At 30.5% G+C, this 57,000-nt stretch overlaps 3 protein-coding genes across 6 annotated transcripts; 1 reads left to right on the top strand and 2 right to left on the bottom strand.

Annotated features, from left to right (window-relative positions):
* Positions 1 to 15,509: 15,509 nt before the first annotated feature.
* Bm1864 lies at positions 15,510 to 46,484 on the bottom strand (the record flags this gene model as incomplete). Of its 4 annotated transcripts, none has more annotated exons than XM_043081141.1 (79): positions 15,510 to 15,717; positions 15,871 to 16,016; positions 16,171 to 16,276; positions 16,630 to 16,760; positions 17,029 to 17,216; positions 17,433 to 17,571; positions 17,875 to 17,948; positions 18,300 to 18,396; positions 18,658 to 18,751; positions 18,844 to 18,983; positions 19,351 to 19,660; positions 19,942 to 20,036; positions 20,227 to 20,397; positions 20,612 to 20,777; positions 21,110 to 21,243; positions 21,417 to 21,569; positions 21,753 to 21,845; positions 22,088 to 22,267; positions 22,495 to 22,622; positions 22,861 to 23,023; positions 23,268 to 23,547; positions 23,865 to 24,033; positions 24,347 to 24,413; positions 24,553 to 24,654; positions 24,833 to 24,967; positions 25,401 to 25,646; positions 25,843 to 25,906; positions 25,995 to 26,191; positions 26,314 to 26,502; positions 26,682 to 26,826; positions 26,919 to 27,040; positions 27,338 to 27,520; positions 27,741 to 27,920; positions 28,202 to 28,409; positions 28,578 to 28,666; positions 29,122 to 29,215; positions 29,402 to 29,559; positions 29,791 to 29,961; positions 30,201 to 30,352; positions 30,586 to 30,754; positions 30,888 to 31,004; positions 31,104 to 31,212; positions 31,282 to 31,412; positions 31,798 to 31,888; positions 31,961 to 32,096; positions 32,322 to 32,433; positions 32,895 to 33,061; positions 33,439 to 33,637; positions 33,884 to 34,034; positions 34,284 to 34,405; positions 34,545 to 34,724; positions 35,055 to 35,228; positions 35,607 to 35,754; positions 35,979 to 36,170; positions 36,518 to 36,718; positions 37,092 to 37,265; positions 37,492 to 37,712; positions 37,881 to 38,172; positions 38,389 to 38,513; positions 39,075 to 39,234; positions 39,300 to 39,421; positions 39,647 to 39,778; positions 40,018 to 40,147; positions 40,311 to 40,388; positions 40,468 to 40,646; positions 40,862 to 41,105; positions 41,326 to 41,552; positions 41,818 to 41,918; positions 42,170 to 42,317; positions 42,418 to 42,482; positions 42,732 to 42,865; positions 43,162 to 43,270; positions 43,632 to 43,762; positions 43,911 to 44,133; positions 44,438 to 44,651; positions 45,375 to 45,477; positions 45,671 to 45,851; positions 45,949 to 46,086; positions 46,391 to 46,484. In XM_043081141.1, the coding sequence occupies 79 exons, from the start codon at positions 46,482 to 46,484 to the stop codon at positions 15,510 to 15,512; spliced, it is 11,991 nt and encodes a 3,996-aa protein (XP_042937075.1). The 4 variants fall into 4 exon arrangements, with proteins under 4 accessions (XP_042937075.1, XP_042937073.1, XP_042937076.1 ...); XM_043081139.1 differs by having other exon boundaries at positions 22,873 to 23,023; XM_043081142.1 differs by having other exon boundaries at positions 24,353 to 24,413.
* Positions 46,485 to 51,374: 4,890 nt separating this feature from the next.
* Bma-blos-7 (Uncharacterized protein) lies at positions 51,375 to 52,506 on the top strand (the record flags this gene model as incomplete). The annotated part of the gene is made up of 3 exons (XM_001897340.2): positions 51,375 to 51,672; positions 52,038 to 52,147; positions 52,390 to 52,506. 3 exons carry the CDS (start codon positions 51,375 to 51,377, stop codon positions 52,504 to 52,506), a joined length of 525 nt encoding a protein of 174 aa, XP_001897375.1.
* A 138-nt stretch (positions 52,507 to 52,644) lies between these two features.
* On the bottom strand, positions 52,645 to 56,526 carry Bm4111 (Ribosomal protein L14p/L23e containing protein; the record flags this gene model as incomplete). Its single annotated transcript, XM_043081138.1, has 5 exons — positions 52,645 to 52,764; positions 53,334 to 53,450; positions 53,664 to 53,853; positions 56,233 to 56,336; positions 56,521 to 56,526. The coding sequence occupies 5 exons, from the start codon at positions 56,524 to 56,526 to the stop codon at positions 52,645 to 52,647; spliced, it is 537 nt and encodes a 178-aa protein (XP_042937072.1).
* Between the last annotated feature and the right edge of the window lie 474 nt (positions 56,527 to 57,000).

Genomic DNA, 57,000 nt, shown 5'->3' with positions numbered 1-57,000 from the left:
AAACACTGTAAGAGGGTCAAATATTGTAAGTTCATTCATTGTATGCCAGAATAATCGGACAAGAATGAAAGTGGAATGATTCGTTAGGAATGGATTAGCTAATGGTGGCAATTTAAAGTGAAAGGAAATGATTTAAATGGACCGAAAGATACTTACTTACTTGATGAATTGAAATAAATCATTGTTAATAAGTTAATTGATTGTATAATAAAGTTAAGTAATAGGAAATAAGTTAATTTATATGATGGCTTACTTACTTTTATTGAATATTTAGAAGAGAAGTGATAATTGTGAAGAGAAATAGGATTAATAATTTTTGTTGCTTTCAGACAAAAGTATTATTTAATAAAAAAAAAGGAAAGCAAATGAAAGTATTTTGAACCTTTTTGCACTTTTTGATATAAAATTATTATTATTAAAGAATGTAAAAATATTATTATTATTATTATTATATTACTATTAAACTAATATTTTAAAAACAACGAATTGAAAAGTTAATGTGTTTATATCAAAATAGAACATAAAACATACAAAAACAAAGTGAGAAAAAATGGTTCACTAAAAATAAAAGAAAATTTTTGAGCGGAAAATGAATTATTTCTAATAGCGCTATTTGCACAGCTATTAAGCTCAATGACTCTAAACATTGCTTTTTTTTAGCGAAATATCAGTAAAATAGTTGGCAATTTCATTTGCAATACAGCTATTACTTATATTAATTCATAATGTTATTTTTTAAATTGATTATCATTGTTGTTATTATTATTACTATTATCATTATTATTATTATTGTTTTATTATTATTATTATTATTATTATTATTATCATTATTATTATAATATTATCATTATTATTATTATTATTATTATCATTATTATTATTATTATTATTACTATTATTATTATTATTATTATTATTATCATTATTATTATTATTATCATTATTATTATAACTATTATCATTATTATTATCATTATTATTATTATTATTATTATTATCATTATTAAATATTTTTCACATGGTGAAATCATGAAATTAATTATCTCATTAATTATTAGAGAAATAACTTATCGCTGAGTTTTATTGTCTGATGAAGAAACGAAGTTATTTTCAACTTTAAATTTTTGAATTTTATTTGATTTCGACTTCAAATAGCTGCGTAATAAATTGCAATGTTATCAATCTTATCAATAGCAAAATAAATGATCAACTGATTCAAGCAAAATTGTGTTTACTATATTAGGAATGCAGAGACAGACGAGAGTAAATATCATTCATTAGAATGAGCAAAGAGAATAATTAAGAAAATAATAATATTTCAATTTCACGTTCAAAATTTCATAAAATGTTTAGGTTTTAGGTTAGTAAGTAAGTATTAATTAAAATTTTAACAAACAATATTTTTTTTTTTTTTTTTGCAGAAAATTTTTAAACTTTTGAAACAAAACAAAAATGTTAGAAATGAGAAATTTCCTTCTTTTTTTCTTTTACATCACATTTCTTTATAATTTTTAGCCTTTTTTTGATGAATTAAATTTCACATAAATTTGTGAAACGATCAGCTGTGTAAATTAACAAAGAAAAGGACAGAATTGCTTTCACTTTTCCATCTTTCTTCTCTTCCGACCTTTTCTTTGTGAACATATTGCAGAGTACAATTTTTAATTAAATTTTCTAACAAAGAAATAATAAAGTAATTAATCGATTGAATTCTAATTTATGAGAGTGTCAATAGCGCCATTAACTTTTGGCTAACTCAGTTAAGATGTAAAGTAGCAAAAGTATACTTAAATTAATCGAAAGGCGAAAAGTAACTAACAGCCATAAAAGCGCAATGAAAATTCTGCTTAATAAAAAAATAAATCGCAATTTCTAAGATTTATATGAAATAATTGTGGTATTTTTAAGATTATAAGCAATAAATAGCTTGTAATGAGAAGTAAGAGAGAAAGGGAGAGAGAGGGAGAGAGGGGAAGAGAGGGAAAGAAAGAAAAAAATGATTATAAATTTAAGAGAAAATAATTTAATGAAACTCAGAAATTATTTTAATCAATTATTTATAATAATTGTTCTGAACCAACAATTTTACCAAGTATTTCATTTCATTTCATTTCATTTTTTTTGCTCAAAATGAAATCAAATTTATCGGCAAAACAGCAATTAAAGCGGTGTTTAATGTGTACTTTGAAGAGTGAGGAAAATTTCTTCGATATGAATGAGTGATTAAATTTAATTTGACACATACGAATCATTTCAAATTTTTAAAATTTTACTAAAAATGGAATTATTTCAAAATAAAATAAAATCAATGAATATTTTTGCGTTTGAAATGTTTTTTTTTTTTTTTTTTTTTTTTTTTAAGAGAGAGAGAGATGCAACAAGTTTGTTTGTAAGAAATTTTAATTACATTCTTTTTTACTATAGCAAAAAAAAAACCATTTGAAAAAAAAAAAATATTTCGTCCAAAGATTGAAATAGCAAAATAAAAATTTCAGATTTTTGCAGTGTCAAATGAAAATGATTGTGACAGCTTGGAAATCAGTCTATCACACAGTTTCAAAATATTTCAAAATTTGATGATTGCAACTTTTTTTTCTAATAATGAATGAAATAAATGAAATAAAATAAATCTTTGAGCAATTTATTCGGTCTTTTCTCAGACAAATGCAAAAGCAGCGCAAATAGTAAGTAAACGATTAAGCAAATTAATAATAAAATTTTAGAAAAGCATAGAAATTCAAACTAATGAATTGAACATTTTTGTGTAGAAAAAGAGTTTATGAAGTGAATTTCAAAGAAAAAAAAGAGATTCTCTTAAATAAATGTAAATTAAAGGAAAGTTTAATAGTAATCAAAGTTGACATAATGTGTTTTTATTGATTGATTTGTAACAAATCCAAGTGAAATGACACTGAAACATAGTAATTAGAATATAATTATTGTCTGTCCAACGATGTCACCAAAAAAAACAATTGTGAAATGAGAAAGAAATGCGAAATGATACTAATGACAATATCAGAGATAACAACAATGGAATGTCATTGCAAGAACATAACAGTGATTAGTGATAAGTGATGGTGATAGCAACGATAGTAATGGAAGTGGAAAAGTATCAGTATTTCCAGAAAATGTTATGCATTTATCTGTGATTGCTTATCTGCGATGATCTATGATTATCAATAAGTGAAACTGTGCAACAACAAACTTATTTTAAGTCATTTGTTGATCAGTTCGTTGCTGAAGTGAAGAGACATGGAATTGCTGTATATAAGGATAGCAAATTTTGTTGGATTGTAAATTTAAAACAGAATGATCTTTGAACTTGACTCTGATATGAAATTTTATGGAAATCTAGGAAGAAGCATCGAATTGCTACAGAAAAGCTCCCAAACTGGATAAATAAATCGATAAAAAATTATGCTGCATAACTTAATTATTTCCGTTTCTCATATGTGATAATTTCCGGAAAGCTTGAACGATTATTGTTATTGAGTGACCAACTTAACTCTCTCAATAATTTCTAATCATTGAGCAATAGCAACTTTTCTTTTATTTTGGTCAAAATATTCGACCAATTTGGTCAATTTTTTTTTTCCAAGATGAAAAAATTATCGTATCTGGAAAGTTATCAAAGTAGAAAAGTCATATATGAAATAAATGACCTTAATGAAACTTATGGAAAATGAAACGTAAGGTCATTCTATAATGTTTTTGGTGTCACAAATAATGCTATTAGGGTCATTGTCAATGTAAATATGACAGCAAAATGATTGAAATTGTTGAGAGATTTTAAATTTAAAAGAAAGGAAATGAAGAAATATTCTCGTACAAATGTGACCAATTATAAAAAGCAAAAATGAAATTGGAATTAGAATTGAAGTAGAAATGCAGAAAGATTATAAACAAATGAAACATAGAATAGTCATAAAAAAGTTAAAAAAAAAACATAAAATATACACTCAACGATTCTGTTCCAACTCAGTTAAAAAGAAGTAAATAAGTTTACTTAGAAAATCAAAGATAAATACTTTGTTGATTAGAATATATTTTTAAATGATGGAAAATGATTTAAAAAAAAACAAAAAACAAAAGTTGAAAATGAGAGGAAAATTATCCTAAAAAATGATCTAACATCGGCAACGATAAGCATTAAGATAAGAATTGGTAAGAATTTTCCTTTTGAATGTTCAAATAGATTAGATAAAAACCGGATTCAAGAAAGGTTAACTCTTAAAAGTTATGCAAGAAAAAAATTGAAAATTATTTTGGAATTTTTTTAAAACTGTTCCAATGCTTCTAAGAAATGAAAATTTCAGGAGAAAATGAAAAATATTTAGAAAGATGTACAACACTGTTAACTGTAATAATTAGAAACACTGCCCGTACGTGAAAGTGCGGAATTGGAGACATCAGCGCCTTAAGAAAAGAATTGTCAATTAGGGCCAGAAATTAACTGATTCATGAAATACTTCAAAAATCAGCGAGATAGATGTCAATATATTTGGTATGTTTTCTACTTAGAGAAATAATCAACAGGAAATGAAATGAATTGATGATAGTAGTCCTCCAGGAAGTATCGAATTCCGGAAACGGAGATATCTGAACCGAATTCAGCTCTAATCAGCAGCAGATAGTTCGGATTTTTGAAGTTATTTGAATTTACTTTCTTCTTTTATAATTTCATCAAATTTTTCCTTTTATCCAACGTAAATCTTTTTTTAACAGCACGAGCGATGGAAGATGACAGAAAATTAAAATCAGAAATCAGATCATTCTCGAAACCGAATAACAGTTTTTTAATGGATAAATGTAAAATTTGATTGTAAATTATCTCTTTGTGTCTTATCAGAAATATTATCAAACAAGAATGCCCTGATAAGTTTAAGTTTAAGTTTCATTCCCTTGCAATTCAATTAAAATAATAAAATGAAAAATATTAGCTTTGAAACAGTCTATGTCTATGTAATAACTCTGTAAAAAAGAAAAAAAAAAAGATGAAGCAATGTAGCAGTTTGTCTTCATGATGACAACAGTGAAATATTTCATATTTACATTTTAGCATTGATTTTTATAAACAAAAAAAGGAGAAAAAAACTTTCAAAAATCAATTTTTAACTAAAAATGAATAGCACTGAATGATGTGACTTCAAAGAAATAACATAAATTAAACTTTTAAGAGAATAATTTAAGTTGTTAATGAATTTTGTTAATTGAAATTCATGTATTTTCAAAAGGACAACAAATGTTCATGCAGTTGTTATTGGGTTAAAACTAGCAGATGCTAAAAATTTCTGATGGTTAAATTAAAATTTAAGAAATTTTCGAAAGGACAAGGAATATATTTTGAAGTTGTTATTGAAATTAGAACTTTCCAGCAAATGAATTTTTCCACTAAAATGCTATCTATCTTTGCCTACTTAAACATTTGAAAACGATTGATAATGGATAAGTAAGATGAAAATAAAAAGAGGAATTAATTTCTCGGATTATTTGAATACTTCCGTTAAGTAAGCTATGTTATGCATATTCACTTTTGTTTATTGATATCAGTTAAGCATTGAAATTCTCGATAAACTGATAAAAAACAAAAGCGAATTTGATGAAAATTTTATCTTGAAATGTTGAAATAAGCCAAGAAGAGAAATAATTCCCACTGGAAATGAAAAGTTTCATGTGCCCAATGTTCCACTCTCGACGTCATCATGGAATATGTTGCACTAAAATGACTGATTGATCGACTGATTTAGTGATTTTGTTACTCCCAAATGGATTGATATTCCACACAAATACACAGTTATAATATTTTGTGAGGAAGTTGAATTTAAACTTTAAAAGTTTACAATCTAAAAATTTTTATTTATTCTTCAAAAATTCGAATCAGAAATTAAAACGTTCTGAAAAGAATGAAAAAAAAAAAAAAAAAAACGAGCAAATTTACATTAAATTCAAAAATAGTCACAAGCAGTTTTTTTTTTTTTTTAATTAGTAATTAACATTTCTATTATGCTTAAGTTAACTTCTAAAGATCACAAAGATAACATAAGCATAAAGAGAAGAAATTTTTTTTCTGCTATTTGATTTCACGAATTTCGCTAATTTTATAAAAAATGAAATGTGCAATATATTTGGGACAATAGTAACTGCATGGGATTAATAGTTGAAAATATAGCTATGATCCGAGCAGATATTGCTTGCAAATATGTTTTGTTCATTGTTAGAAAGAAATAAGTAAGTTATATCAGTAAATAAGTAAGTTAAACTCTGAACACAGCAAGTAATTTCAGTAGTAGCTTGCATTTTTACCTGATCAATCAAGCACATAAACATAAATTACGAGAAATAAATATTCAAATATATTCCAAAAGACTTTTCTAATTAATTCGTTCCGTTTTTTAAAATGCCATCTATCCAATTTATGAATGTTAAATAGAATATTTTAAATTAAAATATATGGAAGCATGCAAAACGATAAAGGAAGGAATGAAAAAAATGTTTTTGTTGTTATTATCAGAGGAAGAAAGAAGCAACAAATGAAAGTAATTGTTTATTTAAATATGTTTATGAATAAGATTTGGCTTATTTACAAAGTGTAAAACGAATGATTTATCCTTGCTATTAAATAGGATTGAAGAAGAAAAGTTGCAGTTTCAAATTTCATGCGTAAATTTTCTGAATTGAGACAAAAAAATGAGAAATAGATATACCTGAGAGTTAATAACTGGAGAGGTAACACCTGAGAGGTAATACCTGAGAGGTAATATCTGAGAGGTAATATCTGAGAGGTAATATCTGAGAGGTAACACCTGAGAGGTAATATCTGAGAGGTAACACCTGAGAGGTAATATCTGAGAGGTACTTGTATACATTCATCGACAGAATAAATAAAATTGTAGCAATTACCCGATTAATTAGTTTACTTCTTAAACGCTGGAAATGATTGAGTATCACATAAACCTTCTAATTTGTTCGTTCGTTCATTCGATCGATCGATCGATTAATCGATTGATCATTGTGATCGTTATGATTATGTTTCTTGCAATTTTTTGTTGCACTTTTATTAGCAAACAAAGAATTTTCTATCAAGTAACAAATGAGTGGCACTATATTTTATTTTAGTTAAAATTTTGCAAATTGCTCTTTTCAAAACAAAAAAAAATTGAGTGAGTGAGTGAGTGAGAAATTTCAATAAATAATATTTGCTTGTTGAAAAAAGCTATTAGGAAATTAAAATGAAATCATTTAAAATTATCATCGAACAGCTTCGATCTGTAAATGTCTTTTTGCTGTAAACTTTTGAAATCTTTGAAATGTCTGAGAAGCAATCAGAGATAAACATAGAATGAATGTAGCAATTAATTTAAAAAAAGTTGTGCTGAAAGAAGAGTAAGCAACAGAAATGAGAGCAATTCAAGTTAAAATCTTAGTTAAACATTTGACCAAAGCAAATCCTGACATGAGATATGGGCAAATAATCCGGTTGACCTTTGAACCCATCATGGAATCAGTGAAAGGAAAAGTTTAAAATAAGCGCGAAAACGCGAATCCTTGTAAACATTTATTGCCGGGAAAAATGATTCTAGAATTACATTTAAAATAATTATTTAAGTTCCATTTCTTTGGCTCATTTTACTTTTATTTCTTAATAACTGCAAAATGAAACAGAGCGGAGAGAAAAATGACCTAAGCTAAGACCTGTGCTGTAATTATATAATAATGAGAGGTATGACGGAAAAAACGACGAAAGAGATATATGATGAAAGAGAGGGGAAGAGAGGCAGAGAGGGGGAAAGATGGAGAAAGAGAGAATGAATGGTTACTTCGAATAGGGAAAGAAAGAGAAGAAATTTATGAAAATTTCAACAATTCTGAGGGGAAAAGGGAAGATGCAAGAGAGAGAGAATTCCTCTCCGTCTCTCTCTCTCTGTCTCTCTCATCGATGACAAAGTGAGGAATAAGCGACAGAGAATTTCTTAAGCTGATATAAGGGAAGGAGAAAGGAGGATGAAATGAGCGCTTTGTTAGTTAGTCGTAAGTAATGGTTGTAGTTTTCTAGCCAATAACTCTAAACAACTGCCAGCTAAAAGAGAGAGGGAGTAGTGATATGGAAGGGGCGCTTTTGTCCTGTCGTCTGCTGTTTGATAGACTACTAGCCCAGACTATTCTACCCTACCCTTGATTAACCCTGACGTTCTCTTCTGGCTCGTTTTAGCTATAAATGGGCAACTCACTCATCATTTCCCTCCCTTTCAATATTCCTAAATTTAATGAGGGAGAGAGAGAGGGAGGGAAAGGAAGAGATCGAACCAAAGGATCAGTCTTTGAGAGCACACAATGTACTAAGCTAATCTGTTCTGTAGTCTCAAGCTTATCTCTTCACTAGTTGTCCCATCCAATTCCAATTTCATCAGTCACACCTGTCAATTGATAACAAAGGTAATCGTTATGTGTTGGTAGCAACAAAGGTAGGGAATGGTTGATTGCATATCTGTAAAGTATAACTTATTGATAAGATAAGAAATTATCAGTGAATTAGTTTCAATTAATTACTTTTTTCATATACATTTGAATTGAGAAAATGTCGCCGTTAATTTAAAATAAAATACAATAAATAAATGTTTTAACATAAGATCGATTAATTAATTGGATCGATTGATTGGTTCTTTTTTCTCTTTTACAATTTGTTATTTTCTTTTCTTTCTTTCTTTGTTTGAAATAAATTTTAAGGAAATTTTTGATTATATTTACTTATCATTTAGTTCTACTGAGAGAAATGTGTGGAGAGAACGGCGATGTAATTAATCACACAATTTCCAATAAAGCATTTCATTTTCTGCATGACTCATTGAAGTATTCATTGCAGCTCAGATACTATCAGGATGAGATGACTCATTGTTTATTGCCTTATTAGTATAACAGTAAATGGAACTGATAATGATTGATAGAGATGAAAAATGATCTAGAAGAAGTTTCAGATCAATGAGGACAAAGATTATATGAAATTCTAGGAAATAAATTAATGAATGAATGAATGGATTAATTAACAATGACTGCTTAGCAATTGATATTTTAATGATAATAAAGTGGGACAATGTAAAGGTAAGTTGAGATATTGATAACAGTGATAATAAATAAAAATGGAGTGATTTGACATTGCTAAAGGGAAGAGAAGATGAATGCGACAGACGAAAAGAGTTTATGGTATTATTAAAAATGAGAAATAATTATTACTTTCTAATTCTAACCAAAAACTTTAAATTACAAATTGTTGTCACATGGAAAGCTAAAAAGTGCTAATAAAGTGGATTACACAGCAAAGCGAATAAATGCCTAAAACTGTTGAAAATGTACGTTTACGAACTGAAATCGAAGCTAATAGAGAGTGTGCGACTGTGTAACAAATAATATTTCAATGATAATAAAATGGAACGCTGAATATGATAAGGTGTGGTACTGATAAGCAGGTAGCATAGGGAATGATTTGGAAGATTTGAAAGCAATGGCAGAAGAACAAAGCAATTTATCATTATTCAAAGTATTATTAGCAAATAAGAAATCATTCTATCACTCTCTAATTTGATAACGGTGATAAGTTGATAATTTTACCAGAAATGATAAAAGAATCAAGAAAACTATAAAATGCGACAAAAATATAAACAGTTATGCAATTAAATTGTAGAAATTTAACTGATTAAATAAGAAAATGTAAATAGATGATTTATCAGTAAATTAGCTTTTTCAGTAGATTAATATGTTTCACTGATCTGAAATATTGATCTAAAAAACAGAAATATCATTTTTCATCAAAAAAGAAGAAAAAAACAAATCGAAATGTATAATAAAATATCGCACTGTTCTTAATATGATACTGGCTGATAAGGACAGATTATCATTAATATCTTATCACAATTCATTCCAAATAATTATATCAATTTGAGGAATGAATTAAAATTATCAACAAGCAGTTAATATGTTTAATATGATCAGTTTGCATTTCTCGTTGCAAATTTTTCACATTCGTATGTTTTTTGGGAAATTTTATTTATTGTAATTTTCATTTTTTTTTTTTTTTTTTTTTTTTAAATATTTTCTCTTCTAAAAGTTTTTTCAGCTTTCTTTTTGATATTTTTTTTTTTTTTTTATTGGAAATTTTTTATTTTCCGTACACATTTTTCATTGTTTATTCTTTTTTCTGCTAAATTTAATATTATAGTTTGTAGTACGTATAATAATCACACATTCATCCATCAAATTTGGCAGATTAAACGTTAATTGACGATTTCAATCACTGATTTCATCCATTGCCATTTGTGTATTTATCATAACGTACACACAATATTGTGTACAGCATTGTTATTCATCTAAACAAGGAAAAAAGTATGAATGCCACAAGTTTGAGTAAACAATAAAAATTTATAAAACAATTATATTGTTACAGAGCTATTATTGTTGTTGTTTATTACTGTTGCTATTAACATTACTATGACTATTGACTAATTTCATTATTATTCATTAATTATTACTATTATTGTTATCATTGCTGCTTTGTTGTTGAAATTACAATAACAGTAATAATAATAAATAATAGTCATTAGTATCATTGCTACCATTATTATTATTATTATTAATAATATTGTTAATTGGTATTTGTTATTGCTGTTAAATTGTTTATGAAAAAATATTTCCATCTCAAAATTCTTTTACATATTTTTCTGTTCCCCGGAAAGAAAAATTCTGCTCGGATCTTTTTAACAATTATGATTACTCGATCTGAATGTGAATTTCAAAAGATGAATTTTGTTATTTGAGAATTGAACTAGATTTGATTGATGATCAGCAAAAGATACTTTACTTGATTTGAGTTAATTGATGAAAGTCATTGACTTACATAATATTATTAAAAGTACTATTATTTCATTCTTTTAGAAATATCGAAAAAATCTTTCTATCAAATTCTTTGGAGTAAATTATGCCATCATTACAGCATCTCTACATTGATATTCCAAAAGTGAATTCAAATTCGGCAATGAATAAATTCATTCAATTCATTGTTGTGCATCTCATACGGCAAATAATTTAAGTTTCAACAGAAATTTCAAAGTTCAATCATAGATATATTGCTGATAAGTTCTCATGGAAGTAAGAGGTTTTTGTTTTGTTTGTGATTAGAAAGTGTGGCTTTTAGTAAACACAAATATAGATTTTTCCAATGTAAAATGAGTAAGCGATTATCACTGATAATGGAATGATAAGCTTGCATACTTGAATTATTCCATCCTGAATGATGATTAACAGAGATTATATTATCAATGCTTTTCACAGACATTTGTAATGAATTGAAATGCTCAACAATAATAGCTGAAAAAAGAGGAAACAAAAATAAATTTTGGTAGAAATTTGTGGTGCATATATTAAAAATTTAAAATACATCGCCAATTTACTTTTGATTGATTAAAAAGTTCGAAGTAGGATAAGCAAATCTGTAATCTTTTGGTTTGGTTAATTAATTTCTTTCTAATGAATATCATTTGTCAACGCTTCTAGAATTAAATATCGAATTGGGCAGATGAATCGAAGTTACAATTTGCAATAGAATTTGTTGTAATATTATTTAGCACAACGCAGTATGACAATAAATATTGAGGAAACTTAACGATTACCTGCAGTTGGATTGGTAGGAAAATTCGACTGATAAGTTATCTCATTGATTATCAGTGAAATTAGCTAAGCTAACATGGCAAGGTGGTTTATCAGTACTGAGAGGACAATAATAAGTATTCCTCTCAGAGCAAAACTATTAAAATCGTTAAATTAGCATATTACCAACCTTTTTATAATATTTAAGTGACTTATATTAACTTCTACTTGTTATTATAATTATTGTAATTAATTTGTATTGATGTTATAATGACTGTAATGATATTATAACTAAGTTAAGACTAGTCTCTATGTTATAATTAACTTATATCTCATTTTATGATATATACATTATAATATTTTTTCTAAAAAACTTTCGGTTTAATCGCTAAAAACGCAAAGTGAGAAGGAAGTGACATATTTAATGAGAAACATGAGCAATTATTGGACTGTTTAGAAATGAAGTAATGATAGGTGTATGATAGTTTTTATTTGAACAGAGAAGCAATTATAATTTTATTTGCATCTCAACCAAAGATTATGTTATTTGTTTATTTATACGAGAACTCATTAGAAAACGATCATTTTTGTTGGAAGATTTTTTGTTCATTCACTTTTACATTTATTTAATTAATATTTATTCGCACGAAAATGAAAATTATCATTAAGGGAAAATCATGATATAAAAATTATTTTTATACACATCTATATTACCAAACTACAATCAATTTAATTAACTTAAAACTAATATTGTAATCATTGTAACAATATTACAATTAATTTACATTTATTTGATGTTATGATGTATACATTATAATAATTCGTTCCATCATTCATTTTCATATTGTTGCAACTTTATTAGCATAGCTCAATCGATATTTCTTCCCTTTTTAACTTTAAATATTTATTTATTTGTTTAGTCTAATCATTTCTTAGTTTCACTTCGTAGCAGAATCTATCTTTGAATATCCATGCAATAAAGTAAAACTTGCATTACTGAAATTAAAATTTACAAGTGGAGAGATCCATTGATTTCAGCATTGTTGATGAAGTTATCAACGATTAATTCAAACCTAAATATGCAAAGATGTTGGAAGTAAACATATAAAACTGTAATAATGAATAGTGAACTTGATAATAAAATAAAATGAAATTAATTTATAATTAATTTATAATTGATAATAAAATGAAATTAATTTAATAAATAGTACTTGCAGATACAATAAAAATTGCTTTTTTCTCAACAACAAATAAGTTTTAATTCTTTTCAAAATATATTTCTTAATTATTTATTTTTTGTAGTGCCGACAAAGTTTGAGATAACTTTGTAGAATAAATTAAAGAAAAAATCTTCATTACAAGCAGACTAAATTACTGATCTGTTGGAACTACTCCATTTATTGCAGTTACCTATTTTCAAATTTGAAAAAAGTTGTCGCTGTTTCCAACTTTCTTCATTTCTAATACATAAAAAATTTTCATAAAGTTTGAAGATGTCATCTGATATGTCAACTTACAAATAATATCTATATGAGCTCTCTTTGAAACAACCAGGAAAAAAGAATTTCATGCAATCTTTTATTAAAAAGTGAAAAATGTTCCTAAGCCTAAGCCTAAGCATAAGCCTAAGCCTAAGAACATAAGTAAGTGAAGCAACTAAAATATTTAGATTTTAATATTTGAATTTTAGAATTCAATATTTCAAGATAAGGCATATTAAATAATTAAATATTTCGATTGGTATCAAAAAAACTTATTTCATTTCTTTGAAATGAGAAAATTTTACAGACAATAAATTTCACATAAACAAAAAAAAAAAAAACAAAAAACATTTCATAACGTATCACATTTTGCTATTACTAAACTTTCCAGTTCTTACAATCGTCTTTTAAACAAAACACGTCCACGTTCACGTACGCCATATCATATCGCATAGATTTCTTTGACGGTTAATTAATTTAAAAAAAATGAAAATAAAGTGGGAAAAAGACGAGATTAAACACTAACATTCGAATTTCTAAAACAGAATTAAAATGGACTGTGCTAAAAAATGCATCCGTTTCTTTTTAAGAGAAAATGATAAGATAGAAATAGTAATTGGCGTGGATAGCGATAATATTAATTAGACAATTTAATGAGACTTTCATATTTTTACTAATTTAATTATCACTTCGATAGTTTGCATGAATCAGCATTATAAGTTTTCAGATTAATTCTGAAAAAGTGTTCATATAATGTCCTCAATTAAGATGGCAGATGATAAAGAGAATTTAGCTATTCCTTACTGATAATGGTCAGTTTGATAAATTATACCATTTTGGGTTTCATTTCAATAAAAACCAGAGTGTATGATGAAGTACGTTGACAGTTGACATGATCAGCACACCGAATCTCGTACAAACGTAATTTCGTGATGGTATATGAGCATCGTTAACTACCCTATTTGTGTCGACTTTAACTTATTGCTAATGATGCTATCAGTAATCTGAAACAACCTGTCATCCTTAAGTGCCATACTGAATTTAGATGGATGTATTTGTGGTACTTGGAAAAGAATTATGACAAAACTGAAATTCTGTTCTACATTTTATAATACTCGCACTCATACAGTTAAACAACATTGTTGGCTAGAAGTTTTTTCTTTTATTTGCTTGAAATTCATTCAGCTCAATGCTTCTAAATATAAAGCACAAAAGGCTATGTAGCAAATCTGTGACAATGATTAATTGGTATAGTGGTGGTTTTGCAGTATAGATTATCTTCTTTCTTTATAATTTATTTCTAATTATTCAATAAGTTATTTGAAGTAATTAGAGTCAACACTTATTTGTGGGCAAGGTTTTCTTTTCTCAAGGATAAGAAAGACAAGATTACATTGATAAGACAAAGAAAAATAAAAAAAAATCGACAATAAAACAAAAACAAAAAATAAGAAAGAACATCCATGAGAAATTTTATTAGCAATTGAAAGCTGAACCTAAAGCATAAATTTAGATAAATAATGACGAAATCAACAAGTGCAAAGAACAAAGAATAAATAATAATAAACAATCTAATACAGCCAAATGAAGAAGATAAGATTTAATCGGAATAACAAAGGAGATCAAACTTAAATGTGAAATCTCTTAATTTTTTTTCAAATGAGCGGTTCTCAAAAATTCTTCTTTCCTATTCTACACAAAAAAATCTACAAAAAAGATTAACTAAATCAAATTTATCCGATAAAGATCTGTGACAATCACCATAATCCTGATTTTTATATTAACGATAATCCTTACTTATAACTCATAAGCTTTATTACGACTTTTGCTTTTAATTTTTAGATGTATTTCAAAGTTAGTTAAAAAGTTTCGTTTTCTGACACAAAACTTAGTCGAATATTGATGAAACCGCGAATCTCTTATTACATATACAAAAGAAATGATAACACTAATTTGAAATATTTACATATTTTACTGCAAAAAAACTTCTAAACCGATAAGCTAAAAAAAAAAACCACCAAGTAATCGAGATATAATATTTGTTTACAATAATATTAAACTCCTTTCTTCAGCAGTTTGCCTACCACTGTAACTCCTCCACAACAGCAACAGAAAAATAGTTTGCGTACATTATGATTCAACCTTCTCCCAACTAATAATACTATATGATCTGAGATGACTGACCTAGAAATTACCTTCCATCATTATTTACTTATTAAAATGTTAATCTCATTATTTTCGTTATTATCCATACGGTAGCGCAATTTCTCATCATTTCTTGATTAATATAAGTAAAGCCAACAGCAGTAAATCAAGAAATGCTAAACAATAACTTAAATGCAGATAAAAAATCTGGCCATGAATGCAAATGGAACCCGGAAAATTGTTGATTGTTCAAAACGTATTGATATTTCGGCATATGCCGCAACCAAGCGGAAATTCTTCACCTGTTGGTGGGTGTTTTACCCTTAAAGGACATTCACTTCCATCTAGTTGTACACATTTCGGACCAACTGGACATTTCGGTAAAAGTTTTTTCGGCAAACATACCAATCGTTGGAAATCATCATGACATGCTGTACAAAAATGTGTGGTACCAAAGCTATAATACAAATCAAATAACTAGATAAAGCGATTAAGCGATTAGCAAAAATGTTAAACTTTTTAATGTTCATTATTTAACAATTCAGTATTTAATTAAACTTAAGCAATGTGTAAATTTGATTTCAAGAAATACTAACTCGTAATAACTAACCAAAAATAAACAGCGACTGAGCAACAAAAACGACACTTAAATTCGAGAAAGTCTATTCCATGACGTCCACAGACCTGAGCACCTACCACATCTGAACAACCACCACAAATCAATTCCTCAGGATTATACTGTGAATTATCCAGTTCCTGAAATATTTGTTTTTTTCTAAACTCTGTTTAATTGTAAAAGCAAATTTTTGAAACAAGCTTGTGTGAGTGAATGAAATGAAATATAATAATAGCAAATTTATCTCAAATCTTAAAATTTTGGATTAAATTTAACTCCATCAACAAAACTAACCTGTTGACAACGACTTTCGCCACCAAAATAGGCCTTCCCACACTTAAAACATAGAACATACATGTACCGCTCCATTGCATATTCATCCAGATTCATGTGAAGCTCACTAAAAAAGTGTATTTCTTTAATAAATTATTAACTGTCGCCGACGGATATTTCTCCAAACTAGAAAATGTATTTAACTTTATAACTTTATACATTTAAGTAATTAAGACCTAACGACCGTACTGAAAGAGGAACTATAAAACGATGTGAAGAATTCTCGAGTCTTCAAAGATAAAAAAAAAAAAAAAAAAAACTACGTAGGTTACAGCGACTGAGCTATAGTGACCCAAATGTACGATCAAAACAGTTAGTTTGATGGTTGCCTCACAGCCTTATTTCGATAGATGGTCAAAATTTTGAAAGGGTTGTTCAGTAAGCGATGAGAAGTCTAAAGTGGAAACAAAAGGAAATGACCTGCTCTCAGAGATAGTCGCAGGAGACTGCAAAAAGCCATCATATTCGAGTCTCAAACGTGCCTTACTCAATACTTCATTATACAAATCTTTCAGTGGGAGCAACAAATCTGCTACCGATGGATGATCAATCTGGAAATTGAAAAAAATTACAGCTGAAAGATACTATACGAGAAATGATACTAATTATCTAAATTAACATTGCCATTTTGCATAGGATATCTTGGCTAAACTTCCAATCAAATCACAAACTCGAAAAAAAAAAATTATGAAGAGAAACATGATGATTTGGCATGAAAAAAAAAAAATATTATAATTTATAGATTTCTACAAGTGCTATGTCGAGTTGATCTCATCTAGAATGCAAACAAAAAGATCAGATTGCAAAGACAGAACTAACTTGTTCCTTGCATAATGGGCATTGCATAAAGCGGAAGACAATCCTTGGACCATTCCAACGTTTCTCGAGTACGGTTCGTACACAACGATAATGGAAGATATGATGACAAGCTAGCTGAATACACGGTGCACCACCCAAACGATCCGTGAAACATATCACGCATAAATCATCTGCGTCTTGTTTTGTATCTCAAAATGTAGTTGTAAAAGAGATGGAAATTACTCGTTCATATCGAATAGCAAAATGTTTTGATCTAAGTTTTACCAATGCCAATGTTTTCCTTTTAAGTATCTGTTACTAAAGACTAGAAGCACATTACGATAGCAATGAGTAGAGCTTGGCTCAATCTTAAACAAATAAAAACGTTTACTTCACGTTTACTTCACGTCTACTACTACTTCTACCTGGCTTCCTGCATTGAATACACGGCAAGCATACTTCTTCATCACGTATACCACCACAGATATGACCACATGGAAGTTGCTGTTGACAAGCAAACGTTGCAAAGTGACGACACTCTTCGTGATTACACAAACCATCGATCTGTGGAAGGCATTATTAAATTTTGGAGGAAAGCTTCTAATTGCGCAGAAGGAAGAAATCTCTCAGCGCAACTTGCCAGAGAGATTATCTTCAGTTCCATAACTAACACCTTCTCAACATTTGTCATCTGCAGAATTGGAGAAGTGAAATTTTCAATTGAACACCTAAGAAAGTAGCAATAAGATCAAAAGCACTTTGAAAAGCGAATACTTCAATTAGCTTAGTTCAAAAATTCTGCCTGTCCTGAATTGTTTAATAGACATACAGAAACTGTCATGAAAATTTGATTAGTGTAGAAAAAACCTGATCTGGACACAATGGAGCATTACAGAAACGGCAAGTAGAGTTATCACGTGTTTCAGCAAGATTTGACATTTCTAAAATAAAATTTAATAATACCAGATTTTTATTTTACCCTAATTTATTTAATTTAAAAATCCATGCGAAGTTTAACCACATATAATAGGACTAAAATCTGGAATATTTAATGCTTCTGTGATATGTATTCGAGAATAAGAAAAAGTTTTTAAACTTTAGAATGGCGAAAAATAAGTGATCTGGTTTGAGGAACTTCTGACTTATAAACATATATTTGATCAGATAAAAAATGGCCACTTCCACTTCAAATAATATAGATAAAGTGTTATGGAAATTACTATCTAATTTGATGATAAAATTTTGCAAAAAAAAAAAAGAAAAAAAACAAGAGAAAATGGAGAAATACTTACCAGAAATTCGATGATAAGGCACGGAAGGTATATTTTCACGGATAATGCTTTGATTAAATTCTACCATTCCGTTCAGAGTAGTTGGATTAAACAGTATCTGTAAATTGTAGACAAATTTTTCCACTATAGAATCAAATATGTATTTTGATTTGATTCAGAAATAAAGTTGGAAAGAATTTTATCAAAAATATACATTTAAGAGGGCACTTTAACAGAAAAAAGGATAAGAACTTATCAAGAATTATAGTACAGTCTTATTTTTGTGATATGAATTTGTGAATATATGTGATTTAAAAATAATTAATTATATCTTTTCAAAAAAGATTCAATACAAACAAGATAAAATAGAAAGTTGTACCAAAACATGTGGTAAACGTAATCGAGTGGAACCTTCATGTACTTCAACTTGTGGACGATCATTTGTGTCACCAAGATGTTGCACAGCATGACTACTAAAATTTTAGCATATGAGAAAAAAAAAATAAAATTCAAAAGGAAGAGAACATAAAATAAAAAGAAATTTCTGAATGATTAATTCACTGACCGATTTCGTTTATTTAAATGAAGCACAGAGAAGCATTCTCGACATAACGAACATTGACAAGTTTCACAGTACACATTAGCTAAAGTTCGACCATCATCGTGATTATCACACAACATTCTCGTTAAACTTTCTTTGTTATTCTTAAAAAATCTTCTTGCAATAACTTTGAAAACATAAACTGAAGAGAAAGCCTAAAACACAAACAACTATAATTGGCTGTAACTAGAAAAAAATTTTTTCTATCTTTTATCAGATTACCCATATATATTCAAGATCCAACGCAGTTTGTACTGAATAATCAGATAATTCCCATTTTGTGAATTCATTAAATTATAAGAATTCTGCTTCTGATGAATTTTTATCAAACTAAAAAGCAAATGGACTGACCAATATCTTTTGTCCACTGATTTTAAAACAAATTTCTAATTTTCTTTTCGAAAACATAGCAAGTTGTGCATTATTGCTCATCCTTGCAATCTTAATTATAACTATAAATGAAAAGCTAACCTGTAGACTTTGCCATACTGATGACAATTCTAGCCATTGGCTCTCTTTCAACAAAGATAGTGCAGCTACGGCAAGCCAAAATTTTCCATTCTTTAGCATCTTTGATCGAGAATTACCAGTATTAATGAATTCGGAAAAATCCGAACTATTTGCCTGCCCTGACGCACTTTCGTCTTTTCCATCTGTTGCTATTTTTCCGGAGTTATCGCTGTCGTATGAATGAGTGATATTCAAAGAGGTTAAATTCATAATTTCATTTGCAATTTCTGTACGCACAGGAACTGTCCAGTATTCATTTAGCAGTCCTTCACTGTAAAAATATTCTCATCTATCAAATAATAAATCATAATCCAATGAACGCTTTTACCAATTATTAATATTGAAAGCAGCCTGCCATGAATGTAAATAATTTTATCAAAAATAAAATTCTAAATGAAATCTTTCTGCTTCCTCTCAATTAGTACAGTGTGCACTTGTATCTGGATAGGACATTATTACAAAGCAAGCAAGGAATTCTTAGCATTTTAATATTGAATTCAGGCCTACAGCAAATTGTTATTTGTCTTCGAATGATATTTTACATTTAACTACCTCAAATTTTTCAATAGTTGTTTTGCAAGATAAGCAATATCAGTGCTAACTGCTCGATCTATTCGCCAATACATCGGTGCACTTGTCACATGAGTCTACAAATTTTCAAGAGAGTATTTTTTTCAAATCAAAACTACGGTATTAGAACCAGTATTTCACATCTAGTAATTTGGCAGGAAAAATGTCGCTATATCATCCATAGAACAGTCCCATTGATAAATATATTGATAGAAAAAATGTTTTGGTTACATTATTTAAGAGAAAGAGGAACATGATAAAACTAACAGCTAAACAAGCCGAAGTTAGTGACCGTGTCATTTTATCACGTATTTGCAGTGTTATCACTTTTGTTATCAATATTAATAAATTCCGTGTAAAATTCACGCAATCGACTGCGGATGGCGTGAATAACTTGGATAGGCACTCAATTGTCTCCAATACTTGACATTGTACTACCTGAAAATGCAAAAATTAAACAGTGCAAGGATGGGAAATACAATTTAACGCTTTAAATATAGAGCAAGGTTTCAATTATCAGTCATTAATAAACAATAGAAACATTGAAGATAATGGAATATATTGAAAATAAGAAATTGAGATATGTCTACAATAATTGATTAAGCGAAATAAACAATTAATCAAAGGAAAAGAAAGCGAAAATAAGATTTGCCTGAGGAGCAAATAACAAAAGCTCAGAAAGGATAATGAGAATCCTATTTTTGACACCAAATACTTCCAGGCCTTGACGTGAACTGCAAATCTTCAGTAACATTTCCATCAAACCGCAAACGTACGAATAATTGCGCTTTGCTTTCTCACGCAATGACGATACTTCCCTGAAGCTTTCAAAAATAAAGGCACACAAAAAAAGCTTACATGAATTTTGATGTCGAGAAAATGAGAAAATTCAAGTTTCGAATGAATATCTCGAATAACTGCTATGTCTATACAACTGATGATTTTATATAGAATGTCAGGTTGTACCTCTTGATATCCTCTTTTCTCTCAAAAGTTGGCTGTGATAAAAGATTTTCTACTACCAAATATTATTACTATCAAAACTGGAAAAGAATAAAAAGAGAAGCAAATCTCAAGAAAACTTCGAAAGAAAATAAGCGATCATCATTAATGACTCTGTAAAAAAAATCATGAAAATAAAAATAAAAACCTTTCCAAAGCACTGATCATATGAGAACAAACAAATGTCTGAAGTGGTTGTAATTGTATACGACTAAATAGCAGATCAAGTACTTGTTGTCGTAATGTGCCATTTTCTTCCTGTGAAAATTCGTCACTAAATGCCTGAAAATAAACATAATCTCTTCAAAATAACAGAAATGAAATATCTTAATCAAATGTTCTAAAAAAAAAGGTGAAAGGACATAATCCTAAATCATGGAAATTAGTTGAAAAGATACGACACTATTCAGTGTACACAGTTTTTTCCTCTAAATTAGTTGGAAATTTATGCTAACTTGAGCAGCAATAGCTTGGAAAACTGCAAATGCATCATCCTGATTAGCATTAAACAATAGCTGATGTGATGGTGAAGGCTTCAGAAAACTCCGATTAGTAAAGGACTGAGTACTAAGCACATCCAATGCAGTGCTAGTACCAAAAACTCGAAGCTAAAATTTTAACATTTCCTTAGAAATTTGAAATTTTAATATAATTTCTTCTTTTTTTCTTCTTGCATTATAATGATATCTGTAATTTCTTCTTGCATTATGCAATGACATCCTTGTTCGATGACTGAAGAAATTTAAATCTACCAGTATTTATAATGATATTAGTGCGTTTTTATTACTAACCTGACGTATACGTAAGGAGGGATCGTTACCACGAAATATCACTTGAATACTGCTCAGTCCAAAAATGCAGCATTTTATCCAGCCAATAAATTGCTTTAAAATGATTCTCATTTCGTTTCATTAATCAAAATGAAAATGCGAAAAAAATTCACAAACAAAAAAATAGCAAATTCGAGCATACTTTTGAAGTAGTCAATATGAATGATTCATTTCCTTTCGAAACTATTAATTATTAAAAAAGATAGCATTTGCTTTGGGAAAAATTCCACTATAAAATACCGATTTCATAAATTTTTATAAATTACCTAAAAATGCATAAGCATAAATCAACATACGTGATCGAGACACTCGGAATGAATCTTTCGACGGCTTCCATCACTTTCCGCAGTAACAACAGTAACAGAACACGTTCGATAACCCTCATCACGAATATTATCCACGTAAACAGTGAGTAGCGTTGCCTTATAGCTTCGGATATCACAGTGTACTGTCACGTAGCGTGGTCGATTTTTATCCTGAAACTGACAAAAATGCAAATTTAAATTTCATCCAAATCTAACTGATATGATGTAAGTGGAAAAACAACTTCATCGAAAAGATGAAATTTAGTGAGAAAACCAACAAGTAGAAGCATTTTGATGAATTCAAAATAGCAGCAATTCTGAATATTCCCGCAAAAACTTTTTAAAAAGCCGAACAAAGATATGTTTTTTTTTTTTTGGAATTTCATTTGAATTTTGACCTCTTCACCAGTTTCCCAGAAAGTTTCACTATTCCCATCCGTTAAACATGCAATCATTGCTTGACGACTTGATGCTTCATAACTCAAAATACCAGTAATATCTTCCATTTGCTTCACATCTGCTTGCACTAAAAAACAATTAGCAGTTTGTGACTATTTTAAAATGTATTCCTGAAGAACTTAAATAACAGTAATTTCTAAAAGAACTGAAACATCAAAATTTATACACTTTAAAAAATTTTCTGTATCCATCAACAAGTTGTAGATTGAAAAGGAAAAAAAAAAATCCTACATGATAACACACTGAGTCAGAAGACTGAATTTCAAATCTCAAAAATTTCCAAAAATTCAAATTTTAACACAAACATTGAATCTTACGCTTTCTAGACAACAATAATTTCTGCTCTTGAAGTGAACGATAATCTGTCTTCCGTTCGCCATCGTCCAGATTCCACGAATGATCTTCAGATGAATCAGCCAACACGTTACCGACACTTGCTAATACATCGCATATAAGAGAAAGCAAATCCTACAACTTAGCACCTTTCACAAAGAATTGTGTATAAATATGCATAAACTGTAGTGTTGTGTGATGTTAAGCGATGTCACATTCACTTATCAAAAACATCAAAAGAAAGTGAAATGTTATCAACGATGAAAGCATCCTTTTAAATTTACAGCATATTAACAGAAGGTTAGCAACAAGAAATCTCAAAGTTGTGATAAATTGCACAGTCCAAACATTTCAGTAAAATTTTTAAAGCCAGATAAACCTGTTCATGAACCGTTAACTGAAAGGTCCACACCCGGAAGCATAAGCAGCGTAAGTTAGTATTAACACCATTTGATTGTACGATAACGGCAACCGTATGCAAGAAAGAATGTAGTTGTTGAACCATTTTATTAGCAACTGGACCAGCTAAATAGCAAACACGCCACGGATGTGGTAAGAGACGTAAGTTTGTTGCTAAACGTAAATGATTTTTACGCCATCGACATAATGGTACGTATGAGTTTAATGCTGTCAAATATTGCCAAAGAATATCTGCCACACTGGAAAATATGAGATATGATAAATATGAATCGTTATATTTACAAGTAAATTGTAATAATCTATCAGGATTCTTCGAATATAGTTCCAGAATGTTATAAATATTATAAGTATGTTGTAAAATTTTATTCAGGCCGAAGATTCTGATATATTCTAATGAAAGAAGTATATAGCACAGTTTAAGTTTCTTTTTTTGTTCTGCTCTATTCTTAATTCATCTAATTCATAAAAATCCGAAACAATCTAATTATTTAACTTTTAAATACTTCAAGAAACTGAAAATTTAGAGAAATTATAACTTCAAAATTCCGAAACTAACCTAGATTCAGTTGAAACCATCTTCAAGAGCCAATTCCAAACACGGAATGAATGTGCAAAAAATGTAGCACGAGCCACAGCAGTTGCCATTGCTTCCCGTATACGAGCCAAGTTATGCCGTTCCATTACAAAAGTAAGTACTGGCCGACGAAGTGATACGTTTACATTTGCTTAAATATAATATATTTGGAAAGCAAAAATGAAATATTTATTATTCAAGATTTGCCAATGAAATCATTCACTAACTTTTCTTCACCAATTCCACTACTCCTTCATCACTATTTCACTTTCTGCTAGCACTGATAACAACACTGATTAACTACCGACTGATAACTACACAACATATAAGTTATAATACGAACAATTATTTATTATTTGGGATGTATAATAACTAAAACATAATAAACAGTCTTATTCCATTACAACAAATCCAAAGAGTGATAGATTATTAATAATACTAAATTGGAACACTTGAAAAGTTACCGCTACCAGATATATTGTTCTGTTCAACCAACAGTGATTTCAATGCTACAGATGGACTTTGAACAATCTGCAAAAAAAAGTTTGAAATTTATGAGTGCCCTTAAGAATTTCAAAAAAAAAAATAATAAAAACAAGCTAAATTTCAAAGTGCAAGACTTCAAAGCATTGAGCAAAATTTTAAAAATTATATTATAATACAAAATTACTTCAGCTGACTGCCGCCTTTCGTATCCTTCTAACATCTTCCGACGTATCGAATTAACCATTCCATTTTGGTTGGAAGCATTTGTTAGCGGTGAAGAACCAAGCTAAAATTATATTATAATAATTAGATTTCTCAAAATTTAATTCCAAAAATAAAACATGTAAATAGCTAAATTTCATCCATATAAACTCTTTCATCAGTATCTTTCCATACTTAACACACAAGTAAATCCTCCCTTGTGTTTTTGATTGAAAATTAGTGACTTTTCGGCTACAACTCACCCGTCTCGTCGAATACAATGGATTGTAGTTTGAAAGAGCGGAATGAGTAGTAACACAACTGTGCTTTGGTCCTGGGTCACTGGCATATGATAATTTTCGTAGGTGACAACCATTTCCACCTCCATTTGATAATTGCTGTAAGTCATCCGTTATTAGTAAAATATAATCATCAGGACGAAATGGACGAAATATTAAATTTATGGACTGAAAAATTAAGGATACGAATTCTTATCCAATCATATGAATTATCAAGTACATTAATTTTCAATTTTATGCAGGAAACTGATAATTTTGTTGTCTAAACATCAATATTTCAAGATTATAAACCAAAATCTCAGTAATGAGAACTGTTTTGGTCAATATCCAAACATTTGACCAATTAATTACTATGATAATTGGTCAAAAGTGAAATATTAGTTTCTAGTTTAATTTCAGGACTGATTCAATGCACTGCAAGTTTCACTGCTATTTTAGGATTCTTATTAGCAGATGTTAAATCAAAACAGAAAAAGCAATGTTCTCAGTTTTTGTAATCAGTACAAAAAAAAGAAATCATTGACAAAGTTACTGGTTGTGATACTATTCCAACATCCGTTTGTATACATGTTGAAGTGACAGGTGGTGTCACCATGGATGATTGTGGGAAAAGATTTATTGTCCAGCCAGATGTCGCTCTTGACGTATCCTTGCTATCATCATCCAAACATGCATTTAACTCCATAAGAAACATTGCATTTTGCTTGATTACTGCTTCTGGAGACATTTCTGCGACAGCTGAGGAGGCGCAAAATTCACGCCATCGACGAGTTCGCTCCTAAAACAAATACTTCTTTATATCTGAAAAAAGTTAGCACTCAAAAATTATAACAAATTTGTGTTTGGTATGCTGTGATATCGAAGTATTGAAGATTCGAGCAGTGAAAAATATTTCACTCTCATTCTTTACTTTTCAATAAATCACAATTTTTGAAACTAAAAAAGTGATGGAAACATATATATATGTGTATAACCTGTTGATGTCCAGATGGAGTCTGCAACAAATATTTTGATCGGCATGTAGCACACATCAAATACCTAAAACATTAATAATTTTCTAAAATCTAAAGGGAAATTCTAAATGAAAAAAAACAGAGAAATCAGTTAAATAAACGCTTAAATCTACCAAACAGCAGTTGGTCGTCCACCATCACCACAATTTCCTGACCAACCACTTGTATATTTACCAGAACTGTTATATCCTTGACCACCGGAATATTTGCTACATCCAGGATGTGCCATACGCATATGAGTGGTCACTGGTGCTGCATGCCACTCTTCACAGAGTTCACATAAATCCTTTCGTTGAGTTGACGATGATCCCTTAGTAATAACCTCACAATATTATTCATATCTTTTAAATCTCTTAAGTGCACTTAACGACAATTTAAAAGTTTAGAAAAGAAATTAGTGAGAAGAACAAAAATAACAGTAAAAGAAGAAACTTGACGAGAGGCGCCAATATTCACACTTATTGGTTTCACATCGAACTGACGTGGGGTCACTGGACACAAAAGTACTGAACGTTGTTCAATACTGGTCTGTACTGCCGCATTAATTTCTTGCCAAATGCTGAAAAGCGAATGCATCGGTGTAGTCATGATTAGTTCCATCCGATTTTGACCGAAAGTTATCTGAAATGAAAACGGGTGGGAAATAAGAAGTAGAAATAGTGAAACTTCCATAATTCATTATAAATTGAATTAATTTTATTGAATTCTCACCTTTACATTCTTTTCTGTCTAATGTTAATATAAACTTATTAGCTATTATAAGAAAACATTTTTCTTTTCTGCAAGAGAAAAGAACTTACAGAATGCAATTCCGGATGAAATTTAAGGTACGTACTGCATACCATTGCATCCTTCACCAATCGTTCATGCCACAGAAATGCAGCGAATACTGTTCGACAACAGTCAGCAATTGAAGGCTTTAATGCTTGCATCAACTGATCACTCCTAAAATCATTTCTACAGTTCAAATAAATTGCAAAATCAATACTGATAAGATTTCTTTCCTGTTAACTTTCTTAAATTTGATATATTGTAACCTTGATCGCGGGTAAATTTGCGCTATTGGTTTTTGACCCGTCGGTGAACCTTCAACATTTCCATTGGTACAGCGTTGTGTAATGTCACTTATTTTTTGTAAATATCGATTACCAGCCAAATCCTATAAATATCTCAGTGCATTCGTCCAATAATTAGGATTCAAAGAAAAAAGACAAAAGTGAAATTCCAAAAAGTTAACTACAATTATATATAACAAAAATTCAAATTCAAATTTTCCAATTAATAGAATTTATGCTTATACTATCAGAATTGAATTTCGAAGACTAACAAAGATGTAAATTTAATTCATCATGCGATGAAGAACGAAAAAAAAATTTTTTTTTCTAATCTTGTCCTAGTTTCAAAAGCTGAAAAAAGCAAACCCTGATCAATGAAACATTCTGGGTTAGTCTTTTACCTGCACAAAAGCATATTTTTGATCGAAGCCGGATAATCGTATCCATATTCCCTGCTTATTATGAATCCAACCGGACGACCTTATTTCACCGGTTTCTGCATTGCTAATAACATCACCACAAATAGCATCTACTGATGGATAATTGTAAATCGAGACTGGGAGCGAATCACATGCTGCATAGATCTATAAGAACTTTTAACTTCAAATCATTCAAAATCTCACATATTAATTCATGTGAATCTAATCTCTTTCTGAAAGAAATTTCTAGAATACTAATCAAAAAAGCTTAGCTAAATGCTACTCAGTTGATTAGTGCCAACTCATCGTAACTTTTAATAATTTTAATCCTTAAAGAAATTATGATATAAAAGTTTATTTATTATATTGAGGAAAATGACCTTACCTGTTCAACATCAAGTTGCAACGATTGCTCAAGATACTGCTCATTATTTGTTCCTCCATTCTGTGGTAATTGGATGGTGGTACTTAATAAATTAGAATCATGAATAAAATCCTCCGTAGAATCGGATTGTAGCAATAAGAATGAACGTCCTAGATGGTTACTATATTGTAAGCACCAACCCTTAAAAAAAGCCATTATACAGATTTAAAAGATATAAATCTATTTAAATTTAATGCTAACTTATGTCTCTTACTAAGATTAAGTGAACCATAAATACACCTTTTGATTTAATATACATTGAGGATAAAGCCATAAATAACGATGAAAGATAAAATGCCTTCCCGAAACCAAAATTGATTTAACTGTTATCAACAGACTTCACTGGGAAATTACTAATAGAAAACCAGCCAAGTTGTCGATCTTCTACGATGGCCTGATAGATCTACTCTCGAGAGACATACCTGCGAAGGTAATTGTGCATCACAGTATATCGCACAAGCTTCATCGGTAAGTCTCAACCAGATACCATCAGCGTTTTCTACTTCTTCAATATAAGAAACAGTAGTACCGCGAGGTATGACACCAATTTGTGAGGAATTCAACGCTGGCGAAGCACGGATTCGTACACCTTTCATCATCAGCTTTTGGTCACATAAAGCAAAACGTGTCCTGAAAGCAATCTATTTCAAAAACACTCCCAGGAATTGCTCTAATTTCACTTTCCCTTATTCTCCTTATTTGACAGCAAGAAAATCAGCAATCTGTAAGTCTAATTTTGGAATCTTGCTTGAAGCTAATTCATGATTTCTTTTTCGGTTAGATTAATTTAAGTCAAACCTGCTAAAATGAGCTACTCTTCGATTCAAACGATTTTTACTGTCATCTTTTGAAGACATTGAACCACTAAATATATTATTGTCCCGTACCTATAAAAAATTAGAGACAAAATTAGAAAAATACAACAAAAAACATCATTCAAAATAAGCATGAAAAACTTTATTTCAATAATTTAATGAAACGAAAATTGAACTTTAGTTTAACAATGTAGTAAATTTTCAAATAAAATAAAGCAAGAAAATAAAAAAAAAACACTTTTTCCACTTCTTTTTTTTTTACTTCTTAACTTTTTTTAACTTTTTTAGTTTTTTTACTCAACAAAACAAAATTGGGGATCTCAAATATATGATAAACAAAATATAATACCTCATATTCATTCTAAAAATCTTCAATAATCAATTGATATATTATAAGTTGGACATGGAATCAATTAAAGTTAAATAATTTAGTATGAAACAAATTGACAATGTTAAAAACAATATTCCTCAGTAAAAGCTAATATAAAGTGTGTTACAAAATATAAAAATATCATTTCTAAAATTACCTCAACCAAATAGCTCTGAGCCAATTGAAATCCATCTAAACGGCATTCGATTCGATATGTGCCACCATGTTTGGGTGTCCAGTTGGCCAAAAAACTAAATTAAGAAATTAATTTAAATATTTGTAAAAGAGAATAAGTAAAGAAACTCTCCATTAAATATTAGCTAGATTGCTGCTTCTAAATATAGTTTTCTCAGGTAATTTAATGTTTTATTCTAGCTGAACTCACTTAAACGCCTACCACTTAGATCATCAATAGGTGAAATGAAAAAAGGACCAACCTGCCATCAACTTGTTGACTTACAGTAAGTTGCTCTTTCATGATCGCATCTTTGTAACAACCAAGACGTAACTCCTCAAAGCAATAATCCTGATAAGCAGTCATTGCCGTGATCGAAACATATCGTGTTTTGTTCACGAAAACTGGACGATATGGCTCCTTGAAAGTTTAAATTAATTAAATATGGTAGTTAAACCCGAATGTTCGTAGTTTTCTAGAATTTGTTCAAGACTTTCTTTAGTAATATTTAATTTCCAGAATCAATTAAATTTATTATTTAAATATCTAAAATATGGAGCAAATAAATTAGTCAGTTTACTTACTCTTCATCTCCTATGTCAAACTTTCACTAAAGGAGCAAATAATTTTAGAACGGTTAATTAAATTAACCTTGATGGACTGTGGTTGAGGAAGATTTACAACTGAGTGATTATGAGTTACAGTTCCATAAAAGTTCGAATTACTATTGTCTGATGCCACATCGGTACGAACTGTGATTTCAACCTTCATATTTGGGCAAATCACAAGACGACCGTATTGATCTCTAGGAATCAGCTTTACCTGGAGAGGTAGGTTCGTATTAGGTTGGTAATTCAGAAATATTGTAACCCAGGAAGGGTAAACAATGCAAATGATTGAAGGACAAAGACAAATTAGATGAAGTATTAGTTATACTATCTGTTTTCCTTATTTGATTGGTGTCACAGCACAAATCCACATAAAAATCATGATGAAAGAAACGGATAAACCAAAGGAAATACTTTTACTCTATAGGAGACATAACTTTTTTTTAGAATTACCTGAGTGGGAATTCTAAGTCGTGTTTCCTCATCAGACATTTGCAGTTGACTGGAATGAAGATCTACAACTGGTTCATTCATCAACCATCGTGCCAGGAAACCAGCCACAGTATTTGCAGAAGCAGTGATAAACTCTTTTAAGAATTTCAGATCTTAAAAAATTACTTCCTCAATTTGACAAAAAGTAAGCTTAATTCTGTACCAAACTAAATCCAATATATTCGGTCATCCAAAGGAAAAAAAAAAAAGAGAGAGAGATAATAGAAGAAATATTTTTTAATAAAATCGTTTTAAAAACAGACAAGTCTTGTCATTATAACTAACAATTTTAACTAAAAAAAGAATTTTTTTTTTCAATAGACGAAAATTTCACTGCTAAGTTTACCTGAAGTTTGTAAAGGAGTTGGCAAGTTACGCTTCAGAACTTCATTAACTGTTGGAAGATGGGAAAGATTTAATCCCTTCCGAAGTAATGTGCCATGTTTACGGACAATATCATCAATTTCATCCTCGACCATCGTTACTGCTGCTATCACGGTTTTGACGGACGGAATCTGCAAACGGTAGGGAAAAGTGAAATGTACTCTTTCTCTATCTCGTAGATAAGTATAAGTTTTTAAGACATTGAAAATACTTAGATGAAAATTCAAAATTTAATAAGAAAAGAAGTGAAGCTAGAAATTCCACCTGGACAAGTAATCTGCATGCACTAGCACAAATCCAAGTCAATTCTTCTTCCAAAATCATATCAGAATCTTTTTCTGAATATCGATATCCTGTAACTGTACATCGGTAACCATAAATCTAAAAAACATCACTCTGTATACTAATACAACAATTTTTCAATATGTGACATTCAAAAATAAGTTGGTAGAGAAATTTAAATGATATGATATAACCAACTTGCTCAATAGGTTTATCACTTGAATAATATGCCGATTCCATTATGAACCATAAATTGGAACCCGGAATCAACAGCATACGATCAGGCCAATTACGATCACCGTAGTACCTAAAAGAGCCAAAAAAATTATCTATTAATAGATTTTTTTGCTGAAATTTCAAAATAACAAAAAATTACCTTCCAATAGGTACATAACATTCGGTACCAACTTTTGCATAAATCCATAAAATATCATCTGCCTGACCGGTACAGCATTCCTCACTGAATTGCACTGTCATGAACTGGACTTCTTTGCCGAAGTCGACAATCTATTAAAAAAATCAAAATTGAAATCGAAAATTCTAACTGCAATATTAATTTGGAATTAATCATATTTCTTGATAGATATATCCATGTAATTTTCATGACAAATGAGCATTGAACATTAATAGTAAGCAATTAATTTAACCAAAGTCTCTTATTTCAAATTTATTCCAACTCATTTAGGTGTTCAACTTTTTTTTACATATTGTTGCAGAATTTAAGAACGAAAAATAATTCAGTGTGTTCGGTTGATAACAAAAAATTTCCAAACATTAAGTATGAAAACATAATTACAAGTCTGATCGAAATATTTAATTTACTAGTTGGTAACAGTGTTCAAATGTGATATCATTGTATGAATTTAATTTCTCGGCGACAAATTATATATACCTGCGACTGTATCCCACAAGATGAATACGGATGTGCTGATTCAATAACTGTTTGCAAACTGCGTGAATAGGCGTTGTTGTGATGCGACGATCTGTAAACAATAATCAGTCATATAATTGATGCCATTTAGTCCATCTCAATGATTTATCAAAATAGTTAATACTTCATAAGCAGACGCTCTCGTTCCTCAGCAAGTCGTTCACCATTTGCTGATGAAACCATCGGTAGCAGATCATCCAACACTGCAACTACATCCAGTGCACGTTGTGGATTAGCTTCCAGAAATACCATTATGTAACCTTAAGTGAGTCCTCCGCTATTATTAGCATAAACGTTATCACAACTTTATCACTCATTTATCAGACGCATTTCTTATCAGATTATATGCATGAATATGGTCATAACTGACTTCCTCTATTATCTGTTAAAACAGTATGATGATGTTATTTGTAAACAGTATTTATAACAGATGGCAGTGATAACACACAGATAACAGTGATAACAAATAAGATGATAAAACTTACCTGCAATACTTGAACAAAAAGACTGTTCCTGAGATAAAAGATTTCCGGCTGCAATTAAATCTGATATTTTAGATGATAGCATGCGAATTAGCAATAAGAACCAATTGGCCAACTGAAAAATAATAAATATATAACTTACACTTAGCTTTAAATTAGCCATTTTTTGATTACCCTTTTAAGAAATTAGTATGCTCAGCCAAATATCAAAAAAATGCCAAGAATGAAGTGCAAACTATAGAGAGATCTGTTATGGTTATGGCCAAACCATATTTATTCTTTTTCTGGTGAGAATCTTGCAAGTAGGAGATATTATGTTAACCAACTTTTTCTTTTTTACCAGTTACTTAATGCTATAATTATTTTTCTTGACTTTACTGAAGAAGCTAATTTCTATTAGTATCAGCTAGTGCTATGCTACGACACTTTTAGAGTTTCAAGAATCAGATTATGTATGGGTATATTCATCATATTTAAATTAGGGACTTTCAAATTCCATTAGATATGAAGGAAAGCAAAATGTTTTCTGAAGATAATGAAAATAAAATCTGGGAAGAAATGAAAGATAGCAAAAACCTGTTCTGGATTAGCTAACTGTTGAATAACATCACTTTCATCGTCTTGTATAGAATAGAGAACAAACGGTATTTGGCCACGAGACAAGGAAGTTCCGTTCAGGCTTAGATTACAGGACTCAAAATGCATCCGACTTCCGTTACATAATCGAACAGTTCCAATTCCGCCTGAAAAAATAACCTCAGAGATTCGAAGAGTTTGAAATTTGGAAGCAAATAGTTTGGAATTTCTTTAGGGTAAATATAATGAGAAGGAAATTACTAATTTTAGAGAAAAAATAATTAAATTTTGTGTGCCGATATCTTTTGCAGTCTAAAGAATATCTGTAATTACCACCTTAACTCTCAAGAAACTCTTTCTAGATTTATCACCAAAAAAAAAACTAATTCAAAATTACGAGTTGCCAAATAGAGTTTGGATTTTTAAAGCAGTTCATCATACCAGATGATAACCATTACAATTCTATTACTTACTCTATTCCAATGCATAAGTAACAATACTTATTTCTGAGTTTCGAAAAGAAGCTTTACTTTCGAACTGTTACCTTCACCACAAAATGTTTTGCCACCATTAATCTGTAGTCTGATAGCATAGGTACAACCAGGCTGCAGTTTGATAACTTTGGTTAATCGTAACAAGCAAACTTCTCGCTGACAAGGCTCAAATTTATTCGCTAAAGTGCCAACAACTTTTTCCAGTACATTCCATTGTTCATGTGCTGCATCACCACCATTTAATAGTACCTAAATTTTGATAGAATTTAGGTGGAAATATGAATTTGAAATAAATTTCAGAAAAATAAACCGAATTAAGTTACTAGTAAGTAAAGAAAATGCATGAAAATAATCATGAATTCTAATCCTCCACAAAATGTTTTGCTGTTATTAATTATTTATACATTCATGAAATCTATAAAATATGCAATGTATCGAGAGTGATGAGTTATATTCGAGAGTCAGTGAAATAAAACAAAAAAACCTCATATTTACCTCGCATACAAAGCTCTGTTCCTGGTCGTGGTGAGCACAGTATACACCAACTCCATGTAAAGTAATACCAGTTACATCTACACTTAATGCAATTGCATCGCATGCACCATTGCTTACATCCCAACTTGCATGTGCTGCAGTACGACGAAACCTAAAGCAGAGTTCAAGATTTAAATGAAACCTGGTTGGAAAATACTATCAATGTATGATAATAAAGTAGAATGGATGTGAAAGGAATTCGTCTGCCTTTAAATGTGTACATATCATCACTACTTTGATAGAAAATGTAAGCATCTAAAGTATAATGACGGTAAATGCAACAGAAAGAAAGAGCGTACGTCAGTATGTACGTGACTCACGTTATTCACGTGCTAACATAAAGATGAAAATCAAAGAAGACCTGTTTGGCGTTTGCAAGATTGGTGGGCCATCACCGATAGTATCTTTAGATGTCACCAATTCTCGAGCAATTGCAATAATTAGTGAATGTGCAACAGTTCTAAGACGTAGTCGGCTCTCATTCTATTAAAAATACACGATTAGAAATAAAACAGATAGAATTATCGTTGGGCAATTAATTCCCTAATAAGTAAGTTTTGTGATAGTTCAAATTTTCGAGAACACATCATCAAATTCTGGCTTAGCAGCAATAATAATTTACCTGAACTGACGTTGCTGACGTAAAAGCCATTTCAAAGAGAAATCGAAATACATTTTGCAAAGAAACAAGACGGTATTGATTTGCTGATATTCGTTTTTTACCCATCTGTTCGTTCATTTTGGTAAGCAAAATTGGAAACTGTGCAAAGCTACGTTCAGAACCAAGCAAAGTTGGTAAAACCTGAAATGCAACCACTTTACGATGAATCTTTCATTAACATGTTTCCGGATGATAATATCCTTCCGATTCTATTAAATTATTCACCTAACCGTCCTTGTTGGCATCAAAAAAGTTAAAAAAAAAAAAAAAAACCGGAATGCTGCTTTTGATCCTTTATAACAGTCCTTTCAGTATTCTATTTAACTAGCGTTTTTTTTTTTCTTGCTTATCATTCTAATTTTTTTTTACTTATCTCTTAATAAAACAAATTTTAGAAGTTTTTCGAGATTTCAATGGATAATTGAAATCTCGAAAAACCATTTTAAAAAAGAACAATGAAATATTCCTTACATATTCCTGATTTAATAGTGCACTTAATAATGCAATTAATGACCATTCACGATTTGGCGCTGACATTAAGAAGGAAAGTCGGTCGAGAAAAATTGCTGAACTCGGGTATAAGACATGTGAACATTGCACTGCACAACTGACTGCTTCTTCCAGTAGTATCGAATAAGCTGTACTCTGAATAAAATTGTCATATCCAATTTCAAAAATTTTTGAAAAGTTAAACAAAATGATTTGTCTATTGGTAGAAATATTTTAACTTCGATATTAATATTTCACAATTACTTCTTTCTGACTGGAACTACGACATAATATTTTCGAAGAATTTAAAATTAAATTAACAATGCATTGAAATGTCATAGTAGTAGATGGTGTTGAACAGATGTGTTCCAGCATTTAAAATAGGTTACTTTTGAGTGAAATATTTATAGTCCACAAGTAGGGAAGATGTCGAGAGAATTATTTGAAATGGTAAGATAAGATGAGAGGATGGTATTTACAGGAAATCTAATCAAATCAAAAATAATTGACGAGAGAACCAATTAAAACACTGACATCACTGTGTTGGTTGTTTGCAATTTCAAAAATTGAACCAATTATAGATGCGAATCGCACCATTTGTTCAGCAATACCACTTGATGGCTCTTTTTTATTTATCTGTTTTCCACTCTTGGATGGCAGATAAAGTGAGCAAATGTAAAATCTAAAATCAATGTTACTCTAAAGTGAAATATTCACGGGCATTCATTTTTCTTCAATTTGTATAAATTCAAATAGAGAGTAACACCACAAACTTACACACAAAGTTCAAAACATTTGGTGACATTTCAAAATCAATCAGTTGAAATTTCACTTCTTCTTCATTACGAACATATTCAGTTTCATAAAAAGTAATTTATGAAAGTAAATTTTGAAAGTAAAACTAACCGCAAAAACCTTAAGGACAAGATGACAATAATCATATTACATTCTTGGTACCATGACTTATCTTCATTGAATATTTCTACTAAAGCTTTTTGAATAGACCAATCAAGCAGACGAAACAATGATTCAATGGTAAGTGTCGAAACCTCTAACAGATGATGTGAACTTATGGCACACGAAATACAATCACAGGAGCTGAAAGATATGGAATCAGGATCCGGAAATGGAGTAATTTATTCATGAAATTATATACTTCACTTATATCCGGAAATGGGAACAACTTGTTCATGAAAACTTATTATTAATTTCAATTTGTTAACAACAATGATTTTTATTAATCATTAAACTATGGAAAGCATCCCCAAATAATCCATTTTTTGCTGATCAATATTTGATAGTGCAAAGAAATATTTCAAGATCTTATCAAGGTATGGATAATGATAATATGCACTGATCAAAATCTTAAAAAATTTTCGAACTTTAAAATAAAACAATAAACTATGATTTATTATCTCACTTAAACACTTATATAAAAGACATACATATCCATTGTTTTATCTTTCACATCAAAATTAGGTGATTGTCCTTCAGATGTTTCCGAAACATATAAAAATTCTGGAATCTGACCAACATTTACATCGGTTCCGTTGTTGGACATACGTGAATTACGAAAAAAGAACTGCACGCCATCATCGCCAATGACATTAGACTGTCCATTAGAGCCACAATCAGAACTTGGACCACTTAAAAGATTTTAATTCACAACCAGTAAAATCATTTCCATACATCTGAATTGTGACAGTAAATTTGATAAAGACAAAGACATTAATATAAAGACGGCGATAGTGAACTAAAGTCTAATATCAGGTGACGATGAAGAGGAGAGTGATGTGACCACAAGAGGAGTGATTATTTAAAAAGTTAACATAATTAATGGAACTGTACAATAATGCTTGGACAATAATTTGTCAAATGATAACAGCTGATATTAGTTCGATGATAAGTGATATGCTCGTAATAATTGTATCAAATCAAATATTTATTCCACAAAAAAAGCTCATAAGTCATTTGTTGCTTTAATTTCAAAAATACTGCTTTCTTTTCTTAAAGACTTACTTAATTTGTGCACAAATGACGTGCCATAAATTTGATTTGATTAAGACACAACGAGAAAACAATAACTGCGCCTTCTCGTGTGCGGCGCATTCGTAAAGCATTTCGTCAGATTCACTGAGTAACTCAACGTTCTGTTCATTATAGTCTGGCGGACAAAGACGATAAAGTTTTAATCTGAAAGCAATGCTATATGATTATCACTGTTACCTGCTTTTATACTTTATAAAGGTATGTATCAATGATAAGTTAAAGTTAATTATAAAAAAAATTAATTTCATAGCAATTTACAGAAATAATACAAAAGGTTTTTTCACAAGTCATTAATCATCTACATTCAATAACTTCGTTGAAGAAGAACTTTTTCGAATGTTTTAATGAAAATTATTATTTAAAGTTATACTTCGCAATGTATTCGCCACGTCCGCCGTATAATCCAACACCGAAAAATCGAATATCACGTGAAGTACGAAATTGGATTGCTTCCACGGAATGAGCCGAATATCCCCAACCACCACCATATCCATCAAAACGATTGACATGTTGATAACCACATGATAAGTTTCGTCCATTTACCGCACCAATTATATTTGATGCTTTCGAATGCGTAGCAAATTGATTATCCTGAAATTTTAAAATTTTGTTACGAATTTACATTTGCTAATGAACAGAAATTCTTTTCAATTCCAAGAATCAAATTCTGTATTTTTGCTGAAATATTTTACAAAATGATTGGTTCAAGCGAAAGGATATAACTTTGTAAAATCAGAATGATAAATTCAAGAAGAGAACCTTCTGTCCAACTGCTCGTCTGCTTTCCAGTATCGTTGCAGCGTAAGTAATTCCAAAAAGATTCAAAGCGACGTGTTTGCTAGACAAACTTGTTTCGTTCCGTACCGGAATCAGAAATTCGGGTGCACGAAGAAATTGAATTTCTTTGACGATTTCTTCCAACGTTTCATCAAAGACAGTATCTGCTTCAATTTTTTTACCAGAAATTGGAATACAATCGGTGATTGATTTAATACGCATTTCAGCTGTATTAAATGCCCACAATAAATTATATTTCGATTCCAAGCACCAACTACAAATTTCCTTATTATTTGTACTTTCAGGAAAGGTAAATTTGAATTGAAACTGATAATAATTAGATTAAAAAATACCAGAAAATGTAGACGTACTTACTTATGTCATGAAATAATTGCTGAGAGTTACTCATCAGAATACATCAAGCATAAAGTAGTCTGAGATCAAAATCCTACAATGAAATAAGAAAAAAACTTTTGAAAAAATAGTATACTTAGTGTAGAGACCATCAGTACCCAATGAATACTGGCAAAAAGTATTATATTTGCGTCGAATTGCCATATAATTCTTGCCAATTTGGTTCGGAAATATTATTATGGTTTCACTGTCTGCGACTATCTGTAAATGGAAAGAAGAAAGAATTTAACAGTACAAACCGGATGATAAGAATCAGTAAAATACAGAAACTGATACTCGCAATTCAAATAAATGCATCGCGATAAGATAAGTGTATATGAGTGAGACTTTATCATAAGTATGTTTAATTCTGTTCAAATGTAAAAGTTAATTAAATTCTAACAAATACATTAGCCAATTTCAATTTGCTTTAATACAAAGATTCGATTAGTTATCTGACGGTGAAAAGAAGATTTGAACGAATCAGTGATAACATTGTCTTATCCTTCCTTACATTCTTCAACAAATATTGTCATTAAAATATATTCTTACTACTACTAGGCAGAAATCTTTCGAGTAACTGATAAAGTCATGTCGAGAATAGCTGAAACAGTAAATAAACGTAAAGTAGCAATTCTGATTGCTGTTATTTATAACTAAATGATATTGTTTGCTATAGCACATTAACGCTTCTCTTTATTAAACTATGGTAAGTTTTGACGTGATCGGACGTCATTTACATCGCTATTGAAATTTTAATGGAATGAAAGGCATAATGCACACCTGACAATCTGAAATGATATCATTGCTGTAAATGCGTATTTGGCTGTGAATTAGAGTAGTATCACCAGAGGCACCAATCCAGGTTGCAACGGTACCACTTCCACGACCATAACCTGCCACAAACGATGGCATCGCAAACCAGTTTTTTTCATTTCCTTCTCTAAACATAACTTTTGTCAAAATTATCTGAAAATTTTTCGACAAAAATACTGAACTTTCAGTTACCTTGCAAGTTGACCCTGTCTATGAGCACCAAATGTGATAACAGATCCATCAGCTGTCCTTAGCACCGTATGATTTGAACCAGCAGCAATTTGAACTACTTGCACTTTACCTGGTAAATTCACCTGAAAATATTTCAGATCTTTTCGTATTCATTTAATAATAGTTATTTTGCACAGAGCAAAATAACTTCTCAAATATAAAATTTGGTTGGATGGATATTATTTAATAGAGAGGAAGAGAGACAAGATTTACTAATTTCTATCATTTAAGTCTGCTATTTCAAGCCTTCAAAATATAAAATGCCTATTAACTTACTGTCACCAGCTAACTTTTACTTTAAAATTAACCTTGTGTGGACCAATACATTTCCTTATATGACCAACACCTAGCTGTCCATGACAATTTGAACCAAAAGTGAAAACTTGTCGATCAGCAGCTAATACAACGGTGTGATAATTGCCACAACATACGGATGAAACCTGAATCAATTGGCAGTTTAAAATATCAGAACTGATGCAAAACGATTTTTCAATTATAACCTAGGTGTAAGTAATCAGTTTTGTGCATAAAACCTGCAATATATACAAATAAGTTTGAAATTTGAATTCAATAAAAAATTCGTAATTCATATCCGAATTCTTAATGCATATTCACTGTCTAAAAGAACAGTAAAAAAATTCAAAATTTAAAATTTCAAACAAATTATTAATTAATCTACCTTGATTTCGGGACTATCTCTCTGAAGAATTAGACGAGAGGGAGGAAGTGCTGCTCTTGGCGGTGTTGTCCGTATGTCCTGATCGAAAGTGTCAACCACGAATTCACCGCATGCACGACATAAACCACACCTAAACAGCATTAATTTTGTCAACTGTTCAGAAAGATAAAAGAAATCGATAGAAATGATAACTTAAAGTGCTATAGAAAGAAATTACTACTTAAGTTAACAGAAACTGATCAAAGAGAATAAATAATCGGAATTATCAATCAAATTCAAATAAGTTTTTAAACCTTAGACAACACGTTTCGCCTTCTCCACACGTACATGGCGTTCCTTTCGTATCACGTTCGGTTCTTATAGGTGCACATCTGGACAAAAATTTTAAGCAAATTATTCAAAGGGAGAGAAAAAAGAAAGAAATTGTAGCAGAATTAGTAACCGACTTACCGACTTCCACGTGCCGAACATCTGCCACATTTCAAACAGATAGAAGCAAAATCTTTGACCCAAAGATGTTCGCTTGGAAGGCAATATGAACTTTGTTCTACTCCTTCGGTCATTGCTGTCTTACACATTTCATTTTCAGTTTCAGTAGCAACTTCTTGATGCATGTAACTGCTTGCAGACTGCAAAAATCAGCATCACTTTTGTTTAACTTAACCTGTCATCTAATTAATTAACCCAAAACAAAGAATTCAATTCCCCCTAATCACATCCATGATGAAAGCCTTTATACACATGTATTAATTTTAATCGTTTTGCTGATTTTGCGATGCTAATTAATTTGTCGATATTAGCTTTTTTATATCACTGTATCGGATCTGTCATTTTAAGAATATACCTCGATTCTACCGCATTGATTAAGATTATTCAGGCCCCAGGTATACAGGTGACCATGGCGTGAAATAGCAACAGCATGGGTCTTGCCAAGAGCTATTGATGCCAAATGAACATTTTCCAAGCCATAAATATGCCCGGTTTCCGGATGGCATTGCATTGTGTGCCGGCCACAAACGTATGCTTTTCCGTTATCCACTACGTATGCTATACATCCGGCTGATACCGCCACTGACAAGCAGCGCCGTCTAAATTCAAAGACTTTTGGCATATAATTCAACAAAATGAACTAAATATATGGTCAAACTTCACATTATGTCGATGAAAATGGAGATTTGATAAATTAAATATTTAAAAATAGTAAAGTTTATCATAGCAAAAGATAATTACTGAGTCAGACGAATTCATTATTATTAGAAAATCATTGTTAAGAAACTAAATGAACAGACCTTTGCGAATATCGTTTACCTGTTTAAATTTTGAAATTTTCTTAACTTAACAGCCACTGAACCTGCTTCCTGTTTCTGAAAACGACCAGCAGTCGGACTACCTTGGCGTATCGTATCCGGCCCTACACCAGCAATCCATAAATGTCCGGCTCCGGAACGTAATACAATTGTTTCCGTATCAAAACCAACCGCTATTGAAACTATTGATTCTGGTAATACTAGCTTCATCCAGTTGCAACCAACATTCTAAACTGTTAAGCATCTCAGAAACAAAGATTTATTCGAGACACTTACAGGATTCAAAAGTTCAAGCAATTTTTTTAAATTATCGAGAGAAATTCCAATAAACTTTCGTACTTTTTGCTAACAATAGATCATCTGTCAATCATTTCTAAATTTGATGCTTATGCTAAAGAGGAAAAAGAAGAAAACTTAACTGAAATAGTTAACAATGAACAAAGTTCCGTAAATAATTGGGCAGTACCTATGCAATTTAAATTATTGTTTTTACCTGTAAACCTAAACGTGTGCCATCGCCAGCGTAATAAACTTTACCATTTCTTGCTAACAGCAAAGCCATTTCTCGATTCATTTGTAAATCTGATGCCTGTGCTAAAGAGGTAAAAGTTAACAATGAATTCTCAAATGAATTACTATAACTGTTACAAATTTCTTTACTTTATTTTAAAATAATTTCTAATTGGTTTTCTTACTTTCAATTCTTTGAAGTTATTGTGAGAATTCCTGCTGATGTTCTATCACCTCACTCATTCATATTTCTTTCATTTTCGTGTATTTTCAGCGATGTCAAAGATGTGTGCATTGTCATTCTGAGTTAAGATTTAAATCAAAGAAGAATGAACCTTGCAGAGATTTAGGAAGAGTGAGAGGTAATTCATGTGGTATTGGGTATGTTTCACCAACAGCGATATAATTTAATTCGGCAAGGCGGAATTTTTGATTTTGTCGCAAATCTTGACTTGGAGTGAATGAATCATCCAGTGGAGTAACCTAAAAATAAAGTCTACCTCTACCACTATGTCCTTTGAAATTTTCAAAAATAATGTCTCTTTAAATTACTAAAAATCAAAATTAAGTATTAAAAATTTACCGTTAATGTCCATTGTTCATCTACAGCAGCTTGGAAGAAAGTTGTACCATCGGTGAAAATAGTACCTAAATCGCTAGTATCAATTTTTGGCAAAAATAAAAATTATTCAAATCTCAGATTAAAGAAATAAATGAAAGGAGAGTAAATTTAGCATTGGTTAATACATCTGTTTCGTTGATATCAGTGACTAAAGATGACACCTATCTATGCTTAACAATTGGATTAACCCATAAATAACTGATGCCAAAAATTAAACTATGTAATTGTACTAATAAAACTTCATCTGTCATTTTTAGTGAGTAATAGTGAAATACCTGATGTGACACTTGTATGTAGCATAATTTCTCCTATTTCACGGAGAGTATCGACGTCAATAACCCACATTCGAGATGACTGACGTCTCCGAAGGTATAAAGCACCATTGCATATTGCCAACCAAGAACCTTTGCTGAATGAATAGGAGAAATTTCTTAAAGATTTCTGAATGAAGGAATGCGACAATTGATAATTAGCTTTAGCATTTAAATAAAAAACATTAGGTAGAATTCGAATTTGTTTAGAAAGATGATCTTATCTACCTTTAATTCTTCTGACTTTACCTTTATTCCACTCTTGAAAAGTATATTTAAAACTGATTTATCTAAGCTCATAAAAAATGAAATTTATTGCATACATTAATATTAAATTTTTTTTCTTGTAAAATATTTATGAAGCATAATTAAATGAAAATTAGGGAAAAATTACTTTGCCTTTAAATTATTATTAGAAGCATATAATTTGCCTTCGATTGTTTCCGCCAAGCCTGTACCATACTTGAATAAACCATAACAAGCAAGAACATATACATATTCTCCTTCAAGAAAAAAAACAAACCTTATTTTATCAAAAATTTGAAGAGAAATCAAAAATTACAAATTCATTGCATCTAAAAATACAAAAACTCTAAATATGAAATATCTATTGGATTCTACAAATTATCTTGTAAGACATTTATTTAGAAGTACTAACTGAATAAATAAACAGATGCTAATAAAAGTTACCTGTGAACTCACCTAACTAATAAAACTTTTAATGCGAAGTGGAAAAATAAAACATTTAATTAATCTTTTTTTTCCATTACAGACAGACAAACTATTACTGCTTGTGTAAGTTTTTATAAAAAAGACATCTCATGGAAAAGTCAAAAATTGAAAAAGATTCATTTCCAATCATACCGTCAGAAGCAATTGCTCCGGTCAGTCGACGATCATCCGGAGTATCTGGAAGGACACTATCCGGTATTCGCACATCGAAGGATGACAACATCGCATGTTCCATCAAACAGTGCGACCACCAGTCACCGCTACTAAAACAAACTAATTGACAGCAAAGCCACCTGTCTCCTCATCCACTGCTAGCAATTTAATTTATCTCTTGTCTCCACTTTGTGCTAGCTAAGAAATGAGAATGGGAAGAATGTCCAATTCAGCTTTACAACAATTTTCAATATTTACCATCCTGGCACATTACTATTGCGAAGCAGAATCCGTCGCACCAAATTTGCTAATTTCTGATGATTTTTGGGTACCTCAACCAATAAAGTTACATCAACTGATAATTTATTGAGCTTATCACAAAATAGAGTGGCTACTGATGAAAGTATAAATTCTGGTGCACCATAAGCAATTGCTAAAGCTATCATACACGATACTGCTTTCGCTGACACTTCGGCACCACCTGAAATGTTACTCAAATTAATCTGTCAGAAATTATAAAGATGGTTGAAAGCTAAGAAATATATTTGGAACAATGCAATCAGAAATCATTTGATTCTACTGTAATGAAATGACTTAATTCAGTGTTGAAATTTCAAAAATTTAGGAAAAGCACATCTGAAATTTAAAAAGAGAAGGAAAGGCAGGAAATATAAAGCAGCTAATGGTTTAAATATAAATGATGAATAAAGCTGTGAAAATTACAAATTTTTGAAACATTAAAATTGAAATTTCATTAAATTTGACAGTGTCAACTTGTGACAAACCTTCCATTGCTAATTGACAGAGCATATTAAACATACTCTGCACTGAGCAGTAACTTTCATTCACTAATGTGTCACTTGTCACATGCTCCAATAAATGAAGCAAAGAAGTAAGAGCTTCGGAACAAAGTTCTGATTCACGTCGGTTCAACTCAAATAATACCGAAAACATACATTTCAGTCCCATTAGCACTAATTCATTTCCGCCACTTCGAATCTGAAGTACCAAACAAAAATAATTGCTAATCTTTCTTTTCCTTTTTAAACAGTTTATTAATACAGTATTCTCATCTATAATTTTAGAATGCATATAAAAGTGAAACTGAAAAACATCATTGCTATCTCAATTTAATTAATTTCTCCTTTTTATGTTAAAGAACAAAAAATAACATAAATAAAATAAAGAATATATGAAATACTCATTTATTACAAAACTTTTGAATTTTCTGTTAAGTGAAAATGCAATAATTCAATAGAAATTTTAATGGATAAAAAAAAGTTTAAAGTATAAAATTCTTAAAATAAGCCGTGGAAAAAAAATAGTTATCGAATTGAGAAATTTATAATTATAAAATATAGAAAAACCTCACATCAAGACTAAAGTTGAGAAACTATAAATGCTTGTGTTTTTGTACAGCTAATCTGTCCTTGCACGAAATTTATCAGTAAGATAGATCACTTACAAGTCATCTACCTGATATCAGAGGAAAGTTGCAGAGGTAAGAATAATTCAGGTAAACACTTTTATAATTTTTCCAACTGTATTCATGTCTGGGAATGATCAGCTAAAGTCACTGCAGTATCGAAAATAAGACTACGATTACTTAAAAATTGTATGCTGTGCAACTCTATGATTTCGAGATGTATATTCCAATGAATAAGTGAGACAAATGCGCATTTTATAATCACATCACTAATTAATGAAAGAAGGTATGTTTACCTTTCCCAATTCATCATTGTTGCATTCCACTTCTACGACAGTTTGAGAATCGATTCTGTTATCGTCAAATGATGAAAGAGTTACTTTTAAAAATGGAGTATATCTAAAAATGAAGACCGAAAGTGTCATTCAGAAATCTTTTAACAATCATAACCTTTGTGATAAAAAGTTAACAATCAACTGCAATATTTAAAGATTTATTTCATTTTGAATATAGAAATTAAAATTTTCAAAATACCATTGCTCATCAGATTGATAATGTGATAAAACAGAAATTTTCTATCTAAAAAACTTACTTCAGAATGATAGCTCTAGCAATAGCAACAACTCCGAAAGTTGACGGAGCTGCAAGGATTTCTAAATGAGGTGCCAAATCTAGCGAAGCTGTCCTAAATCCATGATCTGTTCCATCGGTACCTCTCCTTTCCTCTCCTACAATCATTACTCGAAAACGATCACCTTCCCATCCTGCCTCAGCTGAAATGTCGCAGTCACAATCAGCGCTTAGCAATCATCCAGGGTAAATATTGGAAAACAATTTGTTTCATTTTTTTGAGTTTATACAACAACTTACTATCAAAATCCGTAGATGTATAAATCGATCGTCGACGAGCAGTTGGAAAGCGTAGAATGTGACCACGCTGTGGAAGTTTGGCGCAATATTTCAACAGTTGCGCATACTGACATGATGTCCCCTTTGGATGTACAAAATCTGAAAAAAAAGAAAAAAATGTTATAATAATTTTTAAATTCTTTTCATAATTTCTAATATTTTGTTTCCAATTAATTTGTTTTTCTTACAAGTAAATAGCATTCAATAAAATACTAATGAAATATCAGTGAATAGAGAAATGCTAGAAATGTCATAAAACTGCTCGCACAAATTAGTGTCTAAGAGATCCGATAAGCTTATGATAAAAATTAACAAACAACTGAATAAATAAATGATTAAAATGATAATAGCAATAATGAAGAGATAATCTAAAATAATATTAACTCTATAAAAGAACGTTTACAATTTTCTTTTGATGAATGCAATGAAACATTTGGTGACGTAATGCTCGCACGTGATTCGTTCAAAAGATCAAAATTTCTTAGAAAGTATGACATCTTCTCGTCGTTATTATTAGCTATCTGTGACACGTAATCAGTTCCATTACATTGATTTCGCCGACTTCCTTCAATTGTGGTTGAAGCTGAAGCGAAGGAGAAACAAATTGAAATTGAAACGAAAAATATTTACAAATCAAAAAATATAAATTGAGCAGTTTATAGCGAACAATAGTAACGATTTATTTTTGAATTATGTTTTTATATTTATTATTTTTCATAGTGATCCAACTATCATTCATCAAATATCTAATTACTGTCTTTTAAATTCCTCAGTTATCACATTTTCTTCATGAATAACAGACATTTCAGTATGATATTTTAAAGGATAAATGGAAAAATGGTGAAGGAAATTTGTTAGCACCGACAGTTTTTGAAGGAAATAAGCAATTTGGTCTGTGAGACAAATATTCATATCAATTGATCAGAGTTAAATATTCATATCAGTTGATCAGAGTTAAATATTCATATCAGTTGATCAGAGTTAAATATTCATATCAGTTGATCAGAGTTAAATATTCATATCAGTTGATCAGAGTTAAATATTCATATCAGTTGATCAGAGTTAAATATTCATATCAGTTGATCAGAGTTAAATATTCATATCAGTTGATCAGAGTTAAATATTCATATCAGTTGATCAGAGTTAAATATTCATATCAGTTGATCAGAGTTAAATATTCATATCAGTTGATCAGAGTTAAATATTCATATCAGTTGATCAGAGTTAAATATTCATATCAGTTGATCAGAGTTAAATATTCATATCAGTTGATCAGAGTTAAATATTCATATCAGTTGATCAGAGTTAAATATTCATATCAGTTGATCAGAGTTAAATATTCATATCAGTTGATCAGAGTTAAATATTCATATCAGTTGATCAGAGTTAAATATTCATATCAGTTGATCAGAGTTAAATATTCATATCAGTTGATCAGAGTTAAATATTCATATCAGTTGATCAGAGTTAAATATTCATATCAGTTGATCAGAGTTACAAATTAGTTCGTCCAGTGAAAATGACCATGAAACAAAGGATTGAGAGATAATTCGAATTAATTGCAAAAAAAGGAGAGATAGAAGTATGGTAGGTGGAGCAATTTAAAAGACAAAATGGAAGATGAAATATTGTAAACATCAGAAATATATTTTAATATATAATTCTGAAGTTAGCAGTACAAATAGGATTTTCTGTTGATTCAAAGGGCTAATGATAAGAAATAAAGCTGTACACTATACACAGAGTAAATTACACAAAATACGACAGGTGGTTAGATGAGAGGTAAAGAACACTGCTACCTGAAGAGTAAGGTAAGGTAAGTCCCTCACCTGTGAGTGTTCTTTTATTGAAAACAAAGGTGAAAGGAAGAATTGAAAATGTCAGAGAATTTAGATCATTCCATGCTGTGATTTATGGAATATGAAGCATTATTCAATGAAATGGTGCACATTTCATTGAAATTCAAACATTCATTTTCAATTGAAGCATATGACCAATATACTTGGAATTATAATAAAAAAAGATTAATATCTTTGAAATGGATGGGAATGATTCTCATATAAATGTACGATTATAATAAAAAAAAAAAAATGAAATAAAAAGTTTAAATGATGGAAAAGAAAAAAAGGAGAAAAAAGGAAAGTAAAACATAAAAATAGTACCCATTGATATTTTTAATTCTCAGTTGTTTCAAATTCATAGTTTTTCAATATTTCAAAAGCGAAAATAAATAGAAGTACGATTTGATTAGGGATAAAATGAAAATTTTCGAGAAAAAAAAAGCATTCTTCGATAATTCTGAATCATTTAATGAAATATAGAAAATGAAGTGAATTAATTTATTAAAAATAAGAAACAAACTCTGTTTCATATTCAATAAGTCATTTGCATAAAGATAAAAGTTTTTATTAAGTGACATATCAGTTAAATTTATCAGTGAAGAAGTAAGTGGTTGATAATAGATGCATGCATGCATGCATGCATGCATAATGCAAGAGAGTAATGTACTTTTACATTTTTAGAAAAATTGTTGGAGAAAAAAAGAAGAAAACGATGAAAGAGGGACAGACATTTCCCTTTTTCATACTTCAATAACCATCAATTCACTCCGTCATTCTCATTATACGCATTTCCAATTAAAAATTATAAATCGAAATGTCCATGTGTCTGCTGCATGCATGTGTGTATGTATGCATGTATATGCATGTGTGTGTATGTGTATGCATGTGTCTGTGTCTTTAAATTTTAACGAACTAAAAGAAATTTAGTGAAAATGGATTTTTTCTCTTTACTCAATGAAATAATCGATTGCACGTTGTTGTGAGAATACTTGGTGATGAGTGATATAATAGTGATAACAAAGATTTAGATTTAAGATTTAAAAATGAAATAAAGGAGGAAAGACATTTCTTGTTTATTTTATCAGAGCAAAGAATATCGATATATGATAACTAAAAAAGGATGTGACACGTGGATGTGACACACACACACACACACAGACAAACAAGCACAGACACACACACGCATGCGACATTTAAAGCGGACTAGGTTAGACATTATTTGTTGATGCAAGAAGCAGTCCGGGCCACATGGCACTTCTGCTGCTCTATTGTCCGTCCCTGTCACTTCGTTTTGCTGAGTGGACATTGATGACACATCAGCAGAGGGAGGGAAGGGAGTAGCATGAGGCTACAGTAGAACTAAGCTTGACCTCTCGAGGAGAGATGAAGCCATTAAGTTCATCGACTATTCGGCTGTCAAATAGTCCAGTAATATCCTATTACTCTTACTGCATTTGAAATCGATTAATTAAAATAAGTTTATAATCTATATGTTGGATAAGTGTTTTTGTTACTGATTTTGATTTTTTAAATTCAAAAAATAAAATCAGAAGATAACTGAACTCCTAGCTTTCTTGATTATACTTTATCATACATCAGTGTAATTTAGCTCACGCACGTGAACTATTCTGACGTTACACGAACCCAAATGATCCATTATGTGCAAAGAAGTCAACAGTCAAGCCGAAAATTCCGGTTTATGTATTTGTATATTTGTTTACATATCAGACATTTTAAGGATTCACCAAAATAGTACGATGTTGTAGAAATTTTTCTCCTTTCATTTGTTATTAATAATAAAACAATGATTATAAAACAAAAGGCTTCAAATTGAAGTTGAAAAATATTTGAAGTTAAATTCAAGTCATTGTGAGTATTATTAGAGGACTAAATAATGAAATCACATTAATCTCAAATGATAGCAGTTGATTTCTATATTTAGGATTTATTTTATATATCAAACATTGGATGCCTGATAAGAAAGAAATTATTTACTTTCGAGTTTGGGGTTTATAAAGTTAAACTTTATGCTTGCATGATACTGACTGTGTACTAAAAGCCCAAGTCGTCTAATCAATGATCTGAAGCTTATCTTTTTTATCACTTATCACCTTCTGCGATGCGAATTCAGACGCTGTTATCAGGTATTTAATAAAAAACTTAACACAATAAAAAGTCCTTGTGAAAACTGCAGATTGATTTTTTCCAGTAGATAAAGCTAAATTAGTCTAAAATTTAACTTCTTATCCAAGCAACTTTACTTTCACTTCTTGCTTAGTTACACAAATTGATAAATCGCTAAGTTAGTAAAGTTACTTAAAATTCGCACTTAATTTACAAGCTGTAGTAGAAAGTATTATAAAACCTGTCAAATGTCATATCTTTAATATTTTTCTGCGCCTTTACAGATTCTTAATCGGTAATTAAATTCGTACTTAATTAAATAATTAAATTTGCAAATTTATCATTTGTAAAGCATTTAATCATTTAAGTTTGTATAGCAAAAGAACGGATAATCCGATATCAGAACAAAACCGATAATAGAAATTAAATGCAGAAAATGCGATAAGATCCGATCCCTTCCGTACGCTTAATTCCATAATTCCAAATTCATATGTTCGAGATAATTTGAAGACAAAATTTACTGAAAACAATCAATTTTTGCTACGATTTTAAAAAGTACCAAGTCTTAATAATGGGATTTCATGATGACAGCTGATATGATAATCAGAATGATACAGTGATAAAATAACCGGTTTATGTGTCAGTGTCTTAAGACGTGATTTACGTGACGTCTATTTAGTTCAAGAACTAAGCATACTTTTAACTTGTAACCCGCAGGTAGGGAGAGAGAGAGAAAGACAACTGTCTTCCTGTTGAAGAATTAAGGCAGTCCAGCCGTATTCTGCAGTGCATCGAACTGCGTGCGCTGCTGACTCTCTCAGTGCTTCTTTCCGGGATACCACGAACCTGTTTCGAGGACGTAGCCTGAAATTAATCGTCGCAAACCGGAAAAATATCCACCTTCATTTTATTTGTTTATTATGGCTCTGACCTATAACGGTACTGTTGTGTGCTTCTTCTCATTGTGATATTCAAAAGCTTCGAATTATTTAAAAATTTTGTGTTTGTTATTTTTCATAGAAATCATATACACGCAGTGAGCTCAGAACTTACTTGCCAGTGGCGTACGTGGTATCCGAGTGTCCCGTCATTCTTGTGTATTGAAGCATACAATTTGTGGAGTATTTATTGTTAGTGAATAAAAAATTTTGATCAAAAGTTGGGTGATGTCATATTTGTTTTGTTGTGCATACATAGCATTAGGACATGGTCTCATATCTATCTTTCAGAGTTTACTCTTATTTGCAACATTTATGTGAGTCTCTTTTTAAATACTTGAAAATATCACTTTTGATGAAATAAATGCTTTCCTCTTCATTCACTTTATTGTAAATGAATTTTCGTCGGCAAATCGTCCATTTTATCCATTTAAGGAACAAATTGAAAAGGTTTTCTGCGTCTTTTCCGTAAAACTGCACAACAATGGATCAGCAGCAGCCTTCTGAATCAAGAAATCCGGAAATCAAAATGAAAGCGACTACATCCAGTTCTCCAATTGCTGACCAGCAGCATACCTTTGTAGTCGAAAATCTGGAAGGACGAATTCGTGAAAGTGTCAAACAAAGCAGTATGCAATCGGATGAAAGTCGAACTTCGTTGCAGAGTATCTCAAGTAGTTTTGTACCGGATCCCGAAGTTTTAGTTAGCCTTGAGAGGCATGCAAATGCTATCTCAACTAATATAAATGTCGTATTACGTGATTTGCGTGAATCATTAAAAGGCAAGTTCTTAGTTGAAGTATGTAATGATTATGGTATAGCTTTACATTTCCTTCTGTTACATGTCTTATAACGACGAACACATAAAAATAGCAATGTTCAAATTGTTGTGAAGTTTAGATGAAGCAAATTGCTCTGCTATAGTGTCAAAGCTGTTAGTATGACTTATTATTACTCAATGTAGCACATCTTCCTGTATGGAAAGTTTACACTGCATAGCAAAAGTAATGCTAATAAGTAAAAATTTAATTTAGTTGTTTCTTCGTTTAATTCATTCTCTGCTTTTCTAATCCATCATTTTTAATCACTTCTTATATTTTCGCTTTTCTTCAGATTTCTTTATCACAAATATCAAAGTGATGTTTAGGAATGAGTGAATTAACTGTTCAAGCTACGGAATGTTTTGCTGATGCAATTTCTGCTTCCTGTAATTCGGTAGATGCTACTATCAAGAATACCTACGCTTTGCTGGCAAAAGTAAGCGGGTTCTGAATCAAATAAAATCCAAACTTTTTTACTTTCAAGTAGTTTGAAAGAAAAATCAAAATCATTGGATTACTGCACTGTTTTCTTTAAATACATTTTTACAGACCTATTTATAGTTGTTCATTTTGAGAGGCGCATTTATCTTGAATAAGTTCTTACGTTAATAGGTCTCCAGATATAAACAGCTACTATCTAGTTTGTCTACAACTTTTTGTTTTATATTCTTATATTAGGTCGAGGAAGTTACTGAAGCAATGGCCGGTGTACGAAAATTGTCCCAACAAGTGAAGGATATAAAACATGTTGTGGATTTATTTGAAATACAGTTGGTAACAAGTTCGACAACATAGCCCTAAAATTGTTATTTGTAATTTGATACAGCTTAGAACAAGTTTTTAATACGAAAAAATCAGAATCAAGAATATACTGTTGTATGCACTGATATGAGAGCAAGCAAAACAATAAACAATAAAATGCAACCAAGTGATTTAGAAGTATTTCGTAGCAATCGATAATATTTTTGAAAATTGTAAATTTGCTCGTTTTCGTTGAAGGATTGCTGGAATTGGCATGAGCACTCGAGTTCCAAGAGGATTTCCTTCATCATCCTGGAAAAGAATGTAAGATTTGTCATTCTGAATTCCGAAGAAATTCACTTCGAATCTTTGATACTGATCGAAAAATAGAAACTAATTAGACATGCTATTGCCTATGGGGAGCTCGCAAGTTAAACATTATAAATGTTTGTTCTTTCAGCCTCAAGAATTACACATCATTTGAGACAATCTGCTTTATCCATATCATTGATAGAATTTCAAGGAATAGCATGTTGGGAGGACAGTCGAATGCAGTGTCATCCCTAATTTCATAGTCTAACTTGATGAAAGTTAAGAGTCTTGATTATCACATCTTCCATTTCTCTTCTCGATATGGGGAAGAATCCAAAAAGAAGAGTCGAGTTGTAGAAGACGTCACAAGATGGAGCAAGCAGCAAAGTAATCTAATCGACTTATAAAGTGGTAATGGAATTCAATTATAATTAAGCTAAAATGGAAAGCCGAAATGTTTGCTAAAATAGAAAAGGATTTTAAATCAAACAAAATGACTAATTTAGTAACTGATTCTATTAAATAGTTCACTCTTTGAGTAATATGCATTTAATAAAGTTTTATCTTACAAGAAGTACGATGTTGTTGGTATCCGTTGAAGGTATTCCATGTTTTCGATAGTTTACATCTATTTTAGCTCCCACCACAAACGCCTGTTTCATCTCTCCTCGTATTGCAACCAAGATCTAAGTATAAGTTAGTAAAATCAAATAATAAACAAGGACTGGAAATTATATTCACTTATGGTAAATCTTAATTTGACCCGTCATCATGTCTCGGAATATTATATACCAATATTCAGTTTACGAAACTAATTTATAACTTACTCATTAGCTACCGAGCTAAGATATGACTACCCCTCATATATAAAATAGATGCATAATAATGGTAAGCATTACCTTGTCACCAAGTGTGGCATGGGGCATATGCTTCTTTCGTCCACCTGGTTTGTAAACATCGATGCAGTAGGCTAATTTACCAGATGTATTGGCCTCTTTACCAAGTGCTGAATTGTCGACAACCAGTAGTCGTGTACGTCGTTCAATGCCCGTACTGGGCGGTCGAGTTCGGTGTCGACTCAGTTCGTGTCTGAAACAAGACCAACAATTGTGCATGTTACAGTTTTCATCTCTATACTCTCATCATTTGTAATCAATTAAGTTAGTATTCAAGTTCAAGTAAGTTGTCTATAGTTTAATGCTGGACCAAAGTGGATTACTTATTTCCGATTAACTTTCTACCGAGAAATTTAATCTTTCCTCGTCCCCTTTAATCCTCCTAAAAAATTAGCTTTTTCATTTCTGAAAATATATACTACACGCTCCAATCACAGAATTTTCGGATTTATCTTTTATTTCAACACACAAAGCATTTCACAATAACTATTATCTATTTAGAATTGTTCTATAACGCGAAATGGAAAAAACAGTAACAACGAATATGTAATGGAATACAAAATCAGTAGGCAATATTTCTGATCATAAATCGGCTGGCAATATTCGCTAATATATTTTTCATCTTATTCTCAGATAATATTAAATCAGAAGTCTACAGAGAGGTAATTCAATATAAAGTGAGATTACATATAGGAGAAAAATAACCACCTGAAAATTCAACCACTTGGATGTGGATACCTATGAAGCGTTATAAACAATTTTGAATTTAAAAAAAAAAAAAAAAACGACCAGTGTGACAGCATAAAAGGAATGCCAATTGTCTTGAAACAAATGAAAAATTGAAAAAAATTGAAGTACTTCAACGTTCATAAACATGTATATCTTGAAAATGAAAGAAAAACGAGACATTTTATGGACTTCTCGACAGTTCTAACAGCTAAGGAATTAATTTTTTAAAAATATTAAAATCTCGATTTACTGTAATCATCCCAATCGTACACTAGACTCATTTTATATGCAAAACAACCTGAAATATCGCAGTCGAACTGATAAACGGAACAGAAAGAACTTTTGCTTTTCTAGTACGATCATTTCCTCTCTTTTAATATTTTCTTTTCCTTCTACCTTTTTTTAAATTCTATTTCACAAAAAATGACTTTTTCTCTCTCATAATCTCTAGCAACTTCCAGACTTCGATATAAATCAGTATGATAATTTTAAGCAATATTTATTTCCAAACACTAAACACATACTTATTGTAATCATCCCAATCGTACATTAAAATGTAGAATTTACATGTAGAATGCACCATTCCATACTTTTGATTTCTTAATTTGTAACGCAGCATTTTCATGTTGGTAGGGACAATGACGACAACCACTACCACAACATTTCCCTCTTAACAAATGCTGCGATACAGTCATTACCAAAAAACCTTTTTTTGGATCATTGTAGGACAGTCGTCGTTCTCGGATAGCCTTTAAATGGGCCATGTAAATGTCACGTTCCTCAGTTGTCATTCCTGCATATGTCTGCCATACTACTTTTGCTTTCTTCATCGAATCTTCGAATAAAACATAGTTCGCTACGAGCTGTCCATCTTCACCAATTTCCGTCTTATAAATATTTTTGCCAGTTCCACGTGGCTTAGCATAGACAGGTGCTGCTGTTTCGAATGATAATTCAGGGAAAGATGATTTGGAGCCAATAATATCCGGAAGTGTTGCTTCACTTTGTGTAGAAGTAAAGATGGTTGCACCATTAGCGGCTGTTATCTGTTCCATTTCTTTAGAAGAATTAGAATTCTCCAGCTTCCTTACATCAGTAAAGCAAGAGAACATACTACTGCGGCAGTAATATATATCTCGCCTGAAATGTTTTTCAAAACTTACCATTATGCACTCCATCCCGAAAAGAGCAATTCTGTAAAAATCCAAAACATATCATTTCGAAAGATGTAACTGACGAGGTAACATATAGTTTTTATAAATAAACTGAAGACGCACAGAACTTTCGAGAATAAAAGAAAATAAAGAGGATTTCTCAAAGGATATAAAACAATGGAAGGAACCAAAATATGTTACGCCGAAAAAAATTATATGAGCAAGAAAAATCAATAGTCATCGTTTCTTTTATTTACAAAGGAACGTTGAAGCATTCTTTGAATTTACTTGCATCTTTATTTTTCAAGAAACTATTCCAAAGTTTCTATTTCAACAACTTCTACACCACTATTGTCTATCATTATCTTAAGATCTACATTTTTAAGATCCTATTATCTACACTATTTCATATTAATGATTTTTTGCCACGGCAAAAGTATTAAACAGTCATAAAACTTGTCAGATTGGATCTCCGACAATGCATGATAACTAATCTGACATTCTACTTGGCTATCTAAATTTTATCTCCTTTGAAGACTAACCTAAATCAATAGAATAGTTCCCATGCTATATACTTTATGAAATCAGGAAGAAAATATTAAATTTTAATCGAACAAAACTTCAACAACAATGAAACTTCAGGAATATACAAAAATATAAAAACAATTGCGAAAAATTTTGAAACTAACAGTGGTTGAGGCCACCATCGTCCGGATGCCAGTGCTTTCGGGATATGTAAACAAGTATCTGGTACCGTGCATCGCTGGATGTTATAAGCTGCTAATGGAAGCATCTGTAACCATTATTTCGAAGAATTACGTTGAAGCTATAAAGCTAACTCTATCTCTAAATTATAATTTAAAACCTGTGAGGAAAGAGAATGTACTTTTTGAAAATCTTGATAACTAAAGATTAAATAACATGAATAAAAAATTATATAACCGCTTACCAAGAAACTTATGAAACCAAATGCTCACCTGCATTAAAAATATTAAACTGCCAATAAAAAGTTAAACGGAACAATATCCTTTTATATCTGAAAAAGAATTTCCAAAAGCGGTAACATACATCAAAACTTTCAAATTCTGCCACTCAGTCCAACAGGTTATTTCTAATCGGATCTGAATATTTCAAGGACCGGGTGTTGCAAAAACACCTGAAAATACCAATTTATTTCCTAGATATGTCTTGGAAGCAAGAAAATAAACGAACTCTCACAAATGATATATTATTTTTCAATACTTTTTAACCGTCTTATAAGCTACAACAGTTAGCATGGAACCAACTCTTAAATCAAAATTCGTGAAAATCCATCAACTAACAAATTAAAATGAAGAAGTAGACTCAAAACAACTTGAATCAAAATTTCATTTTAATGGAATGAATTGTATAACACGTTAACCCATAAATTTAGTAAATGACCGTGTTTAACGGAACATGAAAATGCGTAAGGAATT

Source organism: Brugia malayi (genome assembly GCF_000002995.4).
Source record: "Brugia malayi strain FR3 genome assembly, contig: Bm_v4_Chr4_scaffold_001, whole genome shotgun sequence".
In the NCBI taxonomy this organism is placed as follows: Eukaryota; Metazoa; Nematoda; class Chromadorea; order Rhabditida; family Onchocercidae; genus Brugia; species Brugia malayi.
This window is presented reverse-complemented; position numbering and strand designations above follow the sequence as displayed.